This window comes from Lagopus leucura, unplaced genomic scaffold, assembly GCF_019238085.1.
Source record: "Lagopus leucura isolate 7727_CA_CO unplaced genomic scaffold, USGS_WTPT01 Super-Scaffold_100009, whole genome shotgun sequence".
NCBI lineage: Eukaryota > Metazoa > Chordata > Aves > Galliformes > Phasianidae > Lagopus > Lagopus leucura.
This window is the reverse complement of record NW_024962266.1, coordinates 12,925,821-12,997,909: the sequence shown is the minus strand read 5'-3', so window position 1 is coordinate 12,997,909 and position 72,089 is coordinate 12,925,821. Positions and strand designations below refer to the sequence as shown.

The window sequence follows — 72,089 nt, the reverse complement described above, 5'->3', positions numbered from 1 at the left end:
CAACCTGGGAATCTTACTTTGATTTATGAAATGAGGAAACTGTGACGTTAACATAATTGAAGGAGATTAAACACAGAAAAAAAGAAAGGTTATTTACAAACAGTAGCTGCATTTCAAGAATGTTCACAAACAGATGGGTTTAGAAAAACATAAAACCTCCGCCCTTCCAATTTTTCCGGTAGGGTGGGTTGTTGCCAATCTTTCCTGAACTTACTGTGTTTAACATCAGCCTCTTATTCTTATCTTAGAATGACTCAAAAAAACAGGTCCTCAGAGGAAAAATTCAATACTTTTTTTTAAATCAATGTGTCACTTTGTCTAAAGAAATGAAGACCAAATTATTATTTCAGCTAGTTGCCTGTTTGATCAGGTTTAGTTTTCAGCTCTGTGTGTCATTTCCTGCATTCCCAGGCAGCTGGGACCTAGATCTGCAGCCAGCTGTTGGCAGCAATCAGGCTCTTGTAAACAAGCTCTCAGCTTACTTTTAGCTCAGTCAGCTCTATTCCATTTCAGCCAAGGAGAAAGGGCGTCCAGTGATATGCAGGCAGAGTGGAGTGGCATGAAGAACTGGAGATGAGCTATTATGGTAAAGGCTAAAGCCAACCACAGATCTGTATTCCAGTCAAAGATCTGAGACTTCGCCCAGAACCAACCATGAGCAAGTTAAACGGGCTGGTCTTATCAATAAGATCTATAAGAAAATCTGGACATGAACCAGCAGTGTGTTCTTGCAGCCTGGAACGCCAGTGGTGTCCTGGGCTGTGTCAAAAGAGGGGTGGCAAGCAGGGAGAGGGAGGTGATTGTGAGGCCCCATCTGGAGTATACTGTATCCAGGCCCAGGAATCAGCACAAGAAGGATGCAAAGCTGTCAGAGTGAGTCCAGGGGAGGGCCACAAATTCAATTAGAGAACCAGAGCTTTTCTTCTATGATGGAAGGTTGAGGGAGTTGCAATTGTTTACCCTGGGGAAGAGAAGGCTCTGGGGAGAGCTTATTGCCATTTTCCAATACCTACATCACTCAGAGGGTGGTGAGGCAGTGGCACAGGCTGCCCAGAGAGGTTGTGGGTGTCCCTTTCCTGCCAGTGTTCAAGGCCAGCCTTAATGGGTTTCTGGGCAGTCTGATCTAGTGGATGGAAACCCTGCCCATGGCAGGGAAGTTGGAACTAGATGATCCTTGAATTGCCTTCCAACCAAGGCCATTCTATGATTTTATGAATTGTGATTTATTTCCCATAGCAGAGTAAGTATTCAATTGCCATTAAAAATAATTCTCTTAGAGTCTTTTGAGAACCATGAGATCAGATTTTCCTCATTCCATTGCTCTTGGAGAAAGTATTCATAGCACCTTCTTTCCTCATAGCTGTAAATCAGCTTCTGTGAGACGACATTATACACCCATGATAACCGTTAACAAGAAAACATCATGCAGAACAATGAAAGTGGTGTTTAATACCAGATTTCTACCAGCATCATCTTTAACTGATGCTCATTTTTTAACAATTCCTAGTATAAAAAGAACAGCATCTTTTTCTACAGCAGCACAGAGAATACAGGAGGACAGTATGTTCCAGCAGGCCTCGAGAATACTTCCGGAGATGAAAGCACCATCAGTCCTGCATACATTAGCAGCTGAAGGATTTTCAACAGCAGATGAATGAAAGCCGTTGGGCAGCTAACATAGTCTAACAAAACAGCACACAGTTCTCCTGGGACAGCAGAATTCTAATGTAGAAGAGGAGTGGCAGCAGGGAGGAAAAAAGAAGCCCAACAGCGTATCTATATTTATTTGTATTGTCAGAAGCTGCAAGGAAACAATTTTCTGCTGTTTCCGCAGATACAGAGACGTAAAAGTTGGATGTATCAACTGATACTGCTGGCTATGTTATGGTCTTGTGGTATTGCTTCATGACCAAGTGAGGAGTGGGGAGATCTTCTCTTGATACTAATCAAGAACACAGCAGATAAGATCTGCAGCCAGTCAAACTATCTGGAATCTGTGGGGCACAAAAGACACTGAATGCAAGATCATTAATCTCCTCCGTTTTTGGCTGCACACAGTTCTAGCATTTGTGTTTTATGTGATGGTGAAAAAGAATTGAATTTTGAGCCTCAGTTATTCACTTGTTTCAATCCACACACTAACACAGTGTAGAAATAGTTCCAGAGTTCTGATTCAGCAACATTCATTCACTAATACAACATTCCCCTCGACTCCCACATACCAGTACACACAGTTGCAGAGACAGCCTGGACTTGGTCAAACACAATCCACCATTTAGCTGCTACAGGAGTGATCTGACCTGCAGTTTTCACTGTGAATTTTCTGAGTGGGTTTGTTATTCAGCTGGAATCCAAAAAAATTAGGTCTGCTTTCACACTCCACCGCTAAGGTAAGCATACTACTTTGCTGGCATTGGGACAGAGAATTTAAACATAAAATTAGGAGCCTGAAAATTGTTTTCTGCTGTTAATCATCAGAGCAGTTGTCCCAAAAAAATCTGAACAACTACCTTCTGCTTTTGAGAAGTCTTTGATCACAAGGACATACGCATCGCTTGTCAGTACCATTTCTTAATATCTTGCTGTTCAGGAGCAATGATGGCATCAAACAAAATACCTCTGTTTAATACATATGCAAAATACCCATAGAATCACGGAATGATTTAGGTTGGAAGGGACCCCAAACATCATCAAGCTCCAGCCTCCCTGCCACAGGCAAGGTTACCTATGTGAAAAACTTTCCCTGATATCTAATCTAAACCATCCCTCCTTCAGTTTAAAACTGTCAAGACAAAAAGCATTCTTCTAGGTCCATAAAAAATACGCAGCCACTAAAGCAGGTATATAGCGTGAAGTCCCCACTGAAGCTACTTTGCATATACAACTCAAGAGGCTGTATTTCAGGCAGGTAACTGGTAGCTTTTGTATTCCACCCACCTGTTCAGGGCGCACTTGAGCATTAACAAGCTGGAAAACAACTGCATCAGGAAGGCCAAGATTTTCCATTAAGAAGGAAGTGAGAGTCTCCCCATCTTTCAAAATGTCTAGAATTCTTATTCCTCTTCCTGGATAAAGAAAAGAGTACAGGGATAAGTGAAATGCCAGATAAAGGAAGTTAAAGAGCATCTCAAATCCTAGTTTAAATCTGCAAAAATTATGTATTTTGGCTCACCAGTGACTAATGGGGTCCAAAACTACTTTTGAAATTCACAATAATTTTAATATTTTGCTAGAGAACGCTTATCAGAAAATAGTCACTGCTAGAACTCTCCACATCTGATTTCTCAAAGATGCTTCAGAGTAGGACTTCAGAAATACAAGTACTGATAGCATCCCTAATTGCATTTGAAAGTCTCTGCCTTTTTTCTGCTTATTTCACATGTTCAGATCGAAGCATGCTATTATTGTTAGTGTTACAGTCCCTTCTGCTGGGCCTTGTGTAAATAATTTCAGTCAGCCCTTTACACTTACGTTAGTTTATCATTTCCTGTTGATAATTTTATCTATTTAACCCGATTTTACAGTTTTTGCAAAAACAGCCCCTTAAAAATCTTTCACAAGCAAAACTTCTTATTTTCCTTTGAGAAGCAATTGCTCCTCCATGTATCCATTCAAGCAGTAAACACTGAAAACATTATCAGGTGCCTGTCTCTTGTGTTTTCTCTGATGCCCTTCCTGGTACCTAGGCATAGGGGAAGGAGAGCGGGGAGAGTGGGTCAAGAAAGGAGGATTCAAGAGGTGAATCTGGTTTAAGGAATCAAGAAAAGGAGCAGTCTTCGTTCTGGCATCTGGTAATTTTTCATTTTTCAGCACTGCAACTGTAATATTCTGTTAAGGATTTTTACAGGCAATGATAGAAAGCAATGCATACACATACAGAACACATATAGTTAATTACACAGAACATTTTCCTATACAGATAAAAGTGGCTATTCACATTTTGTTACTTTTGCTCTGGAACCAATTTTTTTTTTTAATTTAATTACACACATTAAAAATAGTTTCCAAAATAACATTAACGTTGTATTTCATAGGAATTGGGAGCAATGTGCTATTTTCTGGTTGCTAAGTATATACAGGATGCAAAGGCAACCCCCTCAAACTACGGGGTCTGATCTTTTAGCAAACCCATCGCACGTCATGCTTTTCTGACATGAAGCCAGATGATTCTCTCTAATTTTTTTTTTTTTTTTTTAAAGCCACTAGTTAATGAATTTTTGGTTACCTTGTCAAACAGTAAGAATAGTCACAGTCAAATGTGAAACACATTAAGTTACTGTTAGTCCCTGCATAGTAATTACTAGATGGATTTCATAAGGCAAAATTCAGTGGTCTAAAGGACACATAGAAAACAATTACCTGCAATTCTTTCAGGATTTGTTCTCATTGTTTCCATAAACTGAGTCATAATGATCAGTTCTTCCCAGACTCTGCCAAGGTCATGGATTTCAGGGGCTTCCAGTAAGAGCTCCTGAGCATCTCTATATACTCTTGCAAGACTGAAAGAAGAAATAAGCAACCAATGATAATTTAAGACTGATGACTATTATGAACACTTCATATATATACTTTCAAATTTTACTTTCTCTGTGGTAGGGATGAGGAGAAAAAGTTAATTTATCTTCATCCTTGAAACTCAAAGCTCAATTTTCTGGTGACAAGAAAGTACTTTCAGTGAATTCAGTTACATATGGGAATCCACATGGTTCAAAGGGCTACTTGTGTGGCAGAAGGCTGGCCTCTCCTACACTTACATTACCACACACTGTTGGGGAGACCGGACCTTCCCATACAGCACTCCATATCTGTCGTGCAAATATGCTCCAGTTATGACTAAAGATCAGCTTTGGCAGTTAAACGGTCCACACAGCCCTGCTCAGCTGGATAAGTGACATAAAATCACCAGATAAAGAATCCTCCTCCCTCTCTCAGTTCAGACCCTTCTAATGTGGTAGTAGCTTTTAAGTGCTTTCAAAACATTTCTTCTAGAAGTGGGAGAACAGCAGTGCCCAGTTTTACCAAAGGCAGCTGTTCTGGGTTAAGACATACATTTCAAGCAAAGATGCAGTCAGGTCCTGTGTTCATAAACAAGTATGAAAAAAATTTATTAGGAGCAGAGGTGGTTAAGCACATCTAGGAACTAAATGTCACAGGCTTCTTTTCCTTCTGCTGTAAAACAGAGATAGAATTTGAACTAATACCTGTTAAGAAGCACTGCATTTCTTTAACAGTTATGCTTTCCATATATGGAATGGTAAGTCCCAGTCCTCAAGACTTTTTTAGCTTACAGGAAACAGCAAACAGGAAGGACAAAATTCTTTCAGAAAACACAATGTATTTGCTTCCTTTGTAATGCGCTGAATTTATTCTGACTCACAAAGGGACAGTTCACTCTGCAATAAGCAACTGAGAAAAGCCAGAATATATATATATAAAACAAACTTTTAACTTCACTGTGTGACTGGCTGTACCCTCAAAAAGCTCAGTTGATTATTTTAAATCCTGTTCACTAGGAACAAAACACAAAAATCTAATTTAACATCAAGCCACGGAATTAAATGCTACCAGAGCCTTGATAGCACTGGCATTGCTAACTCATTGGATGCTCAAAAGGGAGATTTGGAATTATTTTTTTCCTAACGAGTTTTCACTCTAAGAGTCTTTGTCCACTATATGCTGCCTCTCACAACTCAGCTACAACCAACAAGGCAACGAAGCATTCCCACAGCCCTTTTCCATCAACAGTCCAGAAATCTCCCATTCTCCTGTCTTATTACTTACCTTAGTATCTGAAAGTTACTGTGCTGGTTAAAGCCTCTCAAACATATAGCCAGAACAAGTGCTATACGAGAAGTGGTAGAGCAGACTATCTCTTGCTGCTACTTCATGAAAGCCCTCATTCAGGGGTAACAGCTTAACTCATGAGAAAAGAAAGCTTAGAAGCTTCGTACTCAGAAATATTTATCTTGAAACAGTTAATGAACAGCAGGCAATAAAAAAGAAAAAAGATGATTTTATCATATGAATACACATTCTGTAGAGACTAGTGGAACTAAATTCCTTTGAAAAAGGCATCAACCAACCACCATGAGCTCCATTCTGACATTGTTGATCTCTGTTGGAATGAAACTGACTTGCTAGAACAGATTTTTTTTTTTTTTTTTTTTTTGTCTTTTAGTAGTTGCATCCTGTTGTCCTAAGTGCTCCCCTTTCCTCTTTTGCTTGCAACACAGAACAATTCAATAAACTATCCTCAGTACACTGAAGGATCAATCTAGGCAGGATGAAGATACTTCATCCTTTCTCCTCATATCACCCACTAAGTGCCAACAGGTTCAATAGGTGTCAAGGGCAAGCTATCAGCAATTGCTTAGCAGGCCTGCATTATGGCAACCCCCATTTTAGACACAGAGCTCTGCTTACATGGAATTGTTGTAGTTGGACACAACACCTGGACTCTCTCCACGGGTTGGGCTGCGGAAACAAGGATTGTTCATGTTACAGAAGATGCCTTGTAACCATGGCAGTGTTCCTGCGGATGGCATTGCCTTGTTTGGGAAGTGACCTGGAATATGGAAAAAAAAAAAAGTGTCTTTTCTGATGCAGTCTGTGTGAACCTTAATACTATTATGGGCTCAACGTATTTCTCAACAACAAAATTATAGCTACCTACAACTTGAAAGAATCTTGAGACCTTATGTTAAATCCAACCATAAAGTATCTCAGGAGAACTCAAGCTTTTATTTCACTCATAATTAATTCTCCCGATACGTGGCTATAAATAACTAAAATGCTTGCAGCAGAGCGTGTCTTTTTGCCATTAGAGAATAACACTTAGCAAACAGGCCCAGTGCACCTGTCCGAGATGTCCTAGGCATTATCTAGCACAAGACAGAGTATTAAAATGTCTTACATTCATGTTGGCGATACAGTGGATTAGCTTTCCTCAGCCAGACCAGGGCAAGAAATAATGACAGAGGCCATATAAGCTCCACCAGAATACGAAGCTGGAAAAAAAAAAAATCTATTCAAAACAAATTTTACAGATAAATCCTGCAGAGTCACTACAGATTAGAGAGCTGAGGCCTTTAAACATAGTGGCAATGCCCAGTGCAGCATGTGCCCATGGTTATCCTTTCCTATTCCACCACTTTGAAAGGACACTCAGAAAAGGCTAGGATTTCATCAGAACCCTGTGAAGCATCAGCATCAACTCAGTGGCTTTCTCACATCCACTAAAAAAGTGTTTAAGGATACTGACTGTAATAAAAAGACATAGACAGTAATAAGCTGCCAGGCAGACTAGATGTAGATCTAAATAGTTCTTTCACAACATGGATGACTCTAAAAATACAGTAAAACAAGCTGTGATGGAATAGGTAAATAGGGATTTTATCCATGCTTTTTGCACTGTTGTCCTCAGTAGTAGGCTTTTGGCACAGCGTAGAGACTTTTGCAGAAGTCTACATTTCTTAATCTTTACTTTTGCTTCTTTTCAACACCACTCACTTCAACATTATATTCATTTTCCAATACTGGTGGAAATGTATATATTGAAATCAAGTGTCTTATTCAACAATGTGTAATTGCCCATCCAAGGCCACTTTACTGCCCAGGTCTCTGAATACACGTAGACATCACTTGATAGCCATGATGAAAAAGCCAACAGCACTACTTCACTACAGAGCAACATCCTGCCTGGTTTTTCAGGCTGTTTCCTCCACTCCTGTTTTTCAGTTCTATTGTCTCTGTGTTTTGGCAGAGGTTTGAAACTACAATCCCTTGATCTTGTGACACAGGCTTTGGGCTCTCAGAATCAGCTATGGGCTTCTTGTGTGCATTTACATGGCACTTTTTTCCTCACTCCACAAGAGACAAGACAAACTCTTTCCAAAGCTGGGTTGCAGTACAGGTGGCAGGAAGACCCTCACTGCCTCCTTTCCTTTACTCTCTCTTCCACCATCAGATACAAAATATGCAACAGTAATGCATACAGCAGCAGGATAAAAAATGGGTCACACACGAACGTGGATTTTGTTGTTTGTTTTTCTCCCTTTTTCAGACAGAGGCATGCAGGGCAAAAGGTACTCCACAGAACAACTAAGAACAGGGTTTTGAAGCTGTCCTACTTTTTCCATTGTAGCTCTAATAGCTTCAATTAAGATCAGCTATGATTTTGGCAAAAAAAAGTAGGAAGATTTACACCAGGCAACTGTTTCCTACTTCACACTTTGTCTCAAGGTTGTTGTTTGTTTGCTTGTTTTAAACAAACAGAAAAGAAACACAGAAAATCCCATCACCTAAGAAGTTACGATGCTTCATATTTTTAAAGTCAGACAAAATCTTGCTAGCAGTAAAGGGCAGATGACCAAATTATTAGCCTAGGAAGTCTGCCACTGCACAGCTGTACAGTATTATAAGCCGTTCTCGATACCAAGTGTGTCCACAGGGTCTGATTAGCACCAACATAACCAGTAAACATGACATTTAGGACAAGCACTGTGCAAATCAACTCAAGAGGGATAAGAACTGGAAAAGATTACTCAGTTGTTTTTGTTGCAGGTAAAACTGGGTAATTGCTCAGAAGGAGGATCTTGCTCCATTCACAGGAAACACAAAATCCTCAGACTTGAATTCAGTATTACCTTCTCTCTGAGCTAACTAACTAGGGCGGGACTGAAGGCTAAAGCAAAAGGAAAGCCTCCATTCAAGTTGGTAAACAGTGTGTTGTGTGATGAGGACAGATAAAGAGCTGTTGGCCTTCTGATACTTTCCTGTAGTTCTTTTCTTGAAGTCATAGACCTATCTCAGTACCTACTAGGAAGGCTTAGAGAACAGTCCATAACCCCACAGAATCATGAGATAAAGAGCAGAAATCTTAGCAAATCTTACACACAGAGACATGTAATATCCACATGGACCTGTGATGGATCAAGCTCAGTCATGTGATTCTATATATCTGATGAGGCGAAATTGGCTGCAGATCATCTGTTAACTGTGAGGAACCCTTTCCTCTTGTGAATTAGGGCAAATGGTGAACTATGGCAAAAGATTGGGCCTGCCTCCCAGTTTATGGTACTGCACGATGGTTGCCTAAAGCAAGGCTCATTTTCCCAAAACACATTCTTGTAGCTGCTTCTGATGTTACAGATTTTTGTTTTGGCTACCTTGTTTGTCTGAGTGGACAAACAAGCAAGTAGGTTTGTATAAGCAAAAAACAGAATAATTTTTACTGACTCAATTTTAAAATTGTTTTGCCCTTCAGAGAAGAGAACTTATTTCTTTATACTTAAAAGCTAGGAATGATCAGCACAGAAAGGGACCTCCGGTAACACCTAGAAATTACAAGGCTAGCAGTTTTGAAATTTCTATAGGAAAAACATGATTAAGAAAAAAAAATCCAAAAACACAGCTAATAATTCTAAATGAAATGTCTGTATAGGTTTGCTAAAATCAAATAATATTTCACACACTGAAAACACTGAGTGCAAAGATCCATTTGCAAGAAATTAAAAAACTATGTTTCAGTTCTCTCAGCATAAACACTCAAAGATCAGAAACATGTGGATTTTCTTTTGTTGGGGTGCACGTTTTTCTGAACTTGAGAGTCAAGCTATGACAACTCCTTGGCCATCAGTTTTGCAAAGGTGTCCTTATCCCTGGTGTAATTTAGGTTAAGAATGGATTGGCGAATTTCATACCGCATTAAAATACAAGTTGTCAATGTTGCATGCATCAGCTTTAGCTCATAATGCAAACTGTGAGACCAAGTCTGCAGGGAAGATATGAAAGAATGCACATTCAATTTGTCAGTGGAAAAAAAGAATCAGATAACCCTTTGACCCTGTAACTTTCAGCCTGAGTCACTGGGAATGTCTTTAAAACTTATGGAAGTGAACAAAACAGCGACTGCAGTTTTACACAATAACATTTTCAGTATTTAATATCAATCAAAATCAAGCAAGCAATCACCTAAGTGTGAACAAGAAAATGGTTTGGAAAGTGGACTGTCTCAGCTCCATCAGCAAAATAGCTGTAACTGTTAGAGGGAGATTCTATCTGATTTTGACCAAGAACTGAAACAGTTCTGGATAAATTTTTTGTTACAGCTCCCAAAATATGATGGCACAGAAAAAAGTGACGTCAGCGTAATTAATCACTTCACCTCTTCCCCTGACTCATTCTGGCACTGCTGATCTTTGTTATCAAAGCAGAACAATCCCCTTGACTGCTCCAGCTGCACACATGACCAAGTGCTCTCCTTTATTATTCTCAGTTTGAAATGAGTGGACTTTCTGTATAGGAGCTCATAGGAAGCTTTCCCTGAAAATTACCTTAACAGAAGTAGTCACTGTATATTTGAGTGTATCAGAGGACCAAGACCCTTTCTGGAGGCTTTGACTCTAAGAAAATTTGGCTAAGAAAAAGAAGAAAGAATGAAATATGGTAGAAAGTTATAGAAAAATCTGCTCTGAGTTTCACAAGATCTAGAAGGATTTGAAAGGATTCAAAATACTTCTGACTTTCAATTTATTTATCATGCTATTCAAGCATATTAAAAATAAACAATTTCACGTGAGCGTCAGACTCTAACTAGATTCACATGTGGGAGCAGTTGGGCATGAGGAGCAAATCTGAAATTAGGAATCAAATCTCCCTGAGCTGAGCAGCACCCATAGCATTTTCCCAACCTGACAAACTATTACTGCCCACAGCTATTCCCCTTGTATGTTGTCCTATTTAAACAAACAAACATTTCTCTATGCTTGGTGGGTTAAAAATGGCCTTGTAAACTGTACCATCAAGATCCCAGACTTATCTGACTGAGGAATTGGTTGTTTTTCCAGGCTGACAGATGTTCCACTAGTCAGTTCATCCAAGGGTCTGCACGCCCAAAGCCGAAGTCCAGTCACAAAATTTTTACCTTTTGCCTTTTTCGGAGGATCCAGTTCTTCCAGAGTAGAAGTCTGATTTGCCTTAGGAAGCTCATGCTTCTGTATCAGCTGTCCCTGGTTAATCTACAACAAAGGACGCATCAACATTTTTTCAGCCACCACTTCAAACTGAGAAAAATAACAGTTTTCTGTTCTTATTTTAAGACTATGTTATCATAGAAATTGGTTCCTGTCATTATCCGCTTCACTTCATTTTGCACTTGATACGCTATTATACATAAAAAACCTCTGCCTTTCCTTTGTTTGGAGACTGTTTCCTGCAGCACATTTTATCAGCATCAAAAAGCAGGACATAAGAAAAGCATTTCTTTCGAACAAAAAAGTGTCACTAGCACTGTCCAGGGACTTGCAAGTAATGCAAGCAATTAACTGTTGCATCAGTTATCAGATTAAATCAGTGCTTTCAAACTAATTTTTCAAAGAAAAGATGAACTGAACATTAGTGTAACATTAAAAACTAGCTATGATAACAGAGCAGAATCAGACTTTCTATTTAGGCACTGTAAATGTGTACTGACTAGCACGGCTTGGAATGGATTTTATATAGACAAATTAATTTTGCTGCAAAGAAACGCAATAAAACCAACAGAAAATATACCCCATGATCTCAGATTGATGTACTTTCAAATAAAAAACTCCCGGAACACTTTAACAGCGATTTGACTGAATATAAATCGTTGTATGATCTGCTTTCTAGCCTCATGCCATATTTTCATCACCACATATTTTACCTTCAAAAGGAAAAAGAGAACTGGACATATAAGTCAAAACAGGTGCCTTTCAAACATAGGGACCTGTTTTAAAACAAAGAAACCATTTAAACTTGCTCTATATATCAACTTCATACTCACAGCTGCCTTATGGGATTTAAATGATTAGAGAGTAGTTTCTTGAATGGTGAGTGATTGAGAGCAAGTGGAAAAGGAGATGCAAGTTAGACATTAGAAGACTCTTCATAATGACAATAATTACGACAAAAACCTGATTGTTGGAGGTTACCCAGGCTCTCTATCAAGAACTGCACAGACAAGACTGCTCTAGATGTGATGGTTTGTTGAGACAATCTTGTCACTCTTCTAGAATTTTTTTTAAATACCTATTAAGTGGGAGAGGTTTTGTTTGGTTTTAAGAGGCAAGGCTTGGATAGCACATCAGAATACACTGGCCTAATCTTTCAACATAATGTTAGTTGACACAGAAATTGGTAATATTTCTTTGATAATTACAGAAAATCATCTCAGGTGCACATTTTAATCATCCAGGAAGGGGGAGGACAGCACTGGGGAGGACTGGCATGAGTCCTTACTAACTTTACTGGAAAAGTTTCCAAAAAGCATGAGGATCTCTTCTGGCACACTGAGCATGTAAAAGGTCTGGATCAGGATATCTGAAACCTTGCTTAGCTACAGTTGGCTGTGTTGCTTACTGGGGATCAAATAACAAGACATCAAGTCTACAGAAAAAAAACCAAACACATGTAAAACTGACGGTGACAGAAGTTGCAGCATTTTCTATGTTTTGTAGGCCAACCATTTCATGCAGTTTTCAGGGTCACTCCAACTGTAATGATTCAAGTTCCACAGGGAATGAGATTAGTTACAAAATACAACTGCTGTTCCAGAAAGTAAATAGATTAACGCTTGCTGGTTTGAAGGCGTGCACTTCTTGCTCTGGTGCAACTTCTCTCCAGTCTTATTTCTGGTTACCCAGAAAAAGAGGCCAACTCCCACCTCACCACAGCTTCCTTGCAGGGAGTTGCAGGGAGCAATAAGCTCCCTCCTGAGCCTCCTCTTCTCCAAACCAACCAATCCCAGTTCCCTCAGCTGTTCCTCGTAAGACTTGTGCTCCAGACCCCTCTGCCATCTTCCTCAGAGCTGACACTAGGAAACCAGTTCAGATCGATCACTTGATTCTTGCATGTGGACTAAAGACAGAAAAAACTAAAATTTGGACACTAGCATTCACCTTTTTTCCCTCTCGTACTCATTAATTGAGGAAAAGCACATCATACTCTTTGGACATTCACCCAGTCCAGAACATTTCTGAGAAATTAACTGTTGGAAGGGCTTAGAGTCCAGGAAAAAAAGACTGGCTGAGCTTCAAGACAAGACTCTGGCACTGATGCTGTTTACAGCAGCTCCTGCACCTGAACAGACTGATGCCTTCTAAGAACATTCTCACTTGGAAACGATCCTATATTTGATTGCAGGCAGCTCCAGAGACCACCTTGCTGTTGCCATTAAAGTGGCACCTGCAGCTCCTTAGGAGTTCCCACCGAGGTTCTCTTTGCTGAGCTGCGGACTGTAGGCAGTCAGACAGCTCCCTGATGCTTTCACATTACACTCAGGACTCTTAAACCTGTTGCTGTTCTCAAGGATGAATCCTACAGTTAAATAAATGAAACAGTTTTTTTTCCAGCTTCTCTTACCCTTTTCTAAACCCCAGACACTGCAATCTTTGTACAACTAACTGCTGTGAAAGAAAAAGCAAGCCTTCATGTCAAGGCCATACAATCTGTACTCTGCCAATGGCCTGGCATCTCCACTTCTTCTGGGCTCATTAACAAACTATCCAATACGTTTTTTCAATCTCATGGAGAGATTTCCTCATAGCGCAGTCTGCCAGCTCATGTTCCTATGCTGTTTTTAATGTATAACATACCTGTATTATCTTCTAACTTCCAGTCTTACAGTTAGCAAAAAGAACTGCAACGTAAGGCCATAAATGGGATCAGAATTGCCAGACAGAATGCCTGTTAACACTTGCCCTAGAAAATCTAGATTTTTCTGATAAACTTCAGATTCTGTAGCAAAACAGTAAATAACGAGTGACTCATTTCCAAGCCAGAAACATTCCTTCCTAACTGGGCATCACTCAAGAGGACTAACATAGAAATATATTGTCAGGGTTTAACTCCACTAATTTATGTAGAATAAAACACTACAATGAAGTAATGGAGGAGGTCCATGATAAAGATAGTACCTAGAAACAGTGCACTGAGAGCTCCACATGGGCTCAGCTTCTGAAGTGATTAGTCATGGTGTAGATATATCTTCATTCTTAAAGGCAGCAGCATTCTGCCCACAAGATCAGTGATGGCTTGAAACAACTGCAATTAGGAACAGTACAGGTGTTCAGAAGAAATTCAGTTACAAAAAAATGAAGTTTAACAGTAAAGATATTAATGCCTCTCCTAAAAACTGGAAAAACCCCCACACTTGTGAACTTACTCAGCTTTTCCGAAGGTAATGCAAATCAAGACTGTTAGTATTTAGAATGGCACATGCTTGCTGCCCGAAGATAACAGGTTTAAGGGATGTGATTTATGCCTATGGCATATATAAATCTGTTTTACTAATTCTGCTTTTACAGGAACTGGCTCTCCTTCCTGGGGGCTCGGTGTGGGGATCTACAAAAACAACTTGCTCCTATCAGCACTGAACTGTAGGAAGATTCTTTCAAATTCCCAAGCACAGAAAAAAAAAAATCCATTTACTCTCTGGCTTCCTTTATTTTTTTTTTCCTAACAGTTAATATTGTAGAGCGCTACAGTGTACTACACATTATATTCTATAACATTCCATCCTATGGAATACTTATACAGAGAAGTGAATAAATAGTTGTGTGCACATAGAGAGAACTGCATCTACACAGACAGGATGGAGTCTTCTGACTTAAGTTCTGCATTCAGTTATCCTAAATTCCTGTGGAAAACCCAAGTGAAAAGTTTCTCAGATTTTTTCCTGATGTGTTTCAGATAAGATGTGACTTGAAGGACAAGAACATGCAGTTGTGTCAAGTAGGTCAATTTCTTGTTATGGTAGCTAGTGAAAGAATTGTAGAAAAGAGAGAGAAAAGGAAGTGAGTGGTGACACTTGAACAGATGGCAAAGAACAAGATGCACAGAAAATGGAAGAAAATGTACTGCTCATAAGGTTGCAGACAGAATGACTTCAGAAGCACTGGCAAGAAATCAGAGAAAAGCCACTTAAACTTCCTTTTGAAAGACACGCATTTCTAAGAATCAAAGATGATAAGAATCTAACAAAGATTCCTCTCGATTTCAAAACAAGCAAATGTGGCACCTTAAATAAGTCCTGTGACACGCAGGCTTAGCAGTGGACTAATTACCCCTATCTATGCAAGGCGTACCATGGTTAAACACACAGCATACCAGGCACAAACTTGGCAGGAATGCTTTCTACATCTGCCATAAGCCGATTTACTCACATAGACACTCAGCTACCAAGCAGGAACTGAGGAGGGAGTTTTTTTTCCCTCACGTTCACCCTTCTCAAATACTTCATGTTTTGCAAGATTTAGGATGGATTTTTCTTCCATCTGTGAGAATTATTTCAAGGATTCCATCCAATTTCTATTAGAAATTGAACTCGTATCCCTTTACAAAGAGGAAGTGCAGACATAAACCTTAGTTCTAAAGCCTCCTGCTGTGCGATGTATTTCCACGCTGACATGTTTAAATAAAACAGCATTAGTTCTAAGTATCAGAACTTCCCTACTTCGCTAATGCAAAATAGAAGCAACTTGTCCCTTTTTCCCAACACAATTAGTCTGCCTCCACTGACAAGCATGATGGCCTGATAGAAGCACATCTGTAGAGCAGAACAGCAAGAACTCAGAGCCCAGTGCCCAGATGAGGTGCCTGCGCGTAACTTCAGGTGAGCTCCTGAACGCAGAATGAAGGCACATGAATGGCTGCAGCACATCGGGCACTGCCACACCACATCTCAGTGCAGCCTCATCCCAACCCAGTCAGGTTTGCACGCTCTGGGATCCCTGTGCTGTGAACCACGGTAGCGTGTAGAGGAGTCACTTTAAAAAAATATAAACATGACCTAAAAATACAGCAAACGCACACTAGCAGCATTTACAGGACATTTCTTGTAAGCTTTCAGATGACCCATTCAGGCCTCTACTACAAAAGCCAACTAATTCACGGATTTGCAAGCATAACAAGGACTTCTTAAATACAAGCAACAAGAACTGGGAACTTCACCTCCAAAGCTTACCTCATGTGCGAGCAGTGCTGAAGAGCAAGGTTTCTGAAAGAACGTCCAGCTCCACTGCAAAGAAAGCTGTGCTGCAGGTGCCGACTGACACCGCTCAGCATAAGGAGCTTGCCTTAATCCTGCGCTCCGTGCACAACAGCACAACCCACAACTTTCAGTTCCCGAATAAAAATCCTCCCTTTCTGTTGGGATGAGCACGACACCCTCTCCTCACAAGCTGATACTCCCTGAGATTTTTCCTCAGATGCAAACAACACTTGCCTTTGGAAAGATGCCGTCAGAAGGGCAGCTCCGGCCGCTTTAGGGGCCCCGCTAAACAAACAGCCGTCACCACTAATTAGGTCAGGGAATTACGGAGATTGTGCTCTGCCAAAGCTTTAAGAGGGATGAGGCAGTGCGGTACAACTTCAGAAAATCTCATTACCGAGCAAACGCGGCGCAGGAAGATTCGCGAAGGCAGCCGCGGGGGTCGCTCACACCGCAACTCGCTGAGTCGCAGCAATTAGTCGCGCAGAGGCGATTTGAAACAACACGTGGAGAAATTTGCATCAGAACCAACACGAACGGGGGAGCCATCAGAAACACTTCCAGTCGGTCAAAAGGAAAGCCGGCGTCCTTTTCGCGAGGCTCCCGGCCCTCACGGCCCTCACGCCGCGCGCCCCCTGAGGCGCGCTGCACGCGGGCAGGAAGCGCCTCACCGCGCCTTCGCAGCACAGCCTTATGGCGGGGTCAGCAACTGACAGAAGTCTCGTCCTGAGGAGGTACCTGCCATCGCAAAGGACAACGGTCCGTGTTTCAGTGAGTTAGAAGGTACCCACATAGAGAAACCAGAGCCACTGAACTGTTAACAAGTTAATATATTTCAAAGCAAATACAACAGTGTACACGTAAAAACCATTTCAAACACAGTGGAAACCATTAAATGCACCTACTGCTGTAGGTTTTTGGTTATTTTCAGGTTTTTTGCTGAAACTTGGAAGCCGCGCTCTTCATTTCAGTTGCACCAGCTTAAGGTGAAACTGATCTATAGCAAGCAAACCACCGCCGTTCCAGTCCGCTGCGAAAGACAGCACCGCTGCAACTGAGTCTCCCCACAAGGGCACCCATAAAAAGGACTGTGCACATTTGTCCCACTCACTAAGCTACACAAGAAATCCCAGATGTGGCTCAATTGCTGCTTCTGAATGGTGAAGCTCAGTAAGTGCATCCTTGCTGTACAACAACAACAAAAAATTAAAGTGACAACATAGAGAACTGGCAACAGATAACCACATTCGCCTAAATATACACATATGATACATAATAATGGGCCATGCTGGCCAGCATGTAAGTCTGTTCAGGAGCAAAGCCTTAATTGCACAGATTAAAAAACTGAACAAATGCTTTTATAGAGTAAAGCACAAGCTTTGGTTTATGCTTAGACACTGAATACCAGCCCTTCAAATTTTATTAATAACATCTATTATGAAAAATAGGTCATTTCATTGCTACATGTGATAGTCATTCCTCTATAGTTAAGCACTTCGTTCCATACAATGAAACGAAGCGCTGTGTATCTTACTCAATGAATAAATTTGCTGTATCTAGACATGGGATGCAATAAATCTTCATGAAAATCCACTGAATTACAAGAAAAAATTTGACTCATTACCATCACAATTCCACACCCCCTCCCCCCCACTTTTAAAAGACAGCATATATAAAAAATAACTCCCATATGGCACAAAAGTAGGATTCTCAAGGGAAAGCAAAGGATAAAGGGTCAGAGCGAAGCTTTCCCTGGCAAGATCAACACATTGCATTCAGTCCAAAAGGAATTTGCACCCTATACAAAGTGAGCTTCCCTGTGTTCTAGCTCTTGGATCCTTTTTGGCCTTAGTCTCTGGTAAGCAGGCTTTAGATCTGTGGAGTGAGTATCCTCTGAGCCAGTTTGTTGTTCACTTGTGCTTTGTCCAGGATTGCCCGATGGAAGCGCAGAGCTCCTAGCCAATTTCACAGTATCCTGCTGAAGCACAGAGCTAACACTGGTTGATGCACAAGCTTTCGCTTGTTCTACTGAACTCTTTTCACTTTGTTTGGATTTGTTGGAAGGTGGTTTATAAAATGTCCCTGGGGGTGGTTGCAGTGTTCTTGGTGCCCTGAAGGCAGCAAGAGGATGGGCATCTGAACTGTTCCCATCTGTTGCTGTCCTTCCTGACCTGACAGAAAGAGAATATGGCTTACTAGCAAGAATGGCATTAGCTGAATTGTTACTACATGATGAAGATAAGGCACCTGCAGTTCCACTCTCAAGTGCTCGGTTCTCCTGGGGCACATTTGTCACAATCATTGCTGTCCTTGCTGTGATATCATACTGTTTATATTGTTTGTCCCAGGTTTTTTGCAGCATCTGAGTGTCACAACAAGAAAGTCTGCAGAATGTATTGACAGCAGGGAGTGCCTTAACCTCTGAAACTTCTTCAATAGTAGGGCTTCTGCCAAGCTTTTCTGGACTTACAGCTCCTGCATTTCGTGAATTTCTCTCATTCAAAACACAAGGAGGAAGTATTCGGTCTACAGGTAAGCTCACGGGACGAATAGCTGGTTTTGTCCTTGGAACCCGCAATGGAACTTTGGTAATTTGACGATTAGGTTTTGCAGGAAATAAGTTAACTTTACAGCTCTCTTCACCTGCAGAAACAAAAGAACGGCTGTCTTTTTCTGAAGCTGGATTCACAGCATCGCCTAGAAACACAAATAGATGTTATTCAAATCTTCAGGATTTTTACAAACAGAATGCAAGCTTCACCAATGACCCTTTCACAGGTGGTACAGTAATGGGATAACAGCTTTGAGGCATACCCTGTACTCATTACTAAGAGTATCCCACAATAGCCAAATATTACTATTTCTATAATGTTAAAACAGGTAATGTACAGATGTGACTAAGGAGGAAGAAATCAGAGACAGCACACTACTTTATATTATTTTTTCTTTTGCTAGTGCTTTACTATTCCTAATTATTTTTCATTTCTAAGATTTTAACACTTCCAGATTTTGCACCTACCTGGCTCTTTGGGAGCAGAAATATGAACGTCCAAAGTGTTGGAAGCTGATGATCCTAGTAGAGAATTACTCTTTCCAGAGCCCTCTGATTTAGCTCCACCAAGTTGCAGCGACACATGTTCTGGAGGACACAATAGTCAAAACACATTAATTACTCAATATTGGTTCATTGCATCATAGTAGATTGCAGAAACACATAGTCACCACATGTTTATTTATTTTGTTTGAAATCACAACAACTCACTGTTGTGTTCTCTTAACAAGTACTTTAAACTGATTCTTTAAACACTTTTTTTTTTTTTTTTAACCAAAAGCCCTTAAAAAGATGTAATCTGCTTATGAAGAGCAACAAGCATTATGATCTGAATAAACCAGGACTGCTACTTATTTACCAACTCAATACATAAAAGCCCACTAACCAGTTACAGATGTATCTACTTGTTCTTTTGCATTCTTGCTATTGTTCGATTCCAAAAGTAATCCAGTTGTTTCTGAAGCTCTGTTTTCACCTGGAGCTATTAGAACACCCTGTTAACAGAAGTCAGAGCAAAAGTAAATGAGCACAAGGGAAAAGACATTCCTCCTCAGAAAAGTACAAGAGAAGTGACTCACTTCCTTTACGGCAACAAATGACTTCCTCTGCTGCTGTGGCTCCCTCTCTTCTGCTGATAAAGCAACTCTGACTGTAATGGCATTTTCTTCAGTCTGTGATGTGCTCAGAAACGATTGCAATGAAACATCAAATATCTTCTCATAGTATGTTATGAGCAGCTCCACCACCCGGGCCTGATACGGATAATCCACAAGTGATGATAAAGAAACTGTAGCATCTGTTTGGCGTGGCCTGATCAGAGTTGGGCCAAATATTATGCCAAGGTTGCTAGCTGACATTTTATTTTCATCAGACTGTTCTGTAACCCTGCATAAGAAGAGATGAAAAAAACTCCAAGAATTAGAGGGTTTTACTACTTCAGAAGTATTTTAGACACTAATTTTCATTTATATCTGAAGAGGCTAAAAGATGATTAAAAAAAACTTAAGGTGGGTTTGGATGGGTAGCAAGCAGAACCATCACTGAAGAAAGCTCTTAACAGGAACACAGACTAAGCCCCTTCCACACAGGGTGTGGTGTTTTAAAACTTTATTTAGCATCACTAATGACTATCTGGAATTTTGAGGAATTGGGAGGAGGGGTGGGAGGAAAGGGAAGGGAGATTGGGAAACAAAGACTAGAATCTAGAAATGTGATGACTCAAAGACCTACATTTAAGTTTGTTGGGTTTAAAGTATGCTTAGACAAACTATAACATTAGTTATGCTATTTTTGAACCACCGTTACGTTCTCTATTGGCATAAGGATGTAGTATATGACCAAAGAACACAACTGCAGCACACTCAAAACCACACAACTGTTTCTAGGAAAAAACAGTGGCAAGTACAAATAATGCATCTTCTACTGTCATTCAAAAGGTACAAGAGTTTCCTAATGCACACTATGCTGCATACATCAACTTTCAGCATCAACTGGCAGTTGAAGTCTTTTCTTACCTGTGAAGGTGGCCAACAAGGTACTGAAGAGTGTTATAGTTTGGTACAGGCAGTTGTTTCAGAAGATCTTTAATTTTAATGATGATTCTATTCTGCTCGATACAGATTGATTGTCTTTTCTTTGAATTGGGGCTAGCCTGTTTAGCATCCAATTCCTCACTGACACTCTGGCTTTCTTTTGCAAGTCCAATGAACTCATTGTAAAGCCGAAATAAAATCAAGGGTTCTGGAAGCTGAAGAAACACAAACATGTCAGAAACTACTCAAGCCTGAATTTCAACTTTTATTTCTTTCCAGTTTTTCTTCAACCTTGTCTGGTCTAGTGTAGTCTTTTTTAGAAGATCTTTCGTTTAGTGGCTCAAACCATAGCTTATTAAAAAAAAAAAATCTGGGTAAAGAAACTCCTTCTTGTACTTCCTTCCATACATCTTTTGCTAGAACTTTGCTACAAGAGCTTCAAGACTGAGCACTTAACACAGGTTCAGATTTCAAGACGATTGAGGGAAGACATTACATTGCAGATACAGAACAATACGTGATAAAACACAGTATTTATTCATCTTTTCTTTGAGAATATATTACATGTGATATCCAGTTTGGTGCATATTCCGGTTTTCAAACTGGATTTTGGTCATATAACAGTTATTTTAAAAAAACGATTGAAGTTTTGTCTCAGTAAAACAGCAATGTACTACAAAGTGAATATTAATAAACTAAAAAGAATTACAAAGGAAAACAAACTCAAATATAGACTGGTTATTTGCCTTGTGCCAGCTTAGAAAAAAAGCAAAAAAGTAGGAAAAACAGAAAAGCTTAAATAAAAAAAGCTTAAAAGCATTAATAATGATGTCAAATAGGTTTTAAAACAGGATTCTAAAATGTCTTGCAGGTTTTTAGCGTTGTTCCTACATTTAAAATGAGCAGGTTTACCTTAAAAAAAAAAAAAAAAAAAAAAGGACAGATTACCTACAAAGGAAGTAAAAAGACAAGAAAACATGTTAACTATTTTTAGAGTTAAGCCATATTTAAAATACAGCACAACATCTCTAACTACTCCACTAAGTCGTATATAATACGCTACCTTCTGATTTGATTAAATAGCCAGTTAATCTTTGTAGCTTTACAAAAGTACTTAATTTAACACTGATCATGGGATTGGAATGCTCCCAAGAGGGCTCGTTTTTAACAACTAGTGTCAGAGATGGGACCAAATCATGCACCTAAGGAATGTTCCTTTCAGGATCAACAAGTCTTTAGAGTGACTCAGTTATCTCACAGGGCAACATCCTAGTCATCAGATTCACAGTGATGGAAAACTTAATCCTAAAGCTTTACATTCCCATTTGGAAACAAAAAGATGTATAGTCTCTCCATGATAAGGACATCATCAAGGCCAATATGTTTCAGTGGATCTTCACTAGCATAAATTAACTGCATTATCTTAGTATCCATTTGCATTTTGAAGCAAAAATAGGGGGATGTTTTGATGTACACATAAAACACACAAATACAGCAACCAAAGTTTTAAAAGATTTGGCTTTACCACAAAAAGATAAATAAAAGCTAATTCTGTAAATGGTACTGGCATTTAAGACACCTCATGCCCATATGGAATCTAGATTGTAATACCAGCTGTCAGTAATCTCACAGCTTTCTCTGCCCCTATCACATGCTCTATAAAAAAATTAAGAAACTCTAGTGCAATTCATACAGCCTTCAGTTGCAGGATTGCTAGGAGTTTTTTCTGCTCGAACTGAAGAAATATGCTATATTACATTGATTTTCCATTTGACCTCTTAAGCACATACCTGGCGAAGATACAGCTTGAGAACATTGCTAATATCATGTGCATAAAGTTCTGAGAGCTCAACCAAATCCTTTCCATTTTCAAAAGCTTGACAAAGCTTTTCAACTCTTGATTTGGCTCCATTCACACGATAGATACCCTGAAATTTTAAAAGACCAGCACAGATCAATTTTAATTTGATAAGCAAGCATATAACATAGATGAGATTAACAGTACAGAATTATCATCTTGAAAGGTGACTTCTTTTTGTCCCCTCCCCAAGTATTTTTATATGTTAATTTTTATGAAGAAACTTGACCATACCTTGACATTCAGTGCTCTGCTTTCAATTTCAGATGTACACTTCTTGATGATGAAAGGAATGCCATCAGGGACACTTTTAGCAGCTTGAGCAAATTCCACTCCGAACAAGTGAAGCCTTCCATGAAGTTTTTTGTGTCCACACTGAATAGCTAATGTCTCTAGACATTTCTTATGGCATGCAAGTGAACACTACGGGGGAGAGAAAAAATACATGGTATGACACAATCTAACACCATGAGAAATATCGTTGGTGTTTGCCACTCCACACAAGGAAAAACAAAGATTTGTCATCCCCATAAGCAAACAAGGAGATTTATTAGTCAGTGAGGTCTTTGATCGTGAGAATGTTATGACCCACAAAGTCTGTACTTTTTACATAGAAAAAAAGTTTACAAAATTCTCAACTTCACATAAATTCAAAGTAGCAATTTAAAATACTTCTCAACTTACCTCCTCACATTCAGCTCCATGAAATACCACTAAGCTGTCACACTCTCTGCATTTAGACGGAGCCCTCAGCTTCCGTAGTTTGTGTGTTTGCGCTGCTTTGGACATATTTGTGTTTCTAAAAGGTCCTGGGGAATTTGCAGTTTCAGATGTCAGATCATTTAAACCTGGAAAGGACTTTGTTTCAGTCACTGTAATACCTATTAACGAGATATGCTACCTATTCTTTTTTTTTTAATTTTTATTATTTTTTTAAGAACTGTGCTGCAGAATCACAAGGAAGCAAAAACGTAACAGACTGCGTAACAGATGAACTATCATATTGTCTTACATAGAAGTGGAATTAAACAGTTTTTCATTTTTAAATATGCCAGTTTTCTCCTCTGTCATTAGCATGTGAAAATATTTGGATATTTAATTGGAGTAATTGGAGATTAGGCAACTATTCATGCAAGTTTCATTCTATCTATTTCAAAATCCTTTATTAGAATATGAAAGGTGATTAGAGTTTGGCTTGTAATGTTTTAGAAGCACTTCACAAATACACATTACAAAAGGGAAGAGAACACAGTCACAGAAGAACCCATACAGAACCACAAAAAACCAACACACTAATTCTCAATCCTCTATGATAACATTAGAACAGTACCTAAAGTGTTCTAAAACACAATACCAACTGGTGCTTTTCATGACTGATCCAAGCTATCAGTAACTCTGAAAACAAAAATCCTTTGTTTTACAGATAAAAATTTAAAATTAAACTTCTTAAGAGCTCAAGCGCTGATTAAACAAATGTGCTGGTAATCACAATACATTTAGTGTATTTTTCTCAAGCTCGTTAAAGGGAAGAGTTACACTACATGACAACAGCCATCTTTTGGGGAATTCAGGTATGGAAACAACATTACCACAGTCTGAAGGAGATGGTGGTTCTCTTTCATCAAGATCATCTGCAGATGACATAGTACCAGTAGAAGGCGTTCGTGGAAGTCGTCTTTTAAAATCCCCTAGAAGATGACAGAAAAATTCAGGAAGCTCAAAATATCACTTCCACCCATCTGCCCATTGTCATTATAGGCTCTATCCAACATTCGCTAAATTAACAACGCATCTTCATTAATTTTAAACAGTCCAAAGTGAAGACTTAAAAATTAGTATAGCAGTAACTGTAGCTGTACCTGGGCTAGCAGATGGAGAATCCATAGATCGTGACTCACTGCTTCCCCCTGCACTTTCAGAATCACTGCACATTCCTCCACTCTGGTTTCCAACTGACCAAGATCTGAATGGCGGTGGCCCTCGCATCACTTTTAGAAATAAAATCCACCAATTACAAATGTGAAGAACAAAATGACAATCATCTTATACAAAAAATAGTTATATTCAAAATAGGAAAATACTGCTACAGTTATATGAACAGCATACATGTATCTGTAAAAACTTCAGTATGAAAAAAATGGATTTCAAAGAACTTGATATTTATACTTTTTCAGAACGCTAAAATCAATATAATATTTACAAAAAAAATATGACCACATTGCTGATATTTATTGAGATAATTTAATACATTGAGCTTAACAGAACCTGCTGTTTGAGTTACACTTCACCTTTCTGGTCAGAGAATCTAAGCTATGCATACAGACAGTTTTCCATTTCTTCTGATGCTTGAGAACATAACTGCTTTCAGGCTTCAAATTCTATCCTCTTTGGTGCTGTTTCTGATGGTGAGTCATCAAGCACCTGTTTTTCTTGGTATTTTTATTTAAAGACCGAACTCTAACTGAAATAGAACTACCTTGGATATCTGTGCTGCTGGAAGATCTCTTCTCACCAATCCTTTGGGAGCGATGATAGATTGGACTTCCCACATCATCTAACATTTGGGTTGGAAAGTCTCCTGAACAGTGAGATAAGTTACCGTGTGATGTATGGATACTGTTGGCTGATTGCTTATTAAAAACCCTTCAAAAAGAAGAAAGTAATTAGAAGCATGAATAATACAGAATTAAATGATTTTTTTTTCCATCCCAACCCACTAAAGATTTTTCATTTCATTGCTGCTCATGAACATTTGTATTTGCCCTGTCATTAGTAAAGCCAAAATTAAAAAGCAGTATGGCAATTTATTTTTAATTAAGTATATATATTTTTTTCTTTCATGTAAATCAGCCCTTTCAGATCTCTGCAAAGTTTAATTTTTCAGATTTTGAAAATACAGCAAATCTGCTGAAGGACCAGAATAATATAGCAGCTATTCCATTCTGTTCTCACACTTTCTTCTGAAAGATTCTCTGCCCAGCTGTTACCCACTATTCACAAATAAACATATAGAGGTTAAAATTTTGCCAGGTACTGCTGCAGGATCTACTTTTCTGCATGAAAAAGAGCAAGCAACAACAACAAAAAAACGTGAAACAAAACATTAAAAAAAACAGCAAATATGTTGAACGTGAAAGAGACCTAAATCCACTGTAAAAATCTGCTCTCAAGATGTGGACAGGCAATAGTTAAGTCAAATCAATGTAGACGTGAACAAAAAGGCCTACTAGCCAAGTACTACTGCTTAATGAATTCTACCCTATCCAGCAGAAGGAAATAGACTGAAAAACATTAAAACATGCATTTGCCCAAGCTACTGTCACTATGTGACAGTAATGTGTACCTAAAAAATAAAAATGATCACTTCAAGTTCCCAAAGAATCACAAGGCCATGTCAAAGAAAACAAAGGGAGGGGTGACGGGAAGAGAAAAATCTTGTATGATTCTTATGCAGTAAGAGCTAGAAGAGTATAAAAAGTCTGAGATTTCATACTTAACGCTTTCCTGGGGAGCTGCAAAGTTAAATCCCCCAGGTTAAAGTTTATGAATACAGTCTAAATCAGTCTTAAAAGGTAGGAAGTTGAGAGACAAGGACAAAATCCCTGTTTTTACTTAGCATTTCCTGGCTTTTGTTAGTACAAGTCTGACTCAAGTATTGCATTTTTGTATTTAGTTCTCTTTTAAAAAGCAATACAACACCTTCCTGTGTAGAACTGTGAAACATACAGATACTACCACACCAGTAAACACCAGAGTTCAGAAGTTCTTTTTTAATGCTAACTAGTGTCTATGTTAAAGTAAATCCTTACACAGCAATCGTCAATGTTTTTGCAAGTCTTAATATGCAAAGTGACACTGCTTTGGAATTTAAGTCAGATTTCAATATCAACATAATACATAGTAATCAACTACCAAAAATGTGTAAAAGAAAAAAAAAACCTTAAAATATGGTAACACACCAGGATTCATTTTATTCTTCCAAAAGTTCTGTTTCACTGCTAAACATCTATGCATTGCATGTAATTCTAAAGCAAACAAATATCAGCATTAGTTTGAGACTCACCCATCAATCTGGGAGCTCTGGGTTTCAAAAGAACCTGGTTCAATACGAACACCTTCCTTGGGCAAACTTTTCACAAACTCTGAATACTGCTGACCAGGGTCATAAAGTTTGGCACTCTCACAGAGCGACTGGCAGTTCACTGGAAGAGATACAACCTGTGCATGCTGCAGCTGGAACAGGTTGACTGTTACCTGTTAGGAGAAGAAATATTCCGGTGTTTGTATATCACTCACTAGGTATTTCTCAAATTAGTATCAAGACAATTTAAAGAAAACTACTAGAAAATTCTAGGAAATAGTAAAACTTGTAGGAGTGGACTTCATGCAGGATTCCTGGATGTCTACTGCAGATGCTTTTTATGAGGCAGTATTTCTCTTGTCTTCTCTGGCTTAACAAATACACCAACTAGAAAAGAGTTCCAGTGGTTTCCTACTTTGGATTGAACAGGATAAACAACATGGTTTGTTGCTACCAAAAAGGCAATTTTCACCCTCTGGAGGGAATGTTACAAGGGCTGCTCTCAAAGTAATGTCTCTACCTCATTATGTTTATCCATGACATCAGAGGTGGATGTCGGTGGTGGTACGGCAGTTTTCCTTCACCATTAAGAATCTTTACATACCTCTTCTTAAAAATTAGGCCAAGTCGCCTTACTGCCAATAGTATTTTAAAAGGCACACTCACAGCTTTAAGCGTTAGATCACACTGGTAAATAAGTTCCCGAAGCTGCGTTAAAACATCACTTTTAAAGCTTTCCAAATCACTTCTTTTTTCTTCAACTTCTGCCATGCTTGCTTTATAGTATTCATTGGCCTCTTCAGCCTAGACAAAACACAAGTAAAAAGGGTTGACGGACTACTTGCTACTAGAAGTGAGAAAAACTATAAGCACACACACAAAGCACAGCCTGTAATGGGAGATTCCCATTTAGGATAAAAGCCCAAATGAACATAGTGTGATTAAAGTGAAGAGTTACGAACAGAACACTTGCTCAGATGATCTCAGTGGGAAAGCATGAGCAAAACCAATAGGTAACAAAAATTCGTACTTTTTGAAGAGCCTCCTCTTCTAGCCTTCGTTTTTTTTCCAGCTGCTTGCTGACATCTTTTGCAAAGCTTCCACTTGAACTAAGATGTTCCTCTTCAGCACGAGCAGTGCAGGATTTGGCCTTTTCATACTCATCTTGACGCTGTGTATACAGCAACTTTGCTTTTCTTAGAGAAGCTTCCAGCTCTTGCTGCAGATTGCCACACAAAAAAAAACCCAAAATAATGATTTAATTATTTCTTGGTTATTTAATGTGCTGTTTTAAAAAGATGTTACACATAGATCTGTACTTTGTAGTTTAAACAAAGTCATAGAAAAATAAGTTCTTACAAATAGCAATGAGCTGTGAAATTGGTAGTAACGTTCTACATCAACTAAACCTTACCGATTCTACATGTGAATTGAAGAACATAACATGACACAGCCTAGCTTGAAAGCATTGACCTTCTGAAGAATTTGAGATTTAACACCGTAAGATATGAAAAATACCAACCATTTTTTTCTGTTCACGCTGCCAAAGCTCCTTGATTTCTTTCCTTTGTCTATCCAACTCATTTTTTCTTCCCAAAAGAGGCTACATAGGAAATATTAAGAGTATGTAAAAGACTTAGAAGCAGAAAATTTGTTCTTTCAAATAATCTGTGCTGTTAGAAAACTTCTAACTAATCTAAATCTAATCTAAAAAATAACTTGTCATTTTCTGTAGCCTTACCTGCACAAATTTGTTAGACTGGAGAGCAGCAGCTGTTTGTTGCCAAAGTTGATTGTTCTCAATATCATTTTGAAAAGCATTAAGGAATATTGATTGGAATGGCATATAATCCTAAAACGACAGAGAGAAAAAACATTAGTATTCTAGGTAATGCAGAGTTATGCTGGCACCATAAATGTCAGTATAACTGAACTAGACTTCCTATTGCGCTTAGCGAAGTATTAATGTGTGGTGGAGGTCATTTAGATACAAATACTGAAAGCGACTGATTTCTCACATTTCATTTTACTAGGAAAACACAAAATCTACAAGTCCAAACTACAAAGCATAGAAGACAGAGGAAAAAAAACATCTATGCAAATTTTCATAGAGGATGAGAAGAGAAAATACAAGAGATCTTTTATGGTGACTTGCATTATAAATCAATTCTGTATCAAACAAAAAGCAATGTATTCCTCAATGTCCCAAAATCTTGTCTTTTGAGGAAAGCCTCCTACTCACCTGGGGTCCAACTACAGCTTTAGCAGTTTCAGCCATTTTTGCTAAGTTTTTAGCACACTCCAACTCTGTTAAAAAACAAAATCACACAATTAACTGTTCACTGTAACAACTGTATGGCATGCTAAATGCTTTTTACATTCTTCCTCCAAGAGATAGGCGAGAACCACCTTCACTTTATTATAGGCCTTTAATTATAGGAAATGGATAATAGTTCTGTCCATTTCAGTGGAATAGCTTCTAATTTAGAAATCACATTATTGACAGTCTGCAGCACAGGGGCCTGACAACAGATTTAATTCCATCATGACAAAGCTGATTAAATACCAAAAAGAGCCACTCACCCAAGCTAAGCTTTTTTTCTACCCATGCGACTACATCCTTGGTATATTTTGACCACGCTTTAGCATACGACAGAGCTGATTCAATTCCACTGTCATTTCTTAGGAGCATGCTGTCCACTTCCTCTGCTCGAAGATGTCCTGAAAATAAAGCATCAAACACAAAGGAGTGAATTTTAGACATGACCACACACTGAGTGCAAAGCCAGTATTAGCCAACTGTGAATACTTAAGCAGCTCTCATCCCAAGTTGTTCTTTAATGCCAGTTGACTCTAAACAGGACTGACAGAGGTTTTAGAACAAATTAAAGGGTCATAGTATTCTATCTTTACTAGTCACATGGTCAGCATAACTTTCTTTAAGGAAGTGACCAAACAAAACATCGGCTGTACAATGACACACTGAAGTGCTTTGGGTCTTGTTTTCTTTATTTCTCCCATAAAAGCAACTCCAAGTGGTTATTCACAGAAGTATAAAACCTCTGCGATAGTAATTTCTTTATGGTAATGTTCTCTGGAATTAAAGGTGTTACAAACAAAGTGACCAAGATAAACACAATACTCTGTTTTCATTAAATATTAAAGGAATGACCCACCTTGAATATCATCCCTTTCATGCAGTGAACCCCCAGACTCCACAGAGAGATTCTCAAAAGACTGGTGTACAAGAAATAAAAAGATCAAATTAGAAAAGAAAAGCAGAACAGGTCTTGCTAGAACTAATGGGTTAACAAATTCAATGACATCACCTGCCCTTTGCCCCTCCCCCATGTTTTTTTTTTTTGTTGTTGCAAATCAAGCAAGAAATTCCTGTAATTTCTTCTCATCTAATACAGGTTTCTGTCTAAGCTCTCACAGCTGTTAACAGAGACATTACAGATAGCAGAATATCATGACATATCTTTTAACCAACTGACTAGAAAGGCTGTAATGAAAAAAATGATTTAACACATTGGGTTAATATTTAAGCCATCAGTAGCTTTCACTGGACTTTTGCATGCAGCTTTGGGTGTCACAAAATAAGGAGGACGTGGAACTATTAGAGAACATCCAAAGGAGTGCTATGAAGATGGCAGGGGGGCTAGAGGAATGGCTGAAGTCCCTATGAGCGCTCAGCCCAGAGCTTCAGCTTCTCACAGGGAGCAGAGGGGCAGCACTGAGCTCTGCTCCCTGTGACAGCAACAGGGCCCAAGGGAACAGCACGGAACTGTGTCAGGGGAGGGGCAGCTGGGGGTCAGGGAAAGGGTCTGCACCACAGGGCGGTGAGCACGGCTCTAAAACTGTCAGAGTTCAAGGAGCATTTGAACAACACTCTCAGACATAGGGTTTGATTTTGGTCTGGTCTGAGTAGATCCAGGAGTTGGACTCAATGATCCTTGTGGGTCTCTCCCAACATGGGATGTTCTGTGATTCCCTACCTATATTTCTGAAAGCATTTTACACAGACCTATTGTAATATACATGTAACAGACCTTTCTACAGCCCTTTAGAATCCTGGATTTCTTCCTTAGGGGAATAAAGCTATGATTTTTCCTAAATTACTTGCAGGTGTGCACTGTAGGCAGACAGCTGACTAGTAACACTTTCTAACGGAGCACTAATAATCAGTACAACTTAAGAATGTAATCCAATAATAAGGAAATGGAATTTACCTTAGTGTAAGATCTTATCCCTACCTTTGTCCAGACGTAACATTTTGCCACCCCTTTACTTATGCAAGTAGAATTATTTGTAGGGCTGTGCTGTAAAGCAGGCCATTGAGTAAGTGCAAGTGAATGAAGAAGTCTACCTACTGAAAACCTCCCCCTGGCATTTAAATATTTATGTATTTCAAAGGCCTGCATCATTTTAAATGAATTAATTATTCTGGAAAACTCAGAAGCAGAGAGGAGGCAGAATGTAAAGGCAAAGAAATATCTGCACAGTAGTCTTAAGCTTTAGAAGAAGAGTGTGCTTCCATTTTAGATTTTGGTGTTGTTTTTATTTTCAGACAAAGTTAAAATAGAGAATGGTAGTAATGGTGCAAGTAGGGCTTTTTGTTTTTGTCTTTTTATTTAAATGTAAATAGGAACTTATCATAAATAAGAAAAGTCCCTGTACAATCACCGTTTACTTCACAGCAAAAATAGCTTTTTCATATATCCAAACATGCAAGGTATACACTAGTTACACTAAATTCAATCTAACAACAGGGTCAAGAACAGCCCAATTCCTAAAGAAGTGGAAGACTTCAATAGTAGCTATCTAATTGTAAGGTTTTGGTGAAATGGAATGACATTTTTAAGAATAGGTAGGAAGTCCATCCCTAAATTCTGATTTTTTGTTTTGTTGATATACAGCTTTGAATGCACCAATATTCCATTACACAGAAAATGTGAACACTCCACAGATCCAGTTTTTATTCTAGTGTCAAGCAGTGCCACCTTGAAGTAGCTTTTAAAGTGAGATACACTTGTTAGGAAAGAATAAACGAGAAAATAAAACAACAAATTAGATCAACTCAATAGGTACTTAGAAGTTCTGGTCCTAAAAAATTACTTTGCACTCTGTAAGACTAAAATCATTTTAATCTTGAGAACTGTTCACTCATTTCCAGCAGTTCAAGCACACAGTCTTGTTAGGAGGTCCCTAATTGAGCAGGCAACTAAAATGTTTCTCCTTAATTAACCCTCGAGCTATTTACATGTTAAATTCTACCAGAATACTACGCTCTAATTTTTTTTTTAAGGTACAGCTAGCTCCTACATTCAACTACTGAACGTATACCTCTACAAAAACGCATAGTTAATATAGCTACTTATATATTTTGCATTTAACTCCTCTTAACTCAACTACTAGTTGGCCTCCAAATTGCTCTCTGAGTAGCAAACCCAAATGAAATGTTTCATGTGTTAAATACGTATTTATTGGTCTGAATGCAACGTAGTTGTAACAGGACAGATTTCCCAGAAATTGAACTACGTTACCCTGCCTGCTCCAAAACTTAAAACTGTTCCCTTCCATGTTTGGAAAAGCAAACAACACTACAAAATGGGGCCTTTAAATATAAGCTGATGAGCTCTGAAGCACCTAGACTCGAACTGCTTCTTGATTTCACTGTATGCTAACTTCCACTCGATTTTCCCTTACCTCCACATTTAGAATCATGAACACCTTATTCCTTGGGTATGCATTTTTGCATTACAAAGCCTTTACAAGATTAAAAAAGAAACTAAATTCATCACCTTCCTTCTTCAGATGAACTGATTATAAATGAAACGATTTGAACAAGTACAAAGTTATTCGAGTTGCAGGCTTGTATACTATTTTATCTCATGTTTTGTATCAGCAGCCTAATCCCCTTTGTATGCCTGCCATAACCAGTTTTCTGAGCAGTCTCCTTTCCTCTCTATGCCCTTAGGAAAGATGAATTTTGTAGCAACTACAGCCTTAGAAGACATTTTATGATCATCCATCTTTCTCTCATGCGTTATCAAGCACAGTGAAAATGTAAATGTCTGTTTCTCAGCTGTAAACTGCACTGCGTTGCTATGATCAAGTTGCTCAAAGTAAAATCTTTGTAAGGCAACAATCTGTGATTTTTCACCTTGCTACAGCTTCATTTGTCATATGCACCAATTATTAATATACTTTCATTCTAAAGTAATTCGAAAATCTGATTCTAGATTAGCAAAAATTCTGAATATAATTTTATTTTTTTAAATCTTGCCTTCTGAGTGTCTGTTTACAAGGCAGTTTAAAACCCTAATGTTTTCATTTGACTACCTGTAAGCTGACACTGCTATTTTTAGCTTTCTTAGTGAATTGTTGAAACAACTATGGTAGGGTCTGGGCTCTGGAAGAACAATAGGTTACTCTGTAAAGAATAATTGTCTTTAATAGCCAAAAAGAGGTCATCAAACCCCAGTTTAACTTCTAGATTAGATATATATAATTCAACTACTCCTGCATGCAAATCATTTATTTAATTAAGTATATTGTGTAAACTATTTACTTCTTAAAAATCTCAAATATGCTTACAAGCAGGTTGTTAATTCTAATATTTGAATGCTAGTCCAGTTGAATCATCATCAACATTAAGCACTTAGAATACATTTGTGTACCTGAAATTCTGAGGACTTTGCCCCCCTCCCCCACCCACTGGTTTAATTTTAACATTCAGAGGACTCAAAATGTCCCAGCCATACAGCACATAGAGTTTCAGGGAAAATGAAGGTTTCCTTTAAAAGATATGATTTCACACTCCAATAGAATGTGGTTAGCCTACCCGGCTTCTCCGAGATACAGGAAGTCCCAGCGACGAGCCATTGTCTACATCTCCCATAAGGAAGTCTGAAATACTACCAGAAAGACAAAGAGCTGTTACTTCATTACTTACCCTAATTTCAGATCAGTGAGAACAAAAATTCAGATAGTCTCAAATATTCTTTGGAAGTTTTGCAAGAACATTTTTGGAAGTAGTTTTGAATTCCTTGCAATTTCATACCATCATTGCTTTCCTTGTAAAGAAGAAACACTAACATCATAGCAAAGCAGTAGAAATATTATAGATAAGGTTAATATAAGTTAATGTATCAGACAATATTTGTCTAAAAGAAAATAAAAGGGTTCGTGGTTTAGTCTTAATTTGATTCAGCTCCACTGAACACTTAAAACTCCTAAATTCCAACTTACACGTTTCCAAATGTGAATGCCAATGTTTCAATGGAAGAAAATACTTCACTGAAGAGTTCTCTTTTGTTTTCTTCATTAACTTCTTTGAAGTTCACCGCTAAGGAAAAAATCAAAACCAAAGGGTGAGAGGTGGAGCCAAGCAAGTTCACCACGCCTGACAACAAATTCATACACAAAGTAACAGAACAGGCAATATTTTATTTTTACTGTATTTTTAAAGATTGCTCAGAAAAAAAAAACTTAAACTCTATAGGAAAGAAACAAACACCATCCAGATGGCATTTGTGAAACAAACACGATTTCCACAATGCAAACTGATTACTTTCTCACATCCTGCATCTCCCCATTAAACAGCAGCTTTTTGTGAAAACATGATGGCGACATCAGGGGAAGATAAAAACATTAAAAACATTTACTATCAAGCATCAAATCACAGCAGCAGCAACACCATACAGCAACTCGCAAAAAAAAGGCAAAATGTTTGAGCGATTGCTTGTCTCCTTTTCTGGGTAGAAATTTCAGAAGAGCAGCAATAGTTCGAAAGTCCCCTTCCCAGTCTGTATGCAGTCCTGTGCATGCCCAGAACACAGGACTTCTGACTTGAGTATCGATAAACAAAAAGCTACCAAAAGGTAACGTCCTTTGCAAAAACTTCAACTGCTGCTTCATCATCTGGCAAAACCCCTTCAGGCTGCTAAAAGTGAGAAGAAAGGCAGCAGAGCTATCATTGTTCCTACATAGGAAAGGGAAAATTTGTGTACAAACTAAATGAACTGGTGACCAAGAACAGTATTCAGACAATTAGAAGTGACCCTGGAACAGGCTTCCATAACCAACTGGAATAATATGGGGATGAGAAGAGTGATTCATTCAGACTTTCTATTAACAGAACTGCCAGACAAGGGGAAGAAGGAAGAATGCAGAAGACAAAAAACTCAATTTCTAAATCATTGGCCACAGGAATTTTTGAATAGAAGTCAAGCACGCCCCTTTGAGCGAAAGCAGAGTCTTCTAGATGGAATTCTGTTTTACTTCGGGACAAAATTCTACATTAGGAGTTATGTTCAAAAGCTTAATTTTATTTAAATAACAATATTCTTCATCATCTGTATTGCTAAAGTACAGTAATTATTACCTTATTTTTCAGAGATACCATGTTGGCACATAAAGCTTTTCATCATTTTTATTTTTACTCATTCCTCCTTCAAAGACCTGTGACTATTAATTTATCCTTCCTACATTTCAAGTACTACTGTGCAAATAATGGATCATAATGACTGCTAAAAGTAGGAGAAATTAATTCACTTTTAAACGTTGGCCATTCTACAGACATTTTCTCAACAAATTTAATTAATAGACTTTAATCTTAAAGAGCATTCAAGCTTCCTGCCAGGTGCCTAAACACTAATGGGTAACAAAGAATGCTCAGCAATCTGCTCCCCATTAGATTTCCTTTGTGAAAGGAAAAGTTTTTAACCAGTGAATTAACAGAATTGAATCCATTTCTTTTTATACAGTATGCCGACAGGTCTGAACAACTTTATAACAACCATTTCACTACAAAGCTATTACAGAAAACAGTATTTGTCTTTTGGGCTATTTCCACAATTACTTGCAGACCTGGAAAAATGTGTTGTAACAAGCCTACAGCAATACAAAACACACTACAAAAATGTTAACAGTCTTCATAGCCACAGTTCACTGCTACATAAATGCTTCTCCCACCTCCTCACTGCTCTGCTACATTTTGCGATTACATAGAAGTCCCTGGAAATTTGTTCAAAAGGAGACTAAATAAAGCTCCACAGAGAACAATTTCTGGACAACTTTGTAAATACCAGTGGTTTAAAAGAAAAATAAAAATCAGGTTAGTTCAAAGCCTCGACTTTTCAGAGATAACACTGCTAATAAACCTCAACTTCACATTCCAAGTCAGTAAGCAGCAACCGCTATTATGAGATCTATTGATTAACAGCAACTAATGACTGGAAAAATCATTTGAGTGCCAGCATGACACGCAAATTGCTTCAAAATTAAAAGAACCGATAAAAACCAACTGTATGTTCAGAGCACTTACCTCTGCAACATTCCTATAGCCATTAGCTGCAGAATCTTCAGACAAGAGCAACTCTTTCACTTTGCTAATGAGACATTAATACAGATAAACTCTCCCTAAAGAAATGCCGCCTGTTTCACTCTGCCTTCCTGTTCCAGGAAGCGTTTTGTTAAGCTATACATGTTGTCTACTAGAGAAACTCTTTCTTTTCAGGATCCATCAAAAAGCAAATAAAAAAAACTGAAATTTTTTTCAGAATCATCGCATCTCCCCTCCCCTCCCCCTCCAAAAAATTAGTCCAATCTCCAATTCAATTGAATACAAACAGCTTTCTTCTCGCTTATAACCGCTGGAATGCTGATGTACTTAACATCAACTTTAAAACAAGCACGCTCTTTCCCCAGGACATCCTGACTGCACACAATAGCTACTGACAACAATGAACTATAGTAATGCTGCCATGTCTGGAAATGACAGCTATCTATCTATAGTTCTACGCATTTCAAAGCGGGTATGCAACACAGCAACGCTTTAAAGTAAGACTTCAGATGGCACATGAACTTAGAAAAATCATTGGGTAGCAGTACATTAAGAACAGGAAGCCAGTACCTGAAACGCAAACCTGACTTGCATTGAAGTGGATCTGTATTTGCAGAACTAGCAAAATCATGTTCAGACTGAGGTATCCTCATCAGAATGCTGTCCAATACTGCTGAGTTTTAACTTGTGGGTCATGCCATCAAAACTTTCTGAATCAATCACAGAATGTGCTGCAGAACCAGCAGTCACCATGGGACTTCAGGAAGCTGCAATCCCAGGAGATGGCACAGTGCCCAAGGACACCCGCACAAAGCTTTGGAGACTCAGCAGGGACGCTATTGAGCATCAAGACTAAAGTGCAGCCAGAGCCTTTAAAAGACAACTCTTAGAGAACTTTCTGTGACCACAGTGTACAGTGCCCTCCTGTCCCCCTGCTAGTACAAGGATGACACAGCCCAAGGGCCCAGGGGACACAGAGCCAACAAGAGCTCCCTCGCTTCCTCCCCTTCCCCAGAGACTCGTGCAGGTCTGCAAGCAGCACCACTTCCCTGCCAGAGGCGAGCACAGCCGGGATACCTCAAGTACAGAGTGAATAACTTGCTCTCTGCTGGTCAGTTTTCTCACATCTGACAGGCTGATGGGGTGCCACTACCACCATCCACTTCCCCCAACAGGAATATAACCTCAATCCATACTTCACTAGCTGCCTTTTAAGCACAAAGCCGATAAGCTGACTTGTTGGATCTGACCATCTATGCAACCTGTTTTTCTTTCCTTCAACTCCCAAACACTTTCAAGAACCCTTCAGAACTGTTTCAAAAACAAACACCACTCAAATGAAAACAACCAAAACCAGAAAAAAAACACCCAATGTCCTCCAAAATGGCAAGTACTTTAATGCTTGTTATTATTCTGTACTTTAAAAACAACTTTAGAAACCATAAACAAAAAATCAGGAGTAAAGAGCAATAAAATGCCAACTGGAAAAAGGAAAATAGGATTCATGGGATCTCACAACAATGGTGCAACAGCAGGCTGACCAAGCACCCCAGTCCTATGGCTCTGTGCCATACAATTCCACCAACCTGTACTGGCAACCTCTCCACTAGCTCACTACAACGTAAGTTTTAGGAACTGTTTCCTACTCACACCATAATGAATTTTGTCATGAATTTACACCACAGATAAACCAAATTGAAATTATTTCACCTTACTGTAAGCATATAGCAGACACAGAACTGATACAAGAAAAACATCAGCAGGAATTTCTAGTAAGCACAATTTTCAGCCTTAATAGAAATCTTTTTCTATTCTAGTAATTCAACTAAATCAAAAGGTGGAACTTAGAGCAAAAGAATACACTGCAGCCTTGAATTCAGCATGTGATCATGAGAACCACACATTTTGTGTTGCTTGTGGCCCTCAACTGTTTAAGGATACCAAGTGGGAAAATAACTATGACTGTGTGCCAGACTGGAAAGTAACTTCCAGAAACAGGAGTCTGAACAGGTCCCAAGTAAGAAGCTTCAGAGAGTCTCCATTCTTCCAGACTGAGATGTCATTTAAAAAGACACATTCAGAAAACACACAAGCAAGCATGGATGAGGAGCACAGTCCAAGCAGGGAGACATAATGAATCAAATAATGTCCAACCTGTATTAGCTAAAAGTTTACAGCACCTGGCAGGATTCATCCCAGAGCACTGAGAGAGTTAGCAGATGTTACAAAGCTGGACCCATCTCAACAATTTACCACAGGTCTTGGGAGCCCGGAGAGCACCCTGCTGACTGGAAGTCAGCCAATGCTATACCAATCTCTACAAGAAGAGCACAAGACTCAGGAAACCACAGACTTGTTAGCCTAACCTCTGTCCTTGAGAAGTTAGAGAGATTACTCTGGGTGCTATTGAAAGGTATTTAAATAATTAATCAGGCATAGTAAACACGGACTGAGGAAAGACAAATCCTGTCTTAGTGATTTGATATGCTACTACAGCAAGGTTACTTAGCAAAGGAAGAGAAGGCAGAGGATGTGATCTTTCTGGATTTTAGTAAGGCCTTTGATATAATCCCTCACAGTAGCCTTTCAGACAAATTGTCCAAACCAGAGATGAACAGGCAGAAGCTATGCTGGGAGATCGGGCAGAGCTCAAAGGGTTGAAGTGAACAGGGCTACCTCTGGCTCTGGTAGGTCACTAGCTGTGTTCCCCATGGCTCAATTCTTGTTCAACAGGTCTGTTCTGTTCAATGTTTTTAATCAATAGCATCAGCACAGCAGTTGCATGTTTCCTTAGCAAGTTTGCTGACAATACTGAGCTGGAAAATGCTACTAACTGGAACAAGCTTCCTAGAGAGTGGCTGATGGGCTGCCCCATGCCTGTCAGTATTCAAGAAGCATTTGTATAATGCCCTCAATAACATGCATTAAGTTTTTACTTGCCTTGAAGTGATCAGGCAGTTGGACTTATCTTTGCAACTCTCATCCAACTCTACTATTGTATTCAATTAAAGGTACAGTCAGAGAAATCAAGTGGCTTTTTCTCCCTCCATATTTTCCTACAAGCTCAGTTTAAAATAGTCATATCTAACATTACTTGTTCTGCCAAACTTCAATCTCTGTATCAAGATTAAGGTAACAAGCTATAGCTAGTTTTTCCTTCAATTTAAAAGAAAAAGCATTAGACAGCAAAAGAACAGAACTGCAAACATAATGAATCAAAGCAGAATCCTGCAACTCCAGCACATTCATGCCATTCCCAGTGGAGTACCTGAAACATGACTGAGACAGCTTCGAATGAGGAGGCACAAGTATTCTAATTTTTACTAATACTTGAAACATTCCCACTTGCAATAGTTTAAAGGGGTGGTATGTCTGCACAGGACACTACATCTAAATCATAGTGCAACTTGTCAGACTTAAGAGAATGCATCACGAGCCAGATCCTCTAGTCTTCTCACAGTCACTGTTTCTAAAGGTACTCATTCAGAGTGAAGGCAGTTATTTGCTAAAATCATCAGTTGACCCTAGATGAAGCTCCAAATACAAACTAGATTTGAAAACCTGGCATTCTGCAGAGGTTCTCAGACAAGTTTCTAGAATCTAAAACAATCATGTTCCTATTTCTGAAGAGGGGGAAAAAAAATCTGTGTAAATTCCAGGCCATTGCTATTTCATAGTTCCCTAAATAAACATCAGAGATTTTTCCATTGCAGGTTAAACTTCCTAGTCATAAATCTGACTCCAGAGTGCTTCCACATCTTTTTATAGTTCTGTCCTCCAGTAACAAGAAGCAGATTATCCAGATGAATTTATTTCATAATGTCACATTAACACAGCCTAAGAAGACACAGGAAAAAGGATACTATTTCTAACCAACTGAGTCTCACATTCTTGTAACTTCCTGTTTATTCAAAAGGAACATTACTTCTAGTGAAATAACCATAGTTGAAAAATCTGCGAGCTTGTGTGTTACTGACAGGCCACTGTAAGCAAACACGAGGTCTGATACAATCACTATTCACCACAACATGCTGTATTTTACTTCCTCAGTACCAGCTTACCTCATTTTGAATACAAAAATGGAGTAATACAGTATTCACAAAAACCAGTTGCAAAAACCAAACATGTACTGAAGACAAACTTACATTTACTTGCTACAGATGATGCTATGAGGGAGGTAGTCCTTTTTCATACAGCAAGTTTTGCTGTTCTCAGAGAAGACTGAAGTTACTGATAGAGCTGAAGCCATGTAACTCTCCATTTCTACCACTAGATGTGAGGATATATAAATACATATATATATATATATAAATATATAAAAGTACAATCTGTATCAAAGGCTATGAAAACTGAGGCAGCGCTGACTGAAACCATGGACTTCAGTTTCCCCTGAAGCTGTTTCCTTGACAATTAACTTGGGAATTCCACAGTGCCAGGTCACACAGCACTGAACCAGAAGAATTCACCACAGAGTAAGTTTATGTCTGCTTAGCCAAAGAATAATCAGACCATTGAAGTCAGCCTCTAAATTCTAGGCCAATTGAATGTACACTGCTTATAAAACAGATGAATAACTCCATGAGAAACTACTTAGAATTCTACTAATAGTAATTTCATACCACAGTGTATTATTTCATCAGATAACACCATGTACCTATTTATTTAGCCTAAGTGAAAGAACACATTTGTGTCAGATTAGCACTGTGCACCATGCAATCATTTAGGAGGTATCTCAAAATTAGATTTTCACTGTCAAATCACTGCCTATGAAAAATTATTCAAAGAAATAATATAAACAAGGGGAAAACAAGTCAAAACTTGCTCTCAATTCCAGCTCAAGGACAAAGACCAACTGTAGCAAAAACATTTCCTACCATGCTTTTTTTTCCTGGGGCTTGTCATCATACAAGACATTCATATTTAAGAAAGCCCAAGTGAGCTACAGCCGGGCCTTCAATGCCTCCAGGGATGGGGCATCCACAGCCTCCTTGGGCAACCTGTTCCAGTGCATCACCACCCTCTGTGTGAAAAATTTCCTTCTAATATCCAACCTAAACCTTCCATGCCTCAGTTTAAAACCATGCCCCCTTGTTTTTCTAACAGTAGTTTTTCTTTCCATCTATGAAATCACGCAGTCCTCCATGACTATAGCTCCTGACAAACTCAACATATTAACAGTAAGTGAACACACTAACACATAATAAATGTTTGTAGCTATTTCTTTATTTGAAGTATAGAACCTGCTCAGCATGAAAAGAAGTGTTTTTAGTATCTGTGTTACTAAAAAGCAGCTTAGCAGAAGTTATTTTTTCTACTCATCATCCAGAGAAAAGATTGAATCGTAAAATAACTATTCAGGGCAGCCATTCGTCAAACCAGGAAGAAATAGATGCACAGAAGCACCAACACAGCTAAGCAAGGACCAATGCTACTGAAACTCAATGATGGAACAGAGTGCGCAAGGATAAGAAACATGTATGATGCCAGGTTCAGAAAGCTGCAAATATGCTGAAGAAATTGATTAGAATTCAAAACAAGAGGAAGACACAGAAGTTAAGCTTGAAAACAGCTTATCTAAGGTGGCTGTAGAGTTGTGTTCACTGAATTGGCAGTGTATTCGAGCGTGCTAAAGCAACTAGGAAATGAGAAGAAACCTAGAACAAGGAGAAAACTTAAGCTAGGTTTCTCTTACAAAAGATATTCCACATGATTTAAGACAGGCAAGGGGTGCTGTACATTTAACCCTTCTCAAAGCATTACCCAGGTCACATGGAAGAAACCATTTGTTCCACAGGAATACTGGCCTTACTCCAGAAAAGCAAGAGCTACAATCAAAGGTTACACAAAAAAGAAACAGCTATGATTTATTGGACTGGACTAACTGTGTGCTCCACAATTTGTATTTGTCTGAGACGCAAACACCTGCAACAGTAAAGGCCAGCAACAGAAAATACTTACATACATGCCTCCAAGCCCTTTTTTTGTTTATACCTTAACCATGCTTATGATCTATTTGAAGGAATCTATGAAAAAAGCATTAAGACTACTCAGATTTTGACTGTTCACTCAAATATTTCTTCACTTTATATAAATCTAACACCATCCCTACAAATTCACAGAACTAAGCAAAGACAAAAAAGACAATCTCTATGCAGATAAACCCAAGGTTTATAGTTCTATAACATTATCCTGAGATAGAGAGGTAAAGATCTAGATCAAAAGCTTGTGTTTATAGAACTCAGTGTGGTTTTGCAGATAGCTTCTTATAAACAGGATTTTGTTACAGCAACATAAGCTTTTCAATATTAAATTTCACTTTGAAAAGGTACGTTGCACTATTGCACTATTAAAAAAACTTCTGTATAAATGGAACCCCTCCCTACAACTCCAAGACACAGCTAGTCAAGTGACTCACTAAAATTTTCCCAAGTTTGAAAATAAAAACTTCCTTACCTTTTACTTTTGCAATAACTGTTCCTGCAGCGCTAAGAATATCAACTGAGTTTAGAGTCTGATGTTTATTTATCACTGCTTTTAAAACACGCAGCAACTCTCCCAAGCGTTCATGTACAACATGATGCAGTCCATCTTGGTTTTCTGAAGAAATAAAGAAGAAACTACATTAAAAACAGCAAATCAATGAGTTTAAAAACCACTTTGCTAGTATTCAGCACAACAAAATAGGGCATGTAGAAGCTGGGCCTGCTTAGAACAAGCAAATTTAAAAAAAGATACTAGCATTTGCCAACAGTTTACATGTAAATGACATGCATCACGGCAAGAAGTCATTTCTCCAAATAAGACAAGCAAGAATAACTTAAAAATAGAAAATAAACCCCACAACCTTAGGGATCATACACCAATATTGTCAGGTTTCTGAATTAAACCATTCTATGTCATTTTTGTTGATCACCAGTCCAATAAATACGTAGATTCAGACAAGTAGATCCAAAAGTAGATTTGGATTGCATATTAGATTTTTCCTAACTTGATACAAAATTCAGTGCCACCTCTGCATATTCATAGAATTCAAGATTTTTGGTAAGTGTTGGGTTTTTTGCATTTAACTCATGTCAATTAAATCTTAAGCATTTTTACCATACATTCCTAGATCTCTAAAGGTCTTTCTTTAAGCATGTTAATCCTGATTAAAAACAAACAAAAACCACCTTAACACCTAACTAATTCTGTAGAATTAGGCCAAACTAGAAAAATTTTCATGTAAGCACTCATACAGTGCTCCATCCGTGCTTTTCTACATCATATTTCTCTTGCTTTGTGCCTCCAAGCTCTTATCCCTCTTCAACAAAAAAAAATTCTTGCTGCATACATTGCACAGGTTAAGCCACAAACTCTTCCTTTCCGCTGCAGAAGAGGTGTTGGTGCACATAATTTAAGTTTCACATGCATCAGAGTGCTGTGTTGCAAGTTGTGGTAAAAAGCTTTCAAACTCTAGCTTATGAAAAAGAAAAAGAGGATCTAGTACAAGCTGACTCACTTCCCCATAGAGAAAAAGGAATGGCATTTCTGTGTTGTCTGTGGGCATTATAACAAATAAGTCAATACAGACAATTTCGTACAGTGCCAATAGAGCCAGCGTTTTCAGATTTCAGTTTCAATTTTGAGTCATTTTATTCAGACTAAGATATTACATTTGGATGAAAAGTACCTACTTCTTTCTAAAAAAAAAATCAATGAACTACAACATGACATGTCAGTATGGTGTATCACTACTGTCATGTGCGTAGGTGGGAAGGCTACAAACAAATAATACAGCATTATATCCAGTACAAAAGTTCCCAAAAGTAAGTCCCATAAAGACTATTGTGCTCCAGTTTTTATCTCCCTAGATGTCAAATACAAGAAGATTTTTTTTCAACTTGGGATAGCTTACACATTGTCAAAGAAAGAACCTTGACTCAGGAAGTGGACTAAAGCAAAAATATTATCTACCATTCACTGGCACTTTGTGTGCTTTTTCCTGCTGGACAAGAGTAGGAAGCTCCATATCCTTAACAGGATATACAGAAGTCTAGAAAAACCCATCTTACATAACCGGAGTTTAAGAAAGCTCTGTGTAACTCATCAAACACAGTAGTAGCTTTAATCTTTGTTTACAAGCACACATTCCATAACTTTTGACTGACAACAGAAACACAACAACAGCAAAAATCATCAAGAGGCTGGCACTAAATGTGGCTAGAAATCTGTACGTACACATAACAGAGGTAATTTACAACAAACAGACACTGATGCAAAGGCTCAAGATTTGAAATTTAATGCAGAAAACTAGGCTGTAAACTTCCCACCCTGAGTCACAGAAGCAGATGCTAGGACTTTGGATAACAGATGACTTACAGGGAGCCTGCAAGAAGTCTGCCAAATTAAATAAATAAAATCAAGAAAGGTGTGAAAATAGTGGATTAATTCAACTCCTTACCACCTGTCAGTTAAAAATAAACCCTTCAGTTAATTAAATGGAGTAAATGCTAGACTCAGAACAAAAAAAAAAAAAAAGAAAAGAAAAAGGTGATTCTCACATAAGAGACCTGTGCAACTTCTCATCAAAACACAACAGTGATAGAAGGTTGCACGGAAACAAGGACAGAGTAGATAAGCTCTTCTGAGTGTCCCCTCGGGTTACAAGTGAGATATGCTTTATTGGATCATGCTGGGGTCCAATTAGGCTGTGCCCAATGAAGCAGTGGGTGATACGGCTCAGGAGACTAGCCAAGACTGCCTGTTTTCTGCAGTACAGCTGCCTCAGAATCCCCTGTACCCACAGCTATTGCACCATGTTTCCTGGGCGCTTCAGTAACTGCTTACAGACCTACTGTCTTCAAATTTGTCAAGTTCCTTCTGAACCTACCTCTGCAATCTCATTTTACTCTTCTTCTCTGTTTGCTGAGCTACTAAGCATTGTACAGAAACAACGTAACCTGCACCAGCTCAAGAACTTCCTTATGAAGAAAGCATTCAGAGGATGACAGAAGTATTATTTATTGCCAACTTTGCTTTGTGGTTGCTTTGGTTTTTTTTGCTTTGTTTTTTTTTTTATACTTTTCTCTAGCTATTCACTTTTGGCAGTGGTCAGAGCTCGGACACTGAGTTAAACACAGCTTTAGTCTGAACCAGCACTGCCACTGTCACCTTCAAATACTTGGAGAAGTTCATCATTACAGATAATTATAATGGTCCCTTTGGTCTTTAATCCATCAAAGGTTCAATTGTAGTCCCATCAAAGCAACAATAAATGCTGTCTGGAGTACTGAGTAACTCCAGCCAAAGGTAATGGAAAAAGAGAAAGATAGCAGTGCTGTACTGGTGCCCAGAAACCTCAACAGGAACCTACAACACAAAAAACATACCTGAAAATTCTAGTAATGTGCTATTTTCAGGTAAGTGGATATTGGATAAAGATAGGCAATTCCATTTAGTTAGTTAAGAAACAAGTTCAGTGACTAAAGTTACGAAACACGTTGTCTGTATAGGTAGCATCTCATCTCTTCTTTCAAATCTTTGGACACAGACAAACCTTCCAAAATCCCTCCGCGGTGATTAATAATTTAGATTGGCAGGACTGTGAAAGAAAAGCTGATTTGGAGGCATTTGAAGCTATATACCACAATCTTCCCCTATTACCTGACTCTATCTATCTAGAAGGCACACAGTTCTCACCTGAGGAGCATAAGGATCAGCTGCAGAGACTGTCTGCACAAGTACACCACCCAACCAGAACCAAGTCTCTTTTGCAGACAAGATGGAGGCACCCCTTGTCTTCTGATGGGGGTGTGCCCACTTGTGGATGGAGAGAAAACAGTTCCTGATGATGGGATCTGGAATACCCACATATGTATCCCATAACCAGATCCTCTTGGTGACATGGTGGGCAGATTTCTTGTTCCCTAACAAGTATGGGACGGGGAAACAAGGTTAGAATGCAGTTGAGCCAGCCTACAGTTTGGTTCCAGTCTACCCTCGGGAAGGAGTGCATCATGGGCATGTCAGAAACTGAACAAGCAGTTCTGCAGAGTTCAGTACAATGCACAAATACAAGCTTGTCATTACAGGATAGGAACAGACTCTCAAGGCTCCTTACAGAAAAGTCATATGGCAGGCTAGTTAAAATATATCTGATATCAGGATGCAGTTTCTTAGTGTTAACATTTGATATTACCCTCTTAAACAAGTAGAGTTGGGGAAAAACAAAAGCCAAAAAACGGGAGAGAGAGAAGGCAGAGAGAAAAAATACCATAAAGGACACACTCTGAAACAGAAGCACTCAGTTTCAAAGGAAAATGCATGTTGAAAAACAGCTGCTGAGTTGAATTACATGTCCCAGAGAACACTATCACTAAAATAATGCATTCAAGTATGAGGTTAGTTATTTACTCTCAAAAGCAGAACTCTGGCTACACCCAGCTGAGATTGCTTTGTTTTCCATCACTATTTGTTTACAAAGTATCTCAAACACTGTTTCTCTACCTCCCAAAGACAAACGGACTGCAACACAAGTAGGGAGGGCAGAAGCCATCAGGAACTACAGTGACCCCGCATTCAGGAGCTGATACTGACCAAACAGATGCTAACAGAGGGGTTTCCTGTTTGTGGCAGATTTATGAGCTTCAGGTACTTGCAGAATCTAAATATACCAACTTAATAGAAACAGTTTCAATACAGCTCAGAGACCAAACCAACCCTAGAGCAGAACAGTTCAGTGGGAAGAATGCATGAGGAAACGAGTCTCCAACAGACTCCTGCAGCAGCGCACTCTGACTTAAGCAGTCACAGTAAATAAATAAATCAGTATTTACTTTCAGTTTTTCTTTTGTTCCCTCCTGTTGCACTGTATGAGTTCATTTATCTACATGCAGTCAAGCAGGAAATTCTTCCACCTATTGATGCTATATCAAGTTTAAAATATCTATCTGTGGTTCTCAAGCTTAGTAATAAAGATTGCAGCACTGTGGAAGGCTAATCGTGCTCTGGACCACAGGAATGTGACTTCCCCAGTGGTTCCTCAGCACAGAGGACACACAGGTCCAGATGCTTGCTTCAGATATGAGCCTCTTGGAACCTCCAGAAAGAACCAGCCAGCCCTTTTTCCCTTGGAAGAAAAGAGCTCCTGAAAGCAGAGAGGGGGAAAAAAGAAAATAAATAAGGGCTTGAAAGAGCTTAATAAGCTTGTCTACAAACCTTCTTTCATCAGGGTTTAAACCATCATTTACTTCAGCAGAAAACAAGCTTACTCAAAAATGTAAAGGCAACCACAAGGAAAGCATGCCATGTAAGAGAAGCAAATAAAGAGGACAAAAAAAAAAGAAAATTTACATCAAGACCTTAACTCTTCATCTGCAGGAAAAAAAAAAAAAGATGCACAAGAACGATACAGCAAAGCAGCTGGCTCACTAAAGCTGGCAGGCTTCCTTCTCAGTGGCACATTGGCCTATCATCACATCTCACTGCTCAATGCAGCAGTCATACGATGTGGTGACTGAAACATCTACTTCTGGTGTAAAAAAAATAAATTCGCAAACTATCTTTTTTCTTTCATTTCAGGTATTTCTCAAAGGGAAGTCCTTTAAAAACAGAAAACAAAAAATACAAAACCAAACAAACATACTAGCAAGCAATAATGGCCTTACAGCTAAGGATTTTGTTCATCCAAAACAAAATAAAAGTTTGCTCATCAAGATTGTCAATGCCAGCCACCCTCTCTGCCAAGCCAGGGCTGATTACAATACATGCAGTCAGGAAAAGCACTGCTGTGTCAGTTGGCTGGTATTCCTTTGTCTGTCCCGACTCATTGTTAGCCCAAACATTTCTGAAGCTGTTTATTTCAACAAATTTTTGCCAAGAAAAGTTGAAATATGGACTAACAATGCTTTTTCTCCTGCACAGCCAATATACACCCTACATAGCTATTTAGACCCACATAGAAGATGCACGCACCATTCTGCTTATAACTTCTTCCCCTAGAACATTACCACTTGATAATGCCAGCAAAGTTATCCCCCACCATCCAATGTCTACAATCCATGCTCTGTAGGCAGCCAGTTACACTCTGCATCTTCTCTCCTTCAAGAGAAGGTAAAAAAGCCAGAGTAGCATTCCAGGATGGTGAAAATAATTATGCAAAGTAGGAAGCAACTTCTCTGATATCCAAATATCTGGATCTAGAACTTATTAAAGTTTCATCTTACGGGATGTGAACAGTCAGCTCCTCATCTCTTTTGATCTTAGAAGGATTCAGATGGAATCAGCTTGAGTAATCAACATTTCAATCTGCGAGCACAGAACCTTGGCTAAAAGCTACGTCTTATTTACCAATCTCATTTTTGGCATCAATGATCAAGGTATATTACATTGTTTCCATTATGCTTCTGAGGAGGATTAACTTGTATCAGTCATTATGTCACCAAGGTTGAAAAAAATCAGCACTGAAATGAAGCTAACCCAAAGACAACAGCTTTAAATTCAAGCATCACTGACACCCATACTGTGCGCTAGGAAACTGGCAGCACTCAGTTCTGACCTGACGATGTGACTTTCCAATGAGCATCACAAAGTAAGCAAAACAATCGCACTGCAGTTAACTCTGTGAAGCCACCAAACCATTCACTTGGGGAGACCCTCTCAGATCTACCTGTTGTTTTATTTTCAACCTTCATCCACCACCTTAGCCCCACTAACATAACTGACAGTCTGCCCTATCCCTATTTGTCTGATCTGACAGAGATTACTATCAGAGTCCCATAAGAACTAAATTAAAACACATAGTTAGAGAGTGTTTCATACCATGGTTTGATCTTACACGTGGCTAACCTTCATCGGTGACTTTTTGGTCCTGTCTCAGGGAAGCTTTTATAAAGCAGTATACATAGGGGCTAAATATGACTTCCATTAATTGTACAAAACAAATCTTATTTATTCGGTAGATATTTTATTGTTGGGTGTCACAGTTTGGGAGAAGATTAACAGTAACTTTAGTTATCATTTATTCCTTCACTTGGTTGTACAAACGTGCTGCAGATATGGAAGAATGAAATATTTCAAATTGAAAAGCAAACTCAAAGAAGTTCCGGAATATTTTTTGTATTATTAAAATCTCTAACAAGGCTAGAAGCTGCCAATGGCACTTAAAAAAAGTAAAGTCATTACACCTCAGTCTCATTTATAATGCTTTATTAGAAACTAATTACTTAACACTTCAACACCAAGAAACAGGCCAGCAGGGACTGCAAACAGACAACCCACCTTTGGGTTTTGCAGCAGCAAACATATTGCCACATGGTACAGAGTGCTGGTCAGTTATCAACTGGACTGAGGTTGTTCAAAATGGCAACGGGTTAATCATTAGACACCGCATGAAGGCACCTCCTGCTTCATGCCAAATCATCTGTCTGTCTTCTCACAACTGACGCAGACCATTGGTAGAGCTGGCACAAAACCATGAAAGGAGCACAAACTTTGTACTCTGTGCTCTAGCAGGCACAATAAATACTGTCATGCACCCAGACCCACTTAGGCATTTTTCAACTGCCTCACTCTTCTAGCCAGATTAGGTATTATTTATTCTTCTTTATTATTATTTAAGAAGCCACATCTTCTGCAGTAGTGATGCCTCCTTTGTGTTGTGCAAACCAACATCAGACGCGATAAGATGGACAGAAGCAGCCATTTTACACAGAATGAAACACGACTCAAAGCGTATAGCTCCAAATCCTTCAAAAGTTAACAAAATCTACAAGAACAAGTTGTAGTGTTAAAGAAAATTAAGTCATCCACACTGTATTTTCTTTTTTCTTTTGTCAGGGCAATTATAAAGGGGCTATTTAATTCTTCCTTGCTTTTGAGCCTGCTATATTTCTGCTTTCAAAAAGGATCTTCGACTACAACCAGTTTATTAAGTTTTAATTGTAAAATGAAACCATTATTACTGCACTGGATATAAGATTAAAGACTGGGTGAATTTAAAAGAAAAAATCTTTAATTTGTAGTTTCACAAATTTGGTGCAAAATGAAAGGTCTAAATTTCATAGCACTGAGTTTCATATTCAAGTCACAGTGTATGAAATGTTTTAGCCAAATCCCATACTACAATGATTTCTGCTTTCATAGAAACCTGTAGGCCTGAAGCCAAGAACCACACACCACTCATTATCTGCATACAACAGTAGGTAGCATTCTTGATAGGAGGCCACATTAAAACAGCATTAGTGCCCACTGCATCCTTGGTATTGCTCAGCCATTTTCTTTTGCTCTGCATACCTAAGCATTAAAAAAAAAAAAAAAAAAAAAAAGGAAAGAAAAACACATACCAAAAACCTATCCTTATGAACCTTCCATTATTTACCTGGTTTGCAAGAGTCAAAGATAAACACCCACTTCTCATCATAATATAACTACTAACAGATTTTTTAGAACACTGTATTTATTACAGGTCAATTTCAAAACAAACACACACAAACTACTGGAAACCCAACACAGAAAATAACCTGCTCTGGAATTTTAGATGAAAAAGAGGCCTCTTCTTAGTACTGTCCCAAGAAAGGTGAATGTTAATTACCTCAGCAGAAACTAGCAGTATTAGCTATAGCTAATAAAACACCCAAAAATGAGATGTTTTTAAGAAACCACTGTAAAAACCTTGGAAGGACGCCTCTGCCAACTGAAAACGTGGTAAACATCTTTCTGACTATTCATAGTGAGCTCTAACTCTGCAGCTTGATTGACAATTTTTGTTGTTCTGCATGCTTTCATTTCTTCACAGATTTGGAAGAACAAATCAAAGCAGTTCTGAAACTATAATTTGGTTTATATTCTTTTTTTTGCCTTGTACTCAAACCTCTCAAAATATCAAACTGACTACTACTATCACTTCTGTTGATCACAATCACAGAAACTTTTCTTGTCTCGGCATCATTAGGAAACTATGCCAAATTCAAAGTCTTTGGCAACACGTGCTCCACATTCCACTACAAAAACTGGCAAGTGAGATAATTGATAATATGTTCATTTTCCATAAATTAGTTTAGTGAAGAATATCTAAGGATATTTGATTCAGAACGGAGATGAGAAAGGCATGAAAAATAGCCAAAACTATGTTTTACATAAAAGCAAAGTCTAGGAGAGGCTTTTTTTTTTTTTTTAAATAATACACAGATCCAATTAATTGAGAATCCATGGATATCTTACACGAACAGCTTATTGGCTACAGTATCTTTAAATAAAACAATTACTTTACTATACTACAAAGACATTATCAGCACATAATTATTTCATATTTTGCAAATCAGTTCCCTATAAATCACTGAACTGCTACATTTCATCTTAACATCTGGTTACAAATTTAGGATACAGTGAAAAAGCACTTAGTATTGGAAATTATTTTAAGGGCAGAAGTTTTATTTAGGTTGGGGTAAGGGAGGAAGAAACAGCACAGGCTTAGCATTTTTGCATGAAATTTGCTCTTGGATGAGAACACAGAACTATGCCCTGTCAGTCCAGAGTTTCAAGGAAGAGTTCTAGCATAAAAAGCTGTTGAGTACCATGTTAATATTGATCCAGCTCTTGAAATCTTACATTCACTACTTAGGACTGACCAAAAGATATTACTCTCTAGCCATCCAGACTCTTCTTTACTGAAACACACTGCCCAGGGAGTTAAATAACTTTTTACTCTTCTCCACAGCTTTTGGGGAAAGGAAATACTCGTACCGTATTCCAAGCCCCTGAATATCCTCCAATCTCCACTCTTTTTTCTTTTTCTTAATAAACTACCTCATTTTAATTACGCTCCAATACCGCACCTCTGAGAAATCAAAACTTTTTCATACTTATGTAAGTCCTCAACTATACAAATAGGTCAAAGTAAGACTAATGATCAGAAATTAAAGTTGTAAAATCTAAAATGACTTAAAATAAATCTTTTCAAGTCAAAATAAATGGCGTGCACATGCAAAATACATATTAATAATCCAAATCTTTTAACTCTGCCTACACTGATAACAACCTCTTTATTTTGTTGATGCGCCAACTGATATCAACAGCATGGCTATTACTCCACATTCATTTCACATTCAAACTCATGGATAAAATTCCCACTTGTGTGGGGGAAGTCCTTCAAGAAACCTACCACAATGCAGCTTTTCATTAATCCATTTCAATATGCTGTATGCCACATTCCTCCAACTTTTGTATCCTACCAGCCTTCAGATTCCAATCAACTAACCTAGACACGTTCATCCATGCAGTTTAATCCTTAGAATACACTAATGTTTTATTAACACAATTTAAAGACTAAACAAACTGGAATAAAAATTGCTGAGTTTCCTTATTTACCCATTTCTGACAAATGAGAGTGAACACATTGCAGGGCCATTCCAGCAACACTTTCTATCACTTCCCAAAATCTGAAAGCAGATAAAGAATAAAACCAGGTGAGGATAATGCTGTAACACTTCCAGAACCCATTTAAGTCAGAACCGTAAGTTGTTGAACAGATGTAACACTATACTCTTCATAATGAGCACATTTGCCCCAAGTCTGGCCAGTCACATTTCACCAAAATTATATCCATCACAGTTACTGTCTTCTACAGTTGAATAGTTCTTGAGCTTAGCAGTTTATGGTCAAAGTCACCCATAAAATAAAAGTAAGGAAAAGAAAACGTGCCATAAGAAACTACATCCTTGTACACTGCTTCAAGTTCTGAAAAAGAATACAACAAAACAATACTTAATTTCCTCAACACAAATTTCTGGAGAAAAAACAAACAAGAAAAGGAATAACTATCCCCAGAAGATTGATCTCACCATATCAACCTGCTACAGAAGGGATACTATGAAAGTCTTTTAAAATACAAATTCAAAAGAAAATAAATCCAGCCTTTGGTAAGCCATATCAAGAGATTATCAAAAAACCCTTAACCTCAAGCTCATTTTGCTTTTAGTCTAAAATACTATCTGTTCTACTTGGCTTCTCCTTTTAGCTAAAGTCACTGACTGAAGAAGCCATTTCATTGCTGTCCACCCACTTAGTTTTCAGAAGACCACACAAAGTCATTATGGATTTTTGACATTATGCGGTGTTAAACGAGGGGCGAATTTTCTTTGTGCATTTTTTTTTAAAGTATCTTTTAAACACAATTATGGACTGATATAGAAGAGGAATACTATCACAGCCTATTTTGTTGATTAAAAGAAAACATCATTGCAGCCATCACCAGTTATCTAGAAAACTGGTGAACATGAAGAATTAACTGTTTGACCTTCAAGCAGTGAAATGCTGCTGCAACAACCACCCAACAATAGAGTACAGTCTGGCTTTATGTCTTGCACAGGTGAAGGCAAAATTATGAGCTACGTGAGTCCTGAAAAAATACTTTCAAAATCTTCCTGTTTCCCAGAATTAGGAACAGCCGATCTCTAGTGCAGTACAGTGTTTTGATATCAAGTATTTCACACTTACATTGCCACTGTAGTTATAACTGATGTCATAGTAGCACTGGTCTGACTCAAAATGACAACAGTGACCCACTGCACAGCTTGTTAGGCATATTTAATTGAGCAGTATTTCTTCATAAATAACTTAAAAGAGAAAGGTGAAAGGTAACAAGCAGTACAACATTTATGTTTACGGTTCTGGATTGACAGAGCTGTTACCCCCCAGTACCTCTGAAGCTGTCATTCCATCTAGCCAGTGCTAACTGAAAAACAAACAGACCAAAGGACGCAAAAGCCAGTAAAAAAGGTACAGAAGTGGAAAATCATAATAAAAGCAGGTAGAACTTGGTCAACTACATACACAGTAGCCCCATGCATTTCACTTTTCATCCAGGGGCACACAGCATTTGATACTGCATAACAAGCTTCTCTCATTATTAAGAAACTGACTTATTTACATACCCCAGCTCTATTACTAACTTCCCAATTAAGTTCTCAGCTCACTTCTCATGCCTAGTTATCAGCTAAAACCAGCTACTAATGGAAGGAGTTTGCCATTTCTTGCTGAAGTTGTTAACTTGCCCCTGTACATGGGTTTAAAGATGAATATCACAGATCCTTTACTGTGACACCTCTGCAATCTCAACCCTACTGTTAGTTTCTCCTTCATAACCACTGCCATATTTATCATGGTCACCTTCTGTCTTTTACACTTCCAAAAATCATCTTTGCTCAACTTCAAATCATTTACACTACTCAACTTCCAAATAAGCAACTTTCATCTTATCTGATGAAGTACAACATATCCAGAACCATCCACTAAGCACTGCCTCCTTCCCATGCTTATTTGCTGGTAGTGGTTCCTATATTACAGCACTCAGATTCAGCCCCAAACGCTAAAGATGCCAAAGACCTTGCATAGAGTGAGAAAGAACACACTCATGCTTAAAACACACTCATTCCTACAAATATACTCCTTACCAATTATTGATCTACAATCCTGCAATTCATTCAACCAAAGCCAACAGGATTTTCAATATATCTTAGCTCGAACTTCCTCAGTAGGTCTTCCACATACTTCAGATTTCTAGAACTAGAAGAGGATTAGGACTTCATTACTGAAGTTATTCTCTCCTCTAAACTTTCCAAAATACACACTTTATTCCTTCTAAAGAACCTTCTTTTCCCTTTAAGGCTCACAGTATACACATGGCCACGTACATGGCATCACAGTCACCTGACATCTAACAGAGAAGTAGTACTAACAGAACTTTTACAGGTGCAGTATAAATATCATGGCAATATGATGTAACACTAAAATAATGTACAGCACAAAGAATAGCACAAGGCCATATGTTGCTTCATGTGCTACAAGAATCTAAACTTAGTTATTTGCTATAGCCTCACCTCAGTCAACTCAATCTTCTATTAAAAAGAAACATTCAAGGAAAAAGGATCGAGTCCCCACAAAACCTCCATTTTATTGAAAAAGGAGAATCAGCCACCTATGAAGATGGAGGTCCCAGCTCTGCACCAGGTCTGTAACCCCACCATGCAGTTCTGATGCCAATTCATTAATCAGACATTAAAGACTAACATAATCAAATCACTGCAACTAGCAGAGTATGTGAACATTTACTTGAAGTTAAGAAACAAGTCACTTCAGGTCTGGGACATAACTACACAAATAGGAAACACAGTCCCAGAGAAACAGTGTCAGGATGGTTAGGTCTATAAAATTTTCATAGAGTTCTGGTCACTGAAGTAGCAGTCACAGCCTGCAACTCCATGCCACCAGGTATGCAGTAATTGCTGCTACTGATATTCTTGATTCATATCACAACTGGAATAAATTCACACAAAGTAATTATAGAAATGGAATACATTTGTGGATACACTATAACACTTAAACCCACAGCTGCTCCTACAGGTATACACAGACTGCTGTTAAGAGGAGAAGACTTCAGTGCAATGGATCACATCTCATCCTTCAGGTGCTGATGTGGAGTTGCAGGAGAGATGCAGGTTTGTGTCCAAGCATCCCGCGCTCCTCCAGCAAGCTGCTAAATGTATTAGATGACATTTAGTTGTTAGAAGGCCCAGCTTCACACTTACACTCAGAAAGGAAAACTTGACTTCTGATTCTCTCCCTCACTGCTCTCCTCATTGCACTAATCTTGTCATATCAGTTTCCTTAGTTTAACTGTCACTGCAGAAAGGAGAAGTAATGCAAACCAATAGAAAAGTTAAGGTTCTTCAAATAAAGCATTCTGAAATTCTTTGTACGTCAAAATGCAAAAAGGAGAAAGAACGGGACTTTTATTTTTATTACATTTGCACTTCCGAAGCAACACAAGAATGGAAAATGCCGACGTTCTCCCTGCAAAGATGCGGCGTTCTCCTCCGCTAAGCAGCGAGGCCTGACAGCTCCCCGCCCGCCCCCGGCCCCGCCGGCAACAAGCGCGCGTTGTTCCGAGGAATGCGGGCTATGCGGCGGGGGCAGGGCGCGCTGCGGCGGAACCTCCTGCCGCCAAGTCAAACAGTAACTGCGGGCTGCAGGGCCTGGGACGGGGGAAACTGCCCTCAGTATCCGCTGTCAGCAACCCGCCTTTAGCACGTAGCTTCGCTTGGACTCTGCGGGGCGCGGCTTCGCTCGAACTTCGAGTTGTTTCTCCTTCCCTTGTTCTGAGCGTTGGAAACAGCAGATTAATTCAGCAATGTTCTAGCAGCACGAGCCTACGAAGCAGAAGACAATGCCTAGCTCCCCCGGCTCTCAGCCACCAAAGCCCAAGCGTCGCCGGCAGAAGGGGCGGAACAGCGCGGAGGGCGCAGCCGGGGCAGGGGCAGCTCGCTGTGCTGCGCTGGGAGCGCCGCTCCTCGGGAACAGCGCGGTCCGTAGCTGCCGCTTGTCCCCTCTGTTTTGCTAAGCCACGCGGGCTCGCTGCGGGCCTGCCTTCACACCGATGTGACAGCGCGAACCGAGGTCTCTAGAGTGCCGACTTCTATCCTCGTCACAGAAACGGATGGAGTCGAGCAAGCCGGCGCCGTACAAGGGCAGAACTCGCAGCCAGGGTACCAGGCTCTGCTCCCCAGGGGCCAGAGGAGTACAGCAGTGGAAGGGAATGGAAACCCGGGAGAGCAACTGGTCCCTGGAGCATTGTGGTCTTCCAAGCTATGCTCAGGAAGGACATCGGCAGGCCTGGCTACTTATTTTTTCCTCCAAGTTATGTGACAAAAAAGCATCAGAGCTGTTAAAATAGGTCACTACTAATGGCATTAAGTTCTTAGAATAATTCCTAACTTATTAAACAAGAAGTTTAGCGAAGTATTTACTTTGCTCTTATCTCTATTTACATCCTTTACATCTCTTACCTTGAAAGTCATTCGCATTTGTCAAAGAACAGCATCAATTTCAGACTGGCAGAATTACTATCCAGCAGTGATTACTATGGAACATATACGAGGGTGTAATAAGAAATCTCCAGGTCAGAAAGCCTGGAACTATTTATGTTTTCGCATACAGAAAGCAAGTTTCAAAGGCAAGCCTAAATGATGACAGTACAATTCAAACACGCCTGAAGCTCAGAGTGAAAACCAACTGACTGATTTGCCGCCTACACAGGGCATTTTCTGCTTGCTGTTCTTTCCTTACCACCTTTTTATGCATCTCTGTAAACGTAACATTCAACAGAGGAGACCAAAAAACACTGGTAGAGAGTTCAGCAGTGCACACTGCAAAGCCAGGGTGGAGTGCTATGACTGTCACAGCCCTTTTTTTATTGAAACCTCAGGCCACTTACTCCTTTGCCAGCTGCCTTCTCCCTCTTTTCTGGGCTCATTTCACTGTACAGCCTTACAGAGGATCTAGTCAAAAACGATTCTGTTCCTCCCTAAGATTAGCATTTAGTCAGATCTGCTCTTTGGAATGTGACACAGGCACCGGAGGATGATTGCCATGGCCAAGAAGCAGCAGTAAGACCACGGGAGCTCACACTTGCAAATTTAAGAAGAAATACATTACTTGTTCAGTTTAAAGCAAAGCCCTAACCATAACAAGTCTGATAATGAGACACGAGAACAACAGTTTAAAACACATCTTGCAAATATTTAGCACAAAGAATAGTGCCATCATTTCAGCTACTAGCGAGGAAGAAAAATCTGTGATCTCTGCAGGACCACTTTCAGAAGTGAAGTCTCAGCTTTGCCCAGCTGCCCCACACCAGCCCCAGTCTGTCTGGATCCCAGCTTCCCTGCTGCTGTGCTTCACAGGATCACTTCCACCAACTGCTATGGGAACAATACCCTTCAAAACAGCAAATACAAGTTGTCAGAATTCAACTCTTAACATCTTATTTCTTTCAGCAGCGATCTGAGCCAAGATACTGTGAGCTGGTATATTTAAAACAGGCAGTTAGTCCTTGTGAACCAAGCGTGAGCAGAGCTATGACACTGAAAACAACTGCATATTTTAGGAACAAGTTACAGAATTTAAAAGGACTATTCCACAGGGATTATAGGTATATAACACTTGAGTAGATCCTGGAGGTGATCTACATAAAGTTTTGGACTCTACGTCTGAAAAGCTGTGATTCCTGTAATAGCATTATTTTCCAGACAGTTTGTCTTCACTTTTTTATGCTATATGGAATAAGATAAACAATACCACACTTCACATGAATTCCTCGGCCTTTCCAGAGGATTCTTGAAGGTCACTTCATCAATTCACAAACAGACTGTTTACATATTTGATAATCACTTTGTTCTCACGATCCCTGGAAGTCAGCTGCTCTGTCAGCACACAACTTTCCCCCCCTCCATGAAGCTTTTTCATTTAGGACACAATACTACCAAGGAGAAAAACAGCCCTTTTCCACTCCAAAGCAGAAAATATCAGTACAACCTCACTCAAAATAAAAGTATACAAACATCTCTTCTAGGGTGCTGCAAAGAAAGGTAAATGCTACTAACCTAGCTCAGAGCACTTTGCCCACCTACCACACATTTGTACTACAAGTTAAGTTTTCAGAATCTGAAGTGTCATTAGGCACGTCCAGTTTAAGGCATATCAAAGACAGCAGCTTTCACTGAGAAATAATAAAATTGGAACATAGAACAAACAAAATTACACCTACTATTGTAAATTATCGTAATTTCAATCTGTTATCTTCATTTTCAAATCTAACAAACTTCAGATTTCCCTAGCAAAGCAGGACAAGTTGACATTCCAAGAAACCACTTCAGAACTTTGCTGCAGAGGACTTCAAAGTTCTATATTAGAAGACAATAAAGAAATAAAAATCAAGAACTAAACGTGTTCATATTTTTCGTTTGACTAAAAAACTAAAGCAAAGTTAGTAAAAGCACACATTGTCACAAGCCCGGAAGAAGCCAAGAGTTGCTCGTCTTTAACCCCCAGGCCCTATATTCAGCAGACAACTTCTGGCTTTTAAGGTAGCAATACCAATCTCCACAGTGGTTTTGAAATTACTAGAGACTTGCTATGAGGAAACTCTTTAACTCAACACACCTTTACAGGAGTCCCACTGGGCTGCACATCTGTCCTTCAAGAATCAGCACCTGACAGGTTTCAAGTTAAGCAGCATTCCTGGTCCTTTTGAAAGCATCAATGCTACTGTAAAGAGGATTCAAATGCTCCTGACCAGGCCATCGAGCTTCACCTGTATTTTCACTTCTGCTACAATTTCAAAAACGCTCACTGAACTCTAAGACACCAGACAGCAAAATCTGATCCTCAAAGACAGACTTGTGATGAAAAGCAAGGGCTTTGACTTGCTATTCTGTTTTCCAGTGTATCTGGAAAAAAGGGTACATTACCATTTTATAATAAGTTCTGATTTACATTAGTTGAAGACAGACAGGATGAACTTGAGGAACAAAGCTTTTGCTCATGAAAAGGATGCAGAATTACCCACATGAAGCACACAGTATCACACTTTGAAGATTACTTCAAAGTTTGTGATAAAGAAAACAGTAATACCTAAATATATTCTGCAGTATAGTCACAGATTATATATTAAAGTATAATTATACGAGCACTTTCAGGCCACATGCAAATATCACCCTCACAGCTATTCAAAATGCAGCAGTATTTCCCACAGTCCCAAGGGCAGACCTTACAGCATACGCTGAATTCCTTAAAAAAATAAATAGCAGATGTCACCAAACCAGTACTTAACTATCTTCAGAGGAGGAAAACCGGAACGTTTCCCCCATCTCTGACTTGATACAAATCAAAGCTACTATTTACTGTCCAAAAGTGAAAGAGTGAGTAAAATATTTTAATTAGGAACTCAGACTTTGCCCTAAATATTCTTTTATGTGATCCTTTTAAACCCGAGTAAATGACTCTCATTCGAGCAAAGGCCACACAATGACATCATTTGCTTAAGGCAGTAGTGGAATTTATTACAGGCAGTAATGAAACAGACTGTAATGGTACCAATCTCAGGCACAGATACTTATTCTTAAGTAGACTCCTAACACTGCACATCTAACAACACTATATTTGAACCAACAGAACTTCTAACAAACATTTGTTAGAAGCAGGTCCTGCATAGTTTGAGCCAAGAAGTTGTATAGAAAGCATGTAAGCTACTTCTGTGAGGTATAGACATACTTAGAGGAGATTGGACGGTATGGACTAATTACTCCAATACTTAGAGGAGACTGGACAGTATGGACTAATTACTCCATATCTCCTCCCTGCCAAAGGAACATAATCTGCATGCTGAAGTCACTCAACCTTATGAAATTCAACAGTACTTACTTGCAGTCACAAACCCCTGCTTTGGTACAAGACTTAACCTTCTCCATCTTAAAGGGTTTGGTTGTGACATTCCCACACACATCACATTCTGAAGTATTTTCAGTGCTGTGGTCAGGCTGCCAGGCCCTCAACAGGTCTGCAGGATGCATACAAGCATTCCATTCCTACAACTTTCTCTACCAGGCTTCTTTTTCCTCATTGCATGTCACTACATCCAAAGATCGAAAATAGCCTAGCCTTTAGACAGTACTTTATTGCATGTCCTACTGTTTGAAAGCAGGCTGCCAGATGAAGGCAGCGATCTTTTCCTCACACTCTCCCTCTGCAGCTGAAAAGCCACTATCTGAACTCAAAACACAAACAGAAACCCATTAGCTTTCAATCTATTACATTTTAACAGCTTCTACTTTAGATATACACTGAAACAAGAACTAAGCTTGGGGGATAGCAAGAATGCCATCAGTAAAACTGAGAATTCAAATGAACTATCTGAAGAGTGGCACAGACTGTAGCTGACAAAAATAGATAGAGTCTTGTAGGCATCCATCCAGCACATACTCTCAGGTTTGGCCTGCCAGGCAGGATTCCTGAGGAACTGTTCTCCATTTATTCTTGCCAGAAAGGAAAGATGACTGATTTATTTTAAGTCTCCTCAATACATTTCAATTATCTTTGACCTCAGAAAGTACTAATACTAGAAAATGAGCAGGCCTTTCAGTACAAGCACAAAGACATGGTGACAGTATAATCATCCTCTCTAATATCAGCCATACGACACAACTTCATCTGGAACTCATCTAGAAATCAAAGTTAAGACCAGGCCAAAAGATTGATCCATTGTCATTTTGTGCAGTCCAACCACTACAGGTTCAGATTGTCATCAGACAATTAATTTTTTTTTCTTTTTGTGAAACAGTGCTGAATTCATTGACCTACAAAAAACAGAGTTCTTCTTTAACGAAGATGTTGGTAAGTACCTTGGTCCTGTGCCTCAAAATGGATTGCTAACAATAGAGCATTACAACCAACAAGTACAATGCCTAGATTCAGAAAGGAAATTGAACTCAAGTGCATGGAACACATGGTATTTCATTCAACACAAGAGGCAACTGCAGCTCCCCTGTGTCCAAAGGGCTGAAAAACATCAATCTGGCAATTCTATTCACAGGGAGGGTTTATTTTTTCCCCCCAGAGGTAGAAGGGTGTTGTTTTGCTTAGTTTTCAGGTGTCATCGAGAAGTAGTTTCTCGTATCTCAGGTTTATTTTCTTGCAATCATCGCTACATTTCTACATTTAAAGCTAATATCCGTATTTCATTCAGTATTACTAAAATAAAACTGCTGTAAGTTAAATTACATTATAACAAGTAATACACAGAGAAATGGCACTGAAACTTTCAAGAACATAGGTGAGAAATTTCTGCTAACACTGTCTCCTTAAATAATATGAAGAAGTTGCTGAGGTCTTTTATCAACTTGATTAGTACCACGCAAAACACAGTGCAAGTCTATATCTAAAGGCACTTATGATCTAGTCAAGACATGAGTACATATTACAGTCCAGAATAGCTTAAATTTTTCACCCCAGATAATATCACTACGTCAGGAGAATGCTAAGTGAGCTGTTAGTGAATAACTGCCAGACACTTCCAGTGCAGCTCAGGCACAGCAAGCAGGGACCACGGAGATCCAAGCACAGTGTGGAATTCAAGGCCTGCGCCCACGGGAGCCAGCCCAACTGCTGGTGCTGGCCCAAGCAGCCTGCAGCAAGCTGAGCCACGTGCTCCAGAGGGAGCTTACAGCATACTACAAAGGAATTTTTAGGCAAATCTGCCAAGCAGCAATACTATGACTAACAGTAGCTGTGAAAGTTAACTGGGGGAAACACTAGCTGGAAGCTGAAAAACTTGCACCAGGTTCTAGGAATGCTAGCCAGACGAACACCAGGGCTTGCTAATGCAACCCTGCAGCATCACTTAATGTTCGCCACTTCTAAACTAACTGAAGATGCACACAGTAAACACATATCAAAGTAAGAAGTCTGCTGTAGTTAGTAGCATTATTTACTTTTGATTCTTATTTCATAAGCTTCAGAGCAAAGCTCTACTGTTGAGCAAAACCTATATCAACACATTAAATTAAGGATGTCCCAAAAGGAAGAAACTAATTTTCCATCCCTGTAACTGACTTCCTCTTGAAATAAACCATAATTCCAAAATGTCAGTAAGCTGCAAGTCTTACAGTCATAATTTTGCATGTAAAATATAAATGCCATCTCAGAGTGTGTTCGTCAGATTTTGCACAAACAACTATAAATATTTCTGAAGTACGAGGGACTAATAAAATTCAAACTATTCAGCTGCAAAGAGGTCATTTCCAGCCAGCAGCAAGTCCAGTGGAGGAAAAGAAACACCTCTCCTTCATAAATTAACAATCTTTTTAATGGATAACGTTGTTTCACAATTCATGTCCACAATCTGACATTATACAATAACTCCTATCTTGTTAGTTTCTTGTATCTTCTAAGCCCCAAATTTTATACTGACCGTTGCCTAACAAGCACTGCATAGCAGATGGAATATATCAGCACTTTGATAGACCCTTCCTACTGGATGCCTATTTCAGTGTCAGCAGGCACTAGACACCTGACCTCACAAATAACTCTGCTCATCCTGCCTGCTCAGCAAAAACACTGTTGACACGAGGCAATCGTTGGTATCAAGTTACTGTCCTGGTAAGATTTGTTCACACTTTTTGGCACCGCTGTTTCAGCTGCATACAGACTCAAGCCTTTGAAGCTTACAAAGCACTGGATCCTACCATTTCTAGCCTTCTTCCCCTCAAGAAGGATCAATGGAAGATCTGAACTAAGTGTAATCATTCCTCTCATTCTTTTTCAGGAATATCATCTATAAATAAAAAGGTAATCCTGAGCACAGGAGGTAACAAAAATTTCACTTGCACAAGGGAGCACTAGTAAATTCACTGCCTTTGAACTGAGTAAGGACCTTAAAATATCACCTTACTCTTCAGGATCTACATAAATTTTCTTATTAGCAAATTTCAATTTCAGAGAAAACAGACATGGCAACAGTAAGGCATGGGGAACAGCAAAAAAGAAGCAAGCAACATGGAACACAGAAGTAACTGCTAATGCCTTGCATTTGTGATGTTTATTAAAAGCTGCTTTCGATGTCAGTTTAACTATTAACATGGCGATATTTCTGTAAAAGCCAGATAAGAACTTTTTTGCTGATGATCAAAAATGGACTACTATCCCTACAGAAATCTGAAGGTGCAAAGGAAACACTCCTTGGAAGAAAAAACAAAAAAAAACAAAAAAAACAAAACCAAAAAAAAACAACAAAGAAAAGCCCCCAAAACTTGCAGATTCCACCCACCAGCAGAAGAGAGTAACTATTTATCGTGTAGAGAAATACTGCAGAGAAAAGTTTCACTCTATCCTAAAACTCTAATTCAAGCTACTAACATATGAGCCTCCCAAAAAAGCACCAAAAGAAAAATCAGAATCATACCAGTCTAGAAAACAAGCACATTGCCAACAGAATTATTTGGAATTACAGGAGCATTCAACAGTTAAAAACTCATCAGTTGATGGCCCTGCTAACTTATAGTGGCAATCTTAACAGCCTGCTAACAGCCTCTTCTCCCTTGTCCTTTTAAGTACCACATGCTCCAGAGCACTACACTTATGAAAGCAGGTTGCACAGCGTTCTGATGAGGAAACATGGAGCCCAAAGTAACAGCTACCGTTTCCCATAATCATCATGCGGGGGAGGGGGCCAGGGGTGGGAATAAAAGGAAGAAGCAAAGGGGACGATAACAGCCACAGCAAAAACTAGATAAACTATGAGCAGAGGCATGGGAGTTTCAGGAAACCTAAGAATTTAGGATTAAGAACTGCCATACCTTCTGAACAAATGGCTTCCTTCAAGTAGAGTAGCACATCTGCAAATTTTCTAACATCATTCACCAGCTGCATGATGTATTCTGGGTCCACAACAGGATTATCATAGCAGTCAGAATTGGAGCTAATGCTGCTCAGAGAGCTGCTCTTGGTGCTGCGCCCCATTCCCCAATTTCCCGAATTAGAGATGGTGAAGAAGTTGGAGGTAGACAGCCGGGCCAATCCCAAACCACGTTTGTTACTTCCACCGTTCTGTCGCAACATCCCAGCAGCCGCTGTGCCTAGAGAGCTCCCACAGACAGCATTCAGGATCGCCCAACGTCCATTGGCCAGCCAGAGATGAAGCCCTTTAAAACAGAGGAAGGGAAAAGGAAGTGGAGAAGGAAAGGCACTGGTTAGGGCAGAAATACACAGCAAACAATATTTTTGTACTGAGAAGACCCAAAAATTGTTTTAATATGATGCTGCTTTACATTACATTGCTTAACTGAAGCATTATCAAGGTTCTTCACTGCTTGATGTTCTTTTCATATATACATACATATGTACTTTTTTTTTTTTAAGGATTTGCACAGCAAATACACATCATTGCACAAAAGCCAGTGGTATGCAAAATTATTTCTAGAGCTGATTATGATGCGTCCTTTTTTAAGGAAAGAAAGTTTGTTCCCTCACTACTTATTTTGGAAACCTTAAGAGTCACATTTGTTACACACAGCCCCAGACCCATTCTCTACCAATTCTCTACCATGAAATGTTACTACAGCTGACAACAATTGCTAAAACACCCCACGTGATACAGACCACAAGAGCCACCCAGCTGCTCTCAGCATCCTGCCTTTCAGATAACAGTCAACCTTGATCTGATAGGATCATTTTTTGTTACACAGATTGTGCTGAGCAAGAAACTTTGACCTATACAGCCTGAGAAGGGAAAACATCCTAGAAGTTGGTATGTGGGCTTTTAGGCCTGCTGTCTTGTAATAAAGCCAAAGTAAAGATATAGAAAAGTGATTTAAAACATCTCAGCACCAAAGTTTAGCCACAAATCTCAACAAATCAGCCTGAAGGCTGGTGCTCTGTTTTAGCATACCTTAAAATTTCCACTACAAAAACACGCAGACATGGGGGCTATCAGATGGGTAAAAGTAAACAGCTACCTGCAGCTTTAGGGAAAACAGAACGCACTTTCAGAACTCCAGCACCAGGTTAGGCCATTTGAAGGCAGCCGTGCAGGTGGCAGAGCCAGGGCTGGCTCCAGCAGCACCCATAGCCCTGCCATTACACTCAGCACCAGGCCAAGTGCTCAGAACTCACCCTATATGGGAAACACAAGAAGAAAAAGATAGAACATGCCAATTAAACCACTTAGTTGTGGCTGCAGATACATCCAACCACTGTTAATAAAGAAACGTTACTGTGATCCAAGTAATGAATGCAGCTTGAAGTGGAAATTGTACATATTTCTGTAGTCGGTCAGGCAAAAACAGAACCAGCACCCTTATCAATTTAACACTCCCACTCCGCGTTTCAGCAGGAGTTACTCTAATGCAGCTCCATTGTTTTTACGTTATTTTTGCTTTCTTTCTCTTTGCAACGTGGAGCCGCTCGGTGCTGCTGTTGCAATGAACCCTACAGGGGCCAGGAGCCGAGAAGGGGGTGGGGAAGACGACGGCACTCGTGCAGCGTGCCCAGGGCTGCACGAGTAACACTGGTCATTAAGCGACTCCGAACACCTCGCCTGCCTTTGGAACACAAAAGCGTCCACAGACCTCGCTATAAACGCTTCCAGACCTCCCCAGTTAGAGCGAGCCAGCCCCAACGGAAAGAAAAAAACCGAACAGCAGCAGACGTGTCAGCAGCCTGCTCCGTGGCACAGCCCGGCCTGGAGGAGAGCGCGACGCGGCGGGCAGCGCAGGGAAGCCGCCGCCGAGGGGCCGCGCCGGGACCCCGTCAGACCCAGCGCACCCCGGCAGCCCCTCCATGCGCCCCCCACAGCGCGGGCTGCGCGGCCTCGGAGGACAGAGCCCGGCGCCGAGGACGGGCGCGGAGCACCGCCCGCCCATCGTCGCTCCTCTCGGCGCCGCCGCCGCCGCCCGCTCTCCCTCCGTTCCGCCCCGCCCCGCCGAAAGCCCTTCCCGGAACCCCCGGACCTTACCGGAGTCGCTACCGGAGACCGGCGGCGGAGCACAGGCCCCGCACACCGCCTCGCGCCCATGCAGCGCTCTCCCCAGAGCGCGGCCGCGCCGCCACCGCCCCCTCACGCCCGCGCGACGCCGTTGGCCGCCCGCGCGCGGCGGGGCGGAGACCGAACACGTCCCGCCCGGGGGCGCGGCCCGGGGCCCCTCGGTGGGAGCGCGCGGTTGCCAGCAGCGGTCGCGGCGCAGCCCCCATCCGGGTTGGATGTGGCAGCGCTGGAGCGCCGGTAGCGACCCGGCGAGAAACCGAACCGACCGCGGCCGAGGGAAGGAGCGGTTCTGTTGCACTCCCGGCCCCGCTGTGGCACCGCGCCTCGTCCCGCGCTGTACCACGCGCGCAGTCGCCGCTTTCTGCTGCGTTCCGCCGCTTCTGCTTCCCTGCAGAGCCGCACCAACGCGGTGCCGGGAGGAGTCCCGGGCGGGAGCGCCGTTTGCACCCCGAGAGCCAGCAGCTGGCACTCTTCAGCCTTGGTACGGCCGTGCGAGTGCATACGTACACGTTCTTCTTAAAGAAGAAAAAAGAAAATTTGGAAGAGATCCTCAAGCAACACTACACAGAAACTGAAACGGCTCCCCAGCGGCTAACGGGACTCGAGGGCCTCTGCAGACTGGTAGCGGCATTTCGGTTCCCCGTTTGTAGAGGCAAGGACTGCAGACCCCCCAAAAAACTCACACTAAATAAAATGTAACTCTAAAAACCAAGTAAGTGGTTATAAATCCTTCAATTTCCCCGAGTTTGGAGAAAAACAAAGGAAGCAATGCCCTGAGCTTCAAAAGATGCTAGCGATTCAGGTAATTGATTCAGCAGATGTCAAAATCAGGCCAGGGCAAACAGTTGTAAACTAATTTAATGTGCAAGTGGGGGAGTGCAAGGCAAACAGTGTAATCGGCAGTCACATCATCAGGAAAAGAATTAAAGGCTTGTTGTGGAAAAGTCACTGAAATACTGATAAGTGTACAATAGCAATAAAAAAAGTAAACAAGAAATTCCACCTACGCTTATCAATACATAGACTACAAAGCAATGGATACCATTTGGTGTCCAACCCTTTTTTAGAAAAGAAAGCATACAGCTACAGCAGACTGCTTCAGGAACTCTTTTTTAAAAGAGAAGTACCTTTACTTTGCCATGTCTATACCATTTCCAGGCACGTTTTAGAAAACACAAGGAAGAAAGCACTACTGACCCCAGTGCATACCTAGCTTGGCTCTTCTGCAGTTACTGAAGCAGGCAGGGCCTGTTGTATTCTGCCACTCTTTGCATCAGTGTTTTCTCCCTCATCCTGGCTCTCTCTAAGGTCAACCTGTGACTATTCTAAAATTCATCAATTCTTTTGGTGCATCATTTACTTGAAGAAAAAAAAAAAAAAAGAATTGTCCCCAGAGGTGAAATTTAAAGTGACAAAAATTAAAAATCCTAGGATTAAATGTTTTTATGCTTATTGCCAGCACATGATCTGAAATGTACAAGCGTTCCATCCTGTGGGAAGCCAAGCCTCAAACATCTTCTGTAAAAATGATTTGAGCCCACATCTGCACACTATATGAATGTTAAGTGAAGCTCTGGGTTTTCTTCAAACTAAATGTCCCTTTCATTTTGGTTGTTCAGAGCTGTTTTCTTCTCCGTTCAGTTTGGCTGCCAAACTGAATGCAGAATTCCCCACATTCTTCTCAAATCAAGACACAGAACAGCTCCAGTCACATCCCAGACTCTGCAGCGCTGATTATCTGACGTTGCCTTAGAAAGTGCTGCACAATGGAAACATGGAAGTAAGACACACCTTCAAGATACAACTTCAAAAAAGGTCAGGACTGCATCCACCATGGCTTGCAGTTTTTGCTGCAGTAGGTCAATGAAAGGAGGATTAAAGCATGACTGCTGTGACTACTGCTGCATTTTCATCATCCATTGTCACTTTAAAGAGGCAAGGCTCTTTAGTTAAACATAGTCTACAGCATTACTAATGAAGGCTTCAGGAGAGCAACAGAAGTCGAGCATGTGCACTGCTGCTCAAAGTCTGCTTTTTCTGCTCTTCATCCAACTAACATAGTTTGCTCAGAATGAACAAAAACAACAAACAGTAATTAGGCAAATAGTGAAGAGCAAGGCAACAGAGATAATATAGCATCTCAGCAAAGAGTTACCCAAGAGGAGACACAAAAATTCAATTTATTTTCATCAAAAATGCTAAATTTTCCTTCGCGGAGGTGCTGAAATCTGGTTTATTAGGAGTCGTCTATGCAGCTGTTTTAACATTTTTTCCCCTGCTGGAGCACGTGTACACAGTGAAATAATAACGCGTACCTCTTTTAAGAGAAATCAATATACGGAGTAAACTTCAAATGTCTGCTTCTCCCTTTTCAGTGTTCAATAGCACTTTACTCATAAAAAGTGCTTTTGAAACCCAAGGGAAAGGTCTGCCTGACGGAAGCTACTCTATATTGAAGCCTCCAATCGCTGTTAAGAGAACAAACCTTTCCAGGTAGCACCAGTAACATAGCTAGAACTTCATATAAAGTATGACTTCATAGAAAGTCATATTTGCTAAGAAATCAGTTTCAAAATACTGGCTCTGTGCTTCTACTTATAAGCCAAAGAGACGCATGTTCTAAACTAGCTTGATGACATCAATTAGTGTGTAGAGTAGTATGAGCAATAACAGTTCCCTGCAGAGCCAGACACTTATTGTTAGCTGGACACACCAGCAAGGGTGCAACAGCTGAAAGGGACCCACATCGCTGAAAGTAAGATTGAGAAGGTTGCTTACAGGGAGAGGTTGGTAGAGGATTTCACACTGTGTTTACATTCCAGTGAGCAGAATTCTGCTCTGAAGAAGAATTTCCATAAACCATTTCTTTCCAACAACTATTTCTTACACGTAGGCTCCTACAAATGGCCACATTATTTGTGTAACAGAAATCAGGTCAGGACTCAGCTATTGTTAAAGGAAATAATGTGACATTTTTTGGTAAATAACTCTTGTCCATAGCTGCATCATAAAATTTAACAGCCAAAGTCAGTACAAAGCCATCCTACCTGACATTGAGGAAGCTCAGAAAGCTGTTCCCTTGCTACTACATACACTACAGGCTTTTATTTTTTTCCTCACGAGATCCCCATTTAACTACAGCAAACACCACCCACTGTGAATCCATGAGATACCTGTGTCCATCTGTGCTTCCTAGAATGTGGCCTGTTCCAGCCTGAGCACCAAACACCCTCAAGCAACTGACGTGGGTGAAACTGAGGCACCACTGAGCACTGGGCAACCCACAGAGCCGCTGCAGCCTGCAGGGACCTCATCTTCCTCCCCGTGGGCCTGAGCTTCTGTGGAGACCCCAGAATGCTTCAGAAGAGCAAGGGAAGCAAAAGGCACAGCTTTAACAAGTTTTAAATAAAACACACATTTTTTGTTTAATGGCTTGTTACAATTCATCTCCAAGATGATCCCTCTGTACTTCTTAACACAGTGAGGGAGGTGTCAGCCTCTTATACAGTTTACCATTCCATCACCTCACCCTTGCTAAAAGCCCTCTTCTCCAGTGATCTCTTTTCCACAGTTGCTATCTTTTTCTCTCAGATGATGTAGTTGACATACACATTGGGTTTAACAGAGCCATTGCCCTCAGCTCTGTCCTTCCACTGCTTTCATCTTAAACCCAACAGCCCAAGAGTCATTAGTTTTCTTTTCAATTGTATCAGAAGACCTGACCAAAAGACCTCCTCCCCAGTTTTCCCTCTCTTTACACAACATCCTGCTGTCTTCAGGTTAAGCTATATGCTGCCATAAACTACTCCTCTCAGCTTACGCAAGGCTGGAAGTGCAATGTAGGAGAAGTGTCAGACACAGGGCAGCACAATTGCACTCATGCTCCAGGAAAAGAATTGCCGCTGGTGCAGGCAGCACCCCATTTCCCAAGCTTTAACAAGCAGCTTCTTAAAAAACTTCCACCTTAACTACCAGTTGTCTAGAGGGGCAGTAGGTGGTGAGGAATGAGAGGAAAGACTGCATGAAGGAAACAATCTTCCAGAATCTCCCTAGCCAAACACACTATTAGCCAACCCTAATTAGAGCCCAGTCACCTGCTGCTTTTAGGGCCAGCAGGCCTGGAGCTCATCACAAGCCCCACCTGCTGCATGGGCACCAGCTGGATTTAAGGCAGAGGAAGCTCTCCAGCCAAAGGCTGGGAGAAGGGCAAGCTGTTTCTGTAGGGAGTGGAGGGCTGGCTAGGGCATGTTTGGAGGCAGTACTGGACTGACGTGCTCTGGGCAATAAGGACTGCTGTTTGTTGTGGTAGTAAAACAAGCTGCTGGGATCATAGTGAAGTACCTGCTGGCCTTAAATGTTATATTTGGAGTCTACAGTAGATGGCAAATGTTAAGATGCACCAGTGCCCTTGGGCTGTGCTGTAGCATGCTGCAGTCACCGAAACTACTGAGCACTGTTGCTTCAACAGCAAACAAAACTTCTTTACATACACCTGAAGGCTCTTAATAGCTTAAGTGTTTGATAAATAAGATGGAAAAATAAACAAACAAATGTATGTTTAGCTAGAGACCTTCTTTTGAAGCCCATTCTCTATGGTATCACAAATACTGCTAGATAAAAAAGGGAGCTAAGAACAATGTTCTGGGACAGGGCTCGAAGAAAACTTTCAGAGGTAAATTAAGAATGTATCTCTGCAAGACAGAATGGTTTACTTCACCTTGGGAGAGAAGGTAAGGTCCTTAAAAACAATTACATGTACTACATGTGATTAAGTGGTTGCTGTTCTTCACTTCTTGTTTTTAACCCTTTCTTTTCCCCCCTCTGATATTCTGGTGTAGTTGTCCTAGTCCTGACAGAAGACCCAATTTCACGTAATACTTTATGGTTATAAAGTCTTATATGGTTATAAGTCTTATAGTCAGTAGGATTTTTTTTTTTTTTACCAACAAAGGAAATATGGCTTTAATCAACACTGGTAAATTTAAGTGTGACTGTGGTAGGGTAGGGAGCTATAGCCTCCTAACCTGCTTGAGGTGAAGCTGGAGTATCTTTTCTTGTTTTAGTCTAGTGTTTCCTGGGTTAGTTTCACAGGTTTTTTGCCATCCGTATTCGTTTCTCCTATCAGGGATCATATCTTCATCTTGAAGTGTAGACAAGCATAGGAGAGACTCTCTAAAGATCAGCACTGTTGATTCCTCAGTCTCTGCAGGAAAATAATTTCATATTTAGCATTTGTGCCAATGTATGTTTTGTGGTTTGTTTTTATTTCTGCCTACCTCAGGAGGAGAGGAAAAAAAAATGAGATGCTAAACCAAAATTATTCCTAGCTTGCAATTAGATGTGCACAAATTGCTATATTTAGTGCACTCACAAGATACATTATTCTTAGTATGTTTATTAGGAATCTTGTTTAACAAGTGGAGTAAAAGAGTAAAGGATGTGGCTATTAGTGAGGAGCACTGCCCCAATGGTGGTGAACTTGTAGCACAGTGATGGTGTGCCAATGTAATGCTGTTGGAATTAGGCAAGGATGCAGCTCTGAAACAGGGGCAGCAGGGCAGGTGATGGACTGTGCTCTGCTGTGTGTGACTAAAGGCCAGCATCTCATACTTCTGAAAAGGGCTGCAGAGTAAAGGCCATTCTCATCATTATGGAGCAAGGTATATCTTATCCTCTCTGTAGCTTCTGGATTTCAAACTGATCTATTCCAGCATAGAGACTTCTTAATTCAGTTTTATAACTAAAAACAGAATCTAACTGTAATACTAATGATACTAGAAAAAATAATCCAGCTATAATGTGTAGCTGATCTACAGTTTTCACTGAATTCCATATGCTGATCATGTGCCACTGAAG

The 72,089-nt window shown here is 39.7% G+C and overlaps 2 protein-coding genes across 8 annotated transcripts in view; both read right to left on the bottom strand.

Annotated features, from left to right (window-relative positions):
• The window catches only part of ABCA4 (ATP binding cassette subfamily A member 4), a 67,213-nt gene extending 56,223 nt beyond the window's left edge, over positions 1 to 10,990 (bottom strand). The window contains exons 1-5 of the mRNA XM_042873661.1: positions 10,925 to 10,990; positions 6,914 to 7,007; positions 6,424 to 6,565; positions 4,360 to 4,499; positions 2,938 to 3,065 (exon numbers count right to left, since the gene is read on the bottom strand). Coding sequence (XP_042729595.1) covers positions 2,938 to 3,065; positions 4,360 to 4,499; positions 6,424 to 6,565; positions 6,914 to 7,007; positions 10,925 to 10,990 — 570 coding nt within the window. The remainder of the gene's footprint in view (positions 1 to 2,937; positions 3,066 to 4,359; positions 4,500 to 6,423; positions 6,566 to 6,913; positions 7,008 to 10,924) is intronic.
• Positions 10,991 to 16,822: 5,832 nt separating this feature from the next.
• Positions 16,823 to 66,290, bottom strand: ARHGAP29 (Rho GTPase activating protein 29). Of its 7 annotated transcripts, none has more exons than XM_042873641.1 (25): positions 66,204 to 66,290; positions 65,234 to 65,363; positions 64,048 to 64,392; positions 42,338 to 42,481; positions 33,790 to 33,886; positions 33,383 to 33,455; positions 29,712 to 29,772; positions 29,119 to 29,256; positions 28,778 to 28,842; positions 28,277 to 28,387; positions 28,058 to 28,138; positions 27,566 to 27,754; positions 27,202 to 27,339; positions 26,518 to 26,708; positions 24,931 to 25,097; positions 24,314 to 24,442; positions 24,044 to 24,142; positions 23,139 to 23,302; positions 22,689 to 22,877; positions 22,387 to 22,524; positions 20,579 to 20,811; positions 19,643 to 19,949; positions 19,450 to 19,558; positions 19,032 to 19,151; positions 16,823 to 18,709 (listed from the first exon to the last, which is right to left on the bottom strand). In XM_042873641.1, exons 2-25 carry the CDS (start codon positions 65,325 to 65,327, stop codon positions 17,811 to 17,813), a joined length of 4,281 nt encoding a protein of 1,426 aa, XP_042729575.1. In that variant the 5' UTR covers positions 65,328 to 65,363; positions 66,204 to 66,290; the 3' UTR covers positions 16,823 to 17,810. The 7 variants fall into 7 exon arrangements, with proteins under 7 accessions (XP_042729575.1, XP_042729578.1, XP_042729577.1 ...); XM_042873644.1 differs by having other exon boundaries at positions 16,823 to 18,655; XM_042873643.1 differs by having other exon boundaries at positions 19,489 to 19,558.
• Between the last annotated feature and the right edge of the window lie 5,799 nt (positions 66,291 to 72,089).

Bases quoted from the DNA above. Each gene is read 5' to 3' on its own strand.
- ARHGAP29 (XM_042873641.1), bottom strand. From the start codon at position 65,327: ATGGCAGGGCTATGGGTGCTGCTGGAGCCAGCCCTGGCTCTGCCACCT. The intron at 28,843-29,118 runs GTGAGTGGCTCT...GTTTTTTAACAG, and splicing joins AGAAAAAAAGCTTAGCTTGG to AGTTGGAGTGTGCTAAAAAC. The intron at 19,559-19,642 runs GTGAGTCACTTC...TTCTGTTAACAG, and splicing joins CATTTGTTGCCGTAAAGGAA to GGTGTTCTAATAGCTCCAGG.